Source organism: Vicia villosa, linkage group LG2, assembly GCF_029867415.1.
Source record: "Vicia villosa cultivar HV-30 ecotype Madison, WI linkage group LG2, Vvil1.0, whole genome shotgun sequence".
NCBI lineage: Eukaryota > Viridiplantae > Streptophyta > Magnoliopsida > Fabales > Fabaceae > Vicia > Vicia villosa.
In genome coordinates, this window is record NC_081181.1 from 12,009,423 (window position 1) to 12,080,024 (window position 70,602).

Here is a 70,602-nt window from a genome sequence, read left to right on the forward strand (position 1 = left end):
ATATAAAAAGTTTATAAATATTTTTTTGGTATAAATTTTTTAATATTGAGGGACTGAAACGTTATAATTTACCCCTACGTTAATAAACTGAGTACACTTGATTCAGATTATAACTTTGCGACAAAAATGAAACTATATGCTAATAACAATTTTTAAATAGTGATGAATCATCTAATAAAACAAATACATAAAATAAATTATTATTAAAATTAATAATTTAATTTTTTTAATAAAATAAATAAAAAATAAAATAAATTGAATGATTTAAAATTTTATATAAAATAAAATATAATAGGATAAATAACAAAATTAGAAGATAAAATGAACATAAATAAACATTAAAAAAATTACAAAAATAATGCAATGATTATGATTTGTATTAAATGAAAAATTAAAAAATTTAAATTATTAGTTTTAACAATAACTTATTTTATGTATTTGTTTTGTTAGATGGTTCATCACTATTTAAAAATTATTATTAGCATATAGTTTTATTTGTGTCGGATGTGCACTCAATTTATTAATATTATAGTAAATTATAACATTTTAGTCCCCCAATATTAAAAATTTATTACCAAAAAAATATTTATTATTTTTTCATATTTGAATATTATATCACTTATATAAGATCATAAAAATAAAAATGTAATTTATTAATAAAATCATTCTCCTTCTCTCTTGAACCAAACATGTTTTTAATTAAAACTCCCCTCTTTTAGTCTCCTCTCTTATTTTGAACCAAATACTTATCTCATTAAAAAAAAGATAATGCTAACATGTGCCCTAAAAACATATGTTAAGAAACCTACAAATATAAAATTGTTATCGAAAAAATAAATTAATTAATTAATTCTAAATATTTAATAAAAGTATTGCACAATTTCAAAAAAAAATATTTTTACATTTAGTTCTTAATGTGCCCTTAGAGCACACATTAGATACCCTTAAAAAAAAAAAATCTTACCTCCCTCCCCTCCTCTTCCCTCTTTTAAAATCCCTCAGCTATTTGAACCAAACTAACTGACTCTTACACAAAAGTTTCGTTCCTCCATAGTTTTCATTATTTCATTTTCGTGGAAGCACTGCACAACGTTGTAAGGAATCGAAGAAACTAACGTTGTTGTTGTCGAAATTCTAAGGTTTTCTGTCTCATGGCATTCAAAACCGACAAATTCAAACTCACTCACTATTTCTTCTCCTCCAAACTCCGTTATTCTTCTTCTGCTGCAGAAACTGCAGATTCCATTGTCACCATCTTCACCACCAAAGGACCCTCCGCTCCTGAACTCACCAACTTCTCACCTTCACTAACCCCTCACCTTGTCGAATCCGTCCTCACGCGCCTCCGTAGCTGGCGCGTCGCCCATAACTTCTTCCATTGGGCTTCCAACCAACACCCTTACCACCACACTTCCTTCACCTTCAACGCCATCGCTTCTATCCTCTCCCGCTCCCATCAAACCAAACCTCTCGTCGACCTCGCCAAACACCTCCCAAATTCCTCATGCTCCTTCACTCCCGGTGCTTTCTCTTTCTTCCTTCGCTGCCTCGGTAATCTTCGCTTGGCTCAAGAAGCCCACCACCTGTTTGATGAAATGTCGCTGAAGGGTCTTTGTGTTCCGGATCGTCTTTGCTACAATGCTTTGTTGGAGGTTATTTCGAAAAGTGGGTCGCTTCATTTGATGGAGATGAGGTTGAATGAAATGAAGGGTTTTGGTTGGGAGTTTGATAAGTATACGCTCATGCCTATTCTTGTTACTTATTGTAATGCTGGTAGATTTGATCAGGCTTTGAGTGTTTATAAGGAAATGGAGGAGAAAGGTTGGGTTGATGACCGCGTTTGTTCTATGATGGCGGTGTATTTTTCTAAATTGGGCAAGGTTGATAAGGCTTTTGAGATGGTGGAGAGAATGGGTGAACATGGAATGAAACTCACTGAGAAGACTTTTTGTGCTTTGATTCATGGGTTTGTCAAGGAGTCACGCGTTGATAAGGGACTCCAGATGTTTGATAAAATGCGACGGGAGAATGGTTTCACTCCTGATGTTTCCTTGTACAATGTTCTCATTGGAGGACTCTGCAAGATTAATGACAGTGACGGGGCTTTGAGTTTGCTTTCCGAGATGAAGGAATCTGGGGTGAAGCCGGATATTGGAATCTATACTAAATTGATATCATCTTTTTCGGATGATATAGGTATGCTTTCCAAGCTACTAAAAGAAATTCTGGAAAGGGAGGAAGATGAAAAAACTCTTGTTTTGATTTATAATGCCCTTTTGACTTGCTATGTGAATGATGGGTCGATGGGTGAAGCTTATCGACTTATTCAAATGATGATTCATAGCAAATCTAGTACTGAGGATGATGATGCGTCCCGGATGTATGCTTTCTCCAAAGTCACCGAGAGGTTGGTTTCCCCCAACATCACTTCCTTTAGCATTGTGATTGATGGCTCACTGAAAAATGATCAGCTGGACCTTGCCCTTAGTCTCTTTAATGATATGCGAAAAATTGCAGGTAAACCGACTATTTCTATTTACAACAATCTGATTGATAGTCTCTGCAAATCCAATAGATTGGAGGAGAGCTATGAGCTCTTGAGAGAGATGAGGGAATTAGGGGTTGAACCAACTCATTTCACTTACAACTCCCTTTATGGATGCATGTGTAAAAGAAAGGATGTCTCGGGAGCGTGCGATATGTTGAAGGAGATGGGTGCGCGTGGGCATGGACCATGGATAAAACACACTACCCTTCTTGTGAAAGAGCTATGTAATCACGGGAGGGTGATGGAAGCATGTGAGTTTCTTGATAACATGGTTCAGCAAGGCTTCCTTCCTGATATAGTTTCGTATTCTGCCGCAATTGCTGGCTTGGTCAACATTCAAGAAGTGGATGGTGCAATGAAAATATTCAGGGATTTGTGTTCTCGCGGCCACTGTCCGGATGTGGTTTGTTTTAACGTGTTGATAAGAGGGCTATGCAAAGCCGATAGATTAGCCGAGGCTGGAATTTTGTTCGATGAGCTTGTTGAGAGGGGTCTTTCTCCCTCAGTTGTTACCTACAATATGTTTATTGATTCATGGTGCAAAAACGGTTCTGTTGATAAAGCTATGGCACTTCTATTCAGAATGTGTGAAGAAGATAAGGAGCCTAATGTTATTACATACACAACTTTGGTGGACGGATTATGCAAAGCAGAAAGGCCTGATGATGCTCTCTTGCTCTGGAAGGAGATGGAAAAAAAAGGTTGCCCTCCAAATCGAATCGCTTTCATGGCACTTATTTATGGTCTTTGCAGCTGCTGTAGGCCAACTGAAGCCCTTTGTTATTTGCGCGAGATGGAACAAAAAGAAATGAAACCGGACTCCTTCATTTATATTGCATTGCTAAGTGCGTATTTATCTGATCTGAATTTGACATCTGCGTTTGAGATTTTCAAAGAGATGGTTGATTTAGAACTTTTTCCGAATCCCCTTGATAAAAACTACCCCATTGCAGTAGATGCAATTCAAAAGTTTTGTAAGGATCACAGAACATCCTCAGCCATTCAAGGTCTAATGGAAGAGGGGAAGATTCCTACACACACTGAGCTGTTGGAAGTAAAAGATTGATCAAAGGAAGTCAACCATTTTTTGCTATTGCCAGGTTTGGCACAGAAACATATGTACAGAAAAACGCATCTGTCACGCTCCGCTGATGTTTTGGCTACAAAGAGAATGTGAGCTCTAGAATTAATCTAAGTTTTATGTTGGTTGTCAAGTTGGTGATTAGAAATAGTCAAAGGGGGAATAAGTGCTATGGATTGGCTTCAGCATATTAAAAAGGATCAGAAGTGAAGAGTGTGCTTTTCTTATATTATGGTGCCATTTTTGTTCATGGGATAAAAATAAATACAAATTATAATAGAGATAGAAGAACAATTAAAATAATTGTGACATATTTTCTTAGAAAAATGTATTAGGAAGAAAACAATTTTCGTGTATGCCGTTTTTTTTTTGGGTTACTTATGTATATACTGAAATTGGACTTCCACTCGTTGAGTTCTGTATATGTTGAAATTTGGACGGAGTGGTGTGCCTATTCCCAAGTAATATCATTACTCGCTGCTTGTGATAGCTTTAACTTGTGTTAAACTTAAACCTAATGATAAGTTTTTTTTTTTATTGGTAAAAGAATAAGATAGGGAGTTAGTTAAACTGACACGTGAAATGTTTAACTACAAAGGAAAAACAATCAGAAACAAATTAAGAATCAAATATTATGAAACTAACCCAAAAAAAAAAACTCTTAATGGAACTGCCAAACTATAGAGTTACAGTTCACGAGAATTAGGTTAGACCTTAGACCGCCAATACCATTATCAACAGAACAGAAATCTTGAAATCTTGAAATATAGTCTCAGAAACAAAATCTTGAAACATAGTCTCAGAAACAAAATCTTGAAACATAGTCTCGGAAACAGGTATGAACACTTGAGTCGCCATTGCTTGAGCCACATGATAAGATTCTGAAGTCAGACAGAGAAAGAAGACGAATTCGCCACTGACCTGCCAAGAAACTAGTTAGAAAACTCTTTTTCTCCACCTCTTTCACATTTGTTGAAGAAATAGAGAAACGTTTATTTATGCTATATCTATATAGACTACACTACAACATGTCAAATCTTAGCTAACCCTGCCCTCATCTTAGCCATATTTCCTAAAGAGATAAAATTCAAAAAGAAATTTAGATTTCCTAAGAAGAACCATCTGCCACCTTTAACCACTCAAAAATTCTACACCACACCGAAGAAGCTAAATCACATATAACAAACAGATTAAGAGATTGATTCTAACAAACCTCACATAAAATACAAGAGACACTATCAGGGTCAACAATGACCTTTCGTTGAAATAGATTCTCAAAGGAACATATCTTGCAGAAGCTGACAAGAGAAAACCACTAAATTGAGAGATCATCTTTTCTGTACACAAAAAGAGACACTCCTTTCTATCTAGAGGAAATAAATGTTAAATTCGAAAATCCACCACCAGTCGATGAAAAAGTGATGAGGCCCCATGTCTAACTTTGAAAATTCACACCCAAGACCACATACACCCGAGATCACCCTCCATCTCCACTTGGCCAAAAGAGGTAAATTAACCATCCAAAGGTCTCTAACACCCAAACCCCCATTATTCTTAAGTTTACAAACACCACGCCACATAACCCATTAGATCTTAGAATCTTCCTTCACACCATCCTACAGAAACGTCCTTTGAAACCTAACTAATTTTTCTCATACCTTCACTAGTATTTTAAAAAAAATAGAAAAAAAGAAATAACATTTAGAACATAATTAATTCACACCATCCCATAAAACGTCCTTTGAAACTTAACTAATTTTTCCCATACTTTCACCAGTATTTAAAAAAAAGATAGAAAAAATAGAAATAACATTTAGAACATGATTAAAGAGGATCATTATCTCCTCATGCTAACATATCTATGATTTCAAGAATTGAGCCTCTTCTTCAACATGGTAACAAAGGTTTCCAAGTACCTTCAAACCTAGGGTTGCCTCCCATATGCATCTGAGGTACCTAAACGAGAAGTACCTTCAAACCTATGGTTGGCTCCCATATCTTGACTTTAGATAAGTAAGATCCACATTAATCCCAATCAAACTTCTTTTAGAAAAATTAACCTGGAGGCTTGAAGTAAGTTCGAAACCTCTCAGAATTGCTTTTACAGTCCACAAATTGTCAACTAAAGGATCTTGAATTTCAAAACTCTCAAAAACGCTCTCTTCCGCTTAAAAAAACTGGTCTCTCTCTCTCTTAATCTGATCTGCCCCACCACGCAACGCAGGTTACGCAGCTATCTTGAAAGTCAAGTAAGAATATCTCACTCGGAAAAGCCAACTTAACCAATCTAATCTTCATCACCGCAACACAACACAACACTTTCTCATAAATAAATTAAAATAATTAAAAATTAAAAAGCAAAACCCACTTCAACACGCACTTCAAAAAACCTTCCAATAATCTTCACCCGTTATTATTCATAACAATTCACAATTAAATTCAAAACCCTTAACCTTCACTTCACCACCAACCGCCATGCCACTCCACCACATTCCCTCACCGTTCGGAGATCCGCCGCCGAATCTACCTTCATCGGACCTCCGTGAAACCGCCTACGAGATCCTCTTAGCCGCGTGCCGGAGCTCAGGTCCGAAGCCGTTGACATTCATTTCGCAGTCGGACAAGGGAGTTAGGGATCCGGCTGATCCGGCTCCGGCGCCTTCGCTGCACCGCTCGCGGACTTCGATTGCGGCTAGTAAGGTGAAGAAGGCGTTGGGACTCAAAACGTCGTCGTTGAAGAATAAGCGTCCGGTGACGACTGGGGAAGTTGTGAGACTGCAGATGAGAATCTCTGAACAGAGTGATAGTAGGATTCGAAGAGCGCTTCTCAGAATTGCTGCTGCTCAGGTTTCGATTCTGTTCTTTCCTTTTCTTTTTCGTTTCATTTAGAAGCTTATTCAATTTCTGTTTGAATATCATTAAGTACTACTATAGTAAGTGAAGAATCATAAGTTGATTTTAATTGAAAAGCACTTATAAACCAGAAGCTTTTGCTTTGTTGTGACTTGTGACTTATTTACAAAATTTAAGTAGATAGGAATGTGATTCATACATGAATATTGAATATTGAATACAGTGAGTATTGAATCCAAGTAATCAGAAGTTCTATTGATTTTTGCTTAAGTAACTTCTTGAGGTTTTTCAAATGATATTTTAATTTCACACTATTCTAGAGCTGATATTGGACTTCCACTAGTTGACTTCTGCTTTTTTCTTTGGACTGAAGCTCGTTGACTTCGGTTGACTACTACCGTGATATGTTGAAATTTGGATGGACCTTCTCATTAGTATTCCTACGGTGTGCCTCAGCTCATCGATTACATGTTATTAATGTTTAGAATAGATAGTCTGTATTTCACTTTCTTTTATTGTTTGTTTGTTGATTAGTAAGTTGGATAAATTTCTAACCACTGGAAAAGGTTACACTTCATTCCGTTCCTTTATGATTGGGATTAAAAAAATTGGACCAAAATCTAAAATTTCAACTGGTTCATTTGTCTCCTTACATATGATTAATCACTAATGATAGCTTACTAGGTCTTTGTTCATGAAATTGAAATAGCTTGGAAGACGCATGGAGTTGGTTGTTCTTCCGTTAGAGCTTATACAACTGTTCAAGAATTCAGATTTTCCCAATCAACAAGAGTATGAAGCTTGGTTGAGAAGAAATTTGAAGGTTCTTGAAGCCGGGCTCCTCTTGCATCCTCACCTTCCATTAGATAAGGCAGACACCTCTGCGCAGAAACTCCGGCGCATAATTGGTGGAGCCATTGAGAAACCTATAAATTTTACAAGTAGTGGTGAATCAATGCAAACCCTCCGAAGTGTAGTTATGGTTCTTTCTTGCAGATCATTTGATGGGTCTGTTCCCGAGACATGTCATTGGGCGGACGGGTTTCCAATGAACCTTTGGATCTACCAAACTCTTTTAGAAGCTTGTTTTGATGGTCACATTGAAACCTGTGTGATAGACGAGGTTGATGAGGTCTTAGAGCTCGTTAAGAAGACCTGGCTTATTCTTGGAATCAATGAAACGCTACATAATATTTGTTTCACATGGGTCTTATTTCATAGATACGTCGTCACTCGTGAAGTAGAAAATGATCTGCTTTTTGCATCCTGTAATCTACTGGGGGAAGTTGAGAAAGATACTAAGGCCATGAAAGATCCTTCTTACTCAAAAATTTTGAGCTCCACATTGAATCTGATGTTGGGTTGGGCAGAGAAAAGGCTCATTGCCTACCATGATACTTTCCATAGTGGTAATATTGAATCCATGGAAAGCGTTGTATCTCTTGCTGCACTATCAGCAAAGATACTGGCAGAAGATATCTCTGATGAGTATAATCGGAAGAAGAACCAAGCCGATGTAGCCTGCGCCAGAGTTGAAAATTATATTAGATCATCATTGCGTGCTGTTTTCATTCAGGCAAGTTCTATCACTCAAAGCTTCCTTTCAGATGGCACATACATATGATTATTTATGACATTTGTATACGGTATACTTTTCATACCATTTACCGTAATAGTATAAAGTCGTTGTTTTGCTCTACTATGGTGCTAATTACCTAATTTTGATGCCACTCATATGGCTTAACTCTCTAATCTCTTTTAAGGCAGAAAGTGGAGAAAGTGGACCCCAGAAAGCATCCATCAAGAAAACAAAACAAACCTTTTCCAACTCTTTCTGTCCTCGCACGAGACATTACTGAACTGGCTTTTGAGGAGAAAGACATATTTAGTCCTAAACTAAAGAGGTGGCATCCTCTTGCTGCTGGTGTTGCAGTTGCTACCCTTCATGTGTGTTATGGAAAGGAGTTGAAGAAATATGTTAAAGGTATCACCGAGCTGACACCAGATGCTATAGAAGTGTTGATGGCTGCTGACAAGTTGGAGAAAGAGCTGGTGCAGATAGCAGTGGAAGATTCTGTTGATAGTGAAGATGGTGGGAAATCCATTATAATGGAGATCCAACCTTATGAGGCAGAAGCTATAATTGCTAATCTTGTTAAGTCATGGATAAATATCAGAGTGGATAGACTGGTGGAATTGGTTGACAGAATTATGCATCAAGAGGTATGTCTAATCTTGTTGCTCAAAATCTTATCAAGTTATATATGTTTTTTTAAATTAAACACATCATTTCTCTTTTTTATTTTCTTCCTGTATGATGATTTCAGATATTGTTAGATACTACCATTACTACGTTATTACTGCACAAGAACGTGGTTGTTGGCAAGTTTAAGATTTGAAAATAATTTTTAACTTCATCATCCTTTGCTACAGGCATGGAATCCACAGGAAAATAAAGAAGGCTTTGCTCCTTCTGCAGTTCAAGTTCTACGTTTCATAGATGACACCGTGGAAGCTTTCTTCATGTTGCCCATATCCATGCACGCAGCTTTACTTCCTGAATTGATATCTGGTCTTGACAAATCTATCCAACAATACATTTTGAAAGCAAAATCCGGCTGCGGTAAATATTCCATGCATTAGTTAGCATTTTATTTACCAAATTGAGTTATTCAATCCTTGTATGACTAGGTTTTTCCCTTATGTTCTGCAGGGAACCGTAATACATTCATCCCGACTTTGCCTGATTTGACCAGGTGTTCAACAAAAGGAAAACATCACGGTGTATTCCGTAAAAAAGAAAAGCCACAAATGACTCAGAGGAGGAAAACCCTTGTTAGAACCACGAGTGATGATAACTCTTTCGATGTGCCCCACCTGTACGTTCGCATTAATACTATGCAGCGTATTCGCATGGAATTAGGGGTTCTGGAAAAGAGGATAGTTGCCAATCTTAGCAGCTCTAATTCCACCAACGAGGATGATATAGCAAACAGGGCGAGCTTCAAGCTTTCTGCAGTCGCTGCAGTGGAAGGTATCCGTCAACTCTGCGAGTGTATAGCATACAAAGCTATTTTCCAAAATCTATGTCACGTTCTTTGGGATGGTCTATATGTTGGAGAAGTTTCATCAGCCAGGATTGAGCCTTTTCTTCAAGAGCTTGAGCAATACTTAGAGATCATATCATCAACAGTACATGATAAAGTTAGAACACGAGTAATTATTGAAGTAATGCGGGCTTCTTTCGATGGGTTCCTGTTGGTTTTGTTGGCTGGAGGTTCATCTCGTGCTTTCTCTTTGCAAGATTCTATTGTAATAGAGGAAGATTTCAAGCTTCTGAGTGACTTGTTCTGGTCAAATGGGGATGGCTTACCGGCCGAATTAATCGAAAAACATTCTGCAACCGTTCGAGGTGTACTCCCCTTATTTCACACGGATACACAAAGCATAATTCAGCAATTTATCCAAATTACTAAGGAAATGTATGGCTCTTCGACTAAATCACGACTTCCATTGCCTCCAAAAGCAGATCAATGGAGGCCAAGAGAACCCGACACACTTCTGCGAGTTTTATGTTACAGGAATGATGAAGCAGCAGCCAAGTTCCTTAAGAAGAATTACAACTTGCCTACAAAAGTCTAACAAATTGATAACTAACCCCTTCGATATTTCACACCTTGCCTGCCACCTTATATATATATGGTGCTTTAGGAAATTTCCTTTAGTGAAGCATGAAGCTCTTAATCAGTGCCAGTCGTTTGATTGACTTTAGGAAATATATGGTGCTTTATGTTCAATAATGCTTAACAGTATCTTTGTACAGATATGAGATGATTCTTTGCTTGCTAATTTGTTGGCTTGTTACTGTTTCCAGCTTGTGTCAAAATGCAACGGTGTGATGATTTGGATGCAGAGAACATTATTTTTCTTATTTCCAACTGACTTGTTCAGTTATTTGTAAGGCACTGTAATTTATTTATTTTTCTACGGCGAGTCGAGTTTGGCCATATAAATCTAATTAAATTATTTATTTTGTGCAAGTTATATTTAGACACTATTTCCGTCTCTAATTATAAGATTTTGTTGAAATTTATCACTGTCCTTTATTTATAAGATTTTAAACCTATTCTAAATATATTTAATTTTTTTTCTGTAATCTATAATAAATGTTCTTGTATAAACATTAAGCATCTCTCCCTTTTAGAATAATAAATATATTTTATATTTTATTCAACTTTCTTAATTAGTGTGAGTCTTATATTAAGGGACCATTGACGGCGGCTATTGATCACAAATCACTATTTGTATGTATTTCAAGATGTAAAAAATGTTGGAAGTTTAATATTGTAAGTGTAAAAAAAAAAGTAAAAAAAACCCATTTGTTCTATAACAAAAGGTGCGAGCTTGATAGTTTTCTCCATCAAAAGGTATTAGGCAATTCGGCAAGGTGATCCATTCTCTTCTTATTATTTTCTTTAGGTTAATGCATGTTATTGGAAGTTCTATGTAAGTGGAGAATCCTAGGTGTCTCGTCTCTTTCTTGCATGTTTTTTATTTCAGAGGTCATTATAGAGTTTGTATCAAGCATTGTCTAGATATTTTTTTCAAACCTCGAGGAAAAAGATTAGTGTTAAAAAAACTTGAGTTTATTTATTCGCTAACGCAAATCTCCAACTTCGGATGCAACATATAAGGTTTAGAGATGCGTCCAACTTGAAAAAGTATTTTGGAGCAAACATTACCCATGTTAGAAGCTCTAGAAACTAATTTTAACATATTACTTTCAAAATGGTCAAAATTGATTGAATGGTTGGGAACAAAAATGTTTGAATTAGGTCGGAAGAATTACACTTAATAAATGTGTGTTAAGTTCTATCCCTTATTTTCATTTGGAGTAGTATGCAAAAAATACGGTCTACTAAATAAAATTATTTGAGCAGCAACGGCTTAAATATGGCAGTTAAAAATTGTTGGAAATCAAAGAATGTGGGGATGAAGAGAAAAAGGAACCTTAAGGGCTTTCAAGATTGAATGAGAATCTCAAAACTGACAATGAAAAGAGGTTTTGATGATGACTGCGGATGGAAGGTGGTTCTGGTTTGATGACGCAAGGTGGAAGGTATCACTCTAATACCATGTTGAAAATTAGAAAGATAAGGAGATGAAGGTGAAAAGGAAGCTTGAGAGTTTAATGATTGGGACAAAAATCTCTTAGGGAACAATATGAAAAGATAATGAAAGGTGATACATTTGCTCTATTTAGAGCCTTATTGATCACAAAACAAGTGCAAGAAACTAGTTAATGATCCCTAACAAACTTAACATGCATCAAGATTCATTTATCCATTTCATCGGGAACAATAAATACCGTTAACTAATTCAGGATTTTCTAAATTTCAACCCTAAAAGAGAAATGCCAAGTGTATATCAACGAAATTTGCTCAAAAGCATCTTAATCTTAATCCTAAAAATGAGATTTTCCCAGTTCAGTCCGAAAACATGTAATTCCAAAAATTGTTTATCATTTGATACTCAAGAGATTGTAACTAACAATGCCTGCAAAATCTCTCCATGACCTTTCTATTAGCTGTATACATGTGTACATGAAGTGCATACTAATAAATATGCTTACCAACTAATAAATAAACGGAAAACTAAACTAAAAAGGGTTCCTTTTTAGTCCTTTCCTTTTTGAGACAGTTTTTGGGGTTGATTTCTGCAAAACATAAGACGAGAGAGACCAGTTATGTCTTGCTGAAGTTATTTCCAATTAAATTTTAACAAGGAATCTAAGTCGATGAAAAGAATTATATACTTACAGATTTTGTTTTTTTAATCTTTCCCCGAATCCTGTTCTTTGGAGGTTTCAACTTGTATAACCGCACCATCCAATGGTGGGTTGTGAAAACCTGAATGAATTTAAGTGACTTACATCAGAAAACCAAAACAAGATCTGAAATGAATATTAGAAAGAATGATTGCTGCTATGAATATAACATCAAAATATGCCAGCATAGATAAACACTTGGTAAATTATCAGATATTGTAGAACAGATACCATGATTGGTTCAGTATGTGAATTCATCTTGCCAACACACTAAGTATAAATTAATTTCAGTATCATCATATATTTTACACAGCCAGACAAAATTCATAATAGATTAATTTAATATTACCCTCCCTCCCCAAGTGCACAGAGCAAAATAATAAAAAATAATCTGACCTCTTCAAAATGTGTAAGTTTGAAATGTTTCTTTCCAATCTCTGTCCGCCTCACTCTGTCAAATGCTTTACCGTCTGTCTCCACAAATCTGTAGCAAACCGATGTAGAGGGTGGTTAAGCAGCCTAACAGTTGAAAACAGATCATTTTTCAAAGCCAATTTTACAATGAAACTGACCTGTAATATGAAAGCTTATACATGAGTGAGTTAAGCATTGTTGGTGTGGCCATAGAATCAATTCGATATTGGCCATCCCTCTTTTGAAGAAGTTGAAAACAAAGAAGGGTTAACACTACTAATAAGCTCAGCCATTAATGAAAGCAGCTAGAGTATCGTCTGTTTTACAAAATCATATATTAATGCCCAGATTAAACAGCCAAAATTTCAAGTATGACTTACCAAGTAATCAGGTTCCTTTATGTGAGGGAATACACCCCCTCCAATACGAACCATCCACAGGAACTTATTAATATCATCACTGGGATACCCCACCAATCCTAATAATAAGCACGGAGCAACAAATCAGAAGAGAATGACTTTGATAATCCGAATATGAAAAAAGAAGCTGACCTCCGAAGACAACAAGAACATATTTGACATCCAAAGAGTGGAAAATTTCCCAAGCAGCCTTTTCTGGAGAAGACATTGCAGTACCAACAGTAGCAATATGCGTGTTATTCCAGGTATTATTGTCAACAATAACAGTTCGGTTAGCCATTGCAGTTGTTTGATATCCGTAATCCCACCAAGAAGCCACCTACAAGAAATTTTGAGAAGTAAATTTAACTTTTGTTTTTCTTTTAATTGGAAGTGGGGGAGTAATCTTATGGAGGATAACAATTTAGAAACTTAAGCCATAAACTATCCATTTGACTTGAGTGATCGAATATATCATGGATTCAACATTAAACAATGTTAAATATTATTAAATACTAAAGGGTTGATAAGCCTACCTATGAAGATCTTCCCACGAGTTCATAAATTTTAATTATTCTGATAACTAGAACGCATCAAAGAGTGTAGTACTAGTGATTCAAATATGATTGATAATTTCTACTCAACAACTAGCCACACACAAAAATGAGAAAGGAATCAAAATGTTAGTGGGACCAATTGTTTTTTTACAAGCTAGGGATAATGCCCCAAATTAATACAAAACATCAAGTAAGCCATCTCTAGTCTAATGGCATTTCACAATCCATGATATCAAACTATTGAAAATACAAAATAGTGAAATTTCATCATCTGCAGCCTCAATGGCAACTAGCTCAACCTACAGTGGCATCACCGATCACATCACATCACATTTTGTATATTTGAATGTACGTCGCAAAAAAAAAAGTTAAATTTTAAGACATAAATTTCAAGATTAGAATCAACAAAATCATGCGGTCTTATGCAGATAGAAGATCATTAATCAGTATGTCGAACTTGACAGACAAGAGACACTGATAGTTCATTCCAAAGTGTCCCTCTTTAAAAACAGATTATGAAGTTCTTACAGAAGCAAATTCATATGTTTCAGCAGAAAAATATGGAAATGCCGTGAAACTTACTTTATCATCTACTTCTGTGTTATGACTCAACCAAGCATAAGCCTCTCTAAAATCATCAAAAACATGAAGCCCGTCGTGTGAATGTGATGTTAGGACGATAGAAGGGGCTGAATAAGCTTCTGCTGCTGCCCATACACTGTGAACCTACAGGAGAGATCAAGATAATGAGGTCACTGTATCAAGAAAGATTTTTCTTATTGACATACACTGCAGCATGAGGATGCCTTGTTGACTGTTTTCGGAAAGACAATAACAAAATATCAATAAAGGATGACATTATAGACCTAATTGTGTACTAACCAGCATGGATTTAACAAACAACCAGGAATTTATCTAAAAGTAAAAGTAAATTGTGAAGTAATAATAAAGAAATACATTAAGTTAAATAAAAAGGAATAACTAAATATTAAATTCCTAGTGGGGAACAAAAACATATATTGAAAAGTAAAAGATAATTTGAAAATACTATTTTGGTTCAGAAACCTAGTTAACTTCAAATGAATGATGGGATGATTTGGAAATTACCACATAGAAGGCACCCAGCAATATAAGTAAGACAATAGCAATGATGGATGTTTCCAGAGGTAAAACCGAAAGCCTTTTCTTAATTTGTGACTTGCTAGGAGGCTTTTCCACAGGTTCCTTTTCCTTCCTCTTGCTCTTCTTTGAGGTCCGTTCCTTAGGTGTGTCCTCAGCTTTATCAGTCTTCACAGTATCATCCGGCACAACACTTTCAGAACTGGCACCTCCAGCCTTGATAATCAAAGCACAATTTGAACAAGGATAGCTCATTGAGTGACTAAAAGGAAGCAATGTCAAATCTGATGACAATTAAAGAACAAATGCTTACATCAACATGAGAATCGACTGAGAGACTGGGTAGCTGAAATTTAATTGATCTAGTGAAAACATCAAAAGCTTGAGAAAGAGCAATCCCAGACAAGATGCAAGCCGCTGGAGCAAGCACAAGCATCAGGCGAACCTGATATTTGATGATATTGGGTATTCAATAAAATGAAATAAAAATGTTTTAAGTTGAAATACTGAAGTCCCATTAATCCCATACCATGACACCAGAAAAATACACTGATGTAACAATATAAAGTATCACAAAAGAGCTAGCATCAGATAGAGGCGAAAAGCAAGCCTGCAGCAGTAAGAACCAGCATGACTAAGTTAAGAGCTTCTCAGAATACTATGAGAAAATCAAACAAAAGACTTTTTCAAAAAGAGAACTCACGATAATGCCAGCTGGAACCAGAAACGCCAAGACATTGATGTCCATAAAGTAAGAAGGCCAAGTTGGCGGCTGATGCTCACTAACACTAGCAATGATTGGTATGTACTTGCTTGCATAAGTACTGAAACACGACAAACAAGTATTTAGCATTGGAGGCAACTAATACTGAGAAAATATTTTGCAAAATGACATATATTGACAAATATGAAGACACTTGCTTTAGCTATCTTAGTAATTTTGTAGTTACTATGAAATTGAAAGACCAATAAGCACCTCAAACAAAAAATGGTATGTTAGGTGACAAATGTGACTAATTTACTAGAAAGTGTTTCATTTAAAAGGTTTAATATTAAAAAGGTCAAACACGGTACTGACGGATCTAATAGACTTAAACTTCTTCCACTCCATCCCATTGTTGGGCTTGAAGCTACCATTGCAATAAGTACTGCTACCATTGCAAAACATACTGCCCTGCAACATAAACAAGAAAAGGACAAAAATTAGTTTCACTTCCCATCGGTGGTGTTTTGAATAGTTAATAAGCCAAACAAATGGACACTCACAGGCCACCAGAAACAACTAATGCCACGGCTACTTTGAACATTTTTGGTGACAGTATTCCTTTGATATAGTATACAAGAGCCACCACATGGATGAGAATGAAAACCTGCACAAGAATAATTAAGAAAAAAATTATTGTATACAAAGAGAAGGACAAAACCCAACAAATGAATTGATAAATACTTCGTAATTTAGGTCACACGTATAATAATTAGATAATTAGCTTTAAAAACTTGCATGAGATGTGTATAAGTTATGAACAACAAAGTTAACAAATGGATGTAATTTAAGAAACAATCGAGCCTTTTTCCACTAGGCAAAATAAGCTATTTTACAGTTTTTTTGCACAGAAAATAATATCAGCTTAATTTGATCAAAATATATTGTATCCATTCACCACTACTAAAAAAAAAACTCCATCTCTCTTGCTTCACAAATTCACTTTGAAAGTTCAACTTCCATCCTTCTGTAGTATCTAGTATCTACAACCAGTTTAAGTTTTCACCCACCAAGTATGGATTCTTCAATTAGTCAAAAACAAATACTTTTTAATTAGTGCAAGATCATCTGGAGTCTGTCAAATTAAGACTTACGAATATTGTTCAAATATGATAGGTTTTATATCCCCAAAAAAGTAAGTACTTAAAGGAAATGTAAAGCATAGTATTTTGGTAAGTTGACAGAATGGTGCTTTTAAAGCTCAAAACAAAGCTTTACAAACACCCCAAAACCAACAATTTCGCACCAACAAGAGCGCAGATTTAAGTCTTTAAGTGCGATGAAAAAATTAAGGGGGTACGTAGTACAATAAAAGATATGAGCCCAAAATTGTTTGGAGTAGATCATTCATCATATGGAGGACTTCCAGATCAACAAAAGTAGAGAAGAAGGGAAAGGAAAATTCTAAAAGAGGTTATTAAGTGTTGGAATTTCCATCTTAATTGCGGTCCGCCCCTAGTCTCTCTTTAATTGTGGCACTTTGGCTTGCCTTCATTGCAGCCCCTAAAACCTTCATTGTGTTGGGTTTGAAGGGGTGAATTTAGTCCCTCATTACTTAGTGATATGTCTTGTGTTGTGTTTATGAGTAGGGGCAATCCTCACCCTACAAGCCGATTTTGTAGGGATGAGTCAAGTCCAATCCAAATTTTGAGATAAGTAGGGGCAATCCTCACTCTACAAGCCGGTTTTTTAGGGATGAGTTAAGCTCAAGCAAAATTTTGAGATGGTATCAGAGCCTATCCTAGACCCATTGTTGGATTTCCCGCATCGTCCATGCTTCGGGCTCATTGAGGCCCAAGCGTGCGGGGGCGTGTTGGAATTTCCGCTTTAATTGCGGTCCTCCCCAAGTCGCCATAATTGTGGCACTTTGGCTTGCCTTCATTGCAGCCCCCAACATCTTCATTATGTTGGGTTTGAAAGGGTGAATTTAGGCTCACATTGCTTAGAGATATGGTATGCGTTGTATTTATAAGTGGGGGCAATCCTCACCCTACAAGCCGGTTTTGTAGGAATGAATTAGGCCCACCCAAATTCTGAGATTAAGAAATCACACGAATTGGGTAATTAAAACAGAATGATATCATTTGATCAATGTGACCATCTCAACACTGCGGAAAAAACATTGGTTGTTGTAAAAGAAATTTTAACAGTTAACTGTGTCAGAAAAGTGATTTTATCACTATCTCGACAAAGCTATCAGCTCTTTCAAGGTTATAGCTGATTTTAGGAATTTGGACTCACACCACGATTGCTTAAACTCTTAAGTATGCCAGATTAGCATAACACTTTCTCCCGCTAGAAGCAAAAGAAAATTAAGAATATTCATGTAATTAAGCATTCACAAAATAGGTAGTTGTTAATAATGTTAGAATAAAACTCTTTCATGGTTCAGATGGATGACCAAAAGAGTCACTTTTCTATGAGCCTAGCCAAGTTCAACTTCATCCAAAGACTAAAGAAAACTCACCAGAAATGATGCAAAGTGCTCGGATGTCATTACAGCATTAAATCCCACAACAGGTACCAGTGAGGCCAACAGTGTGCCCAATATAACCTGAGTTAGTAAAATCATAATGTGAGCCAAAAACAAGATAAGATGAACCAGAGATAGTTTTAAACTATAAAATCCATATCCAGTCAAAGAACAACTCTGGGTCGTAATTGTATATAAAAAAGCAATAAAGTCTCGCATCAAATGAGATATGGCGTGAACATGTTTATATCTGGGAACAATCTTCACCTTACAGACCAATTTTATAAGGTTGAGTTAAGTTCAACCACATTTCTATGATGGTATCTATCCAACATTTATTGGGCCACCTAGATTTCCACTATAGGGCAACCCACCATTTATATCCACACACTAATAAGCCCAATAGTGTTGAGTTGAAACTTGAATGACGGGGTGCGTTAAGAGTCTCATATCAAATGAGATATGGTGTGAACATATGTTTATAAATGGGAGCAATCTTCACCTTACAAGTCGATATTGTAAGGTTGAGTTAGGTCCAACCACATATCTATGAAGTAGTCAATATTTAACCCAAAATGAATGACTTGTTCTCTAATTTAGTAATTTAGTAAAACAGAGATCACACTAAATTCTGCATCAGCCAATTAGTTAAACCTCACTCTGGAACAATTTACTAACTTGTTAGACATTACCAAAAACTCCCTCAATTCAATTACAATTTACTAACCTGTTAGACATTACCAAAACTCCCTCAATTTAATTACAATTTACTGTATCAAGCACAAGTAAAAGCATCATATAGTTCTACTCTGCACTTGAATAAGGGAAAATGTCTAAAACCTTGTTACAGAAACAAAATACTTACAAAAGGTGCATATGCAATATAAAGTCGAGAAGAATAGCGGCCAGTTACAATGCACAATAGTGCATGCATTGGAATAAGGTTAATGATAAAAGTGTATCCTCCCCATGAGCAAACCTGCGTGACAAGAAACAGATAACATAAATAAAAAAGGCAAAGTCAACATAACAAGATAGAAATGTCATAAAACCTTACCATGTAGAAGTATGCTATTGAGTTCAAAGTGGCATAAAAGAGTGACCCTGTGTTCAGCGTCTACATGACATGTAAATATGAAGTCAGAAACTTAATGGAGAGAGAATATTGAAAAGCTCAAGTGATTTCTATCCACAACAACATACATAACAAGCAGTTAATACAGAATATTCAAACCAAACTATTGGACAAATGTAATAACCCATTACCCATTGCCTGTACTAAGGAAAATGTTGTCCGAAAAACTATATCATAAAAGTTGCAACAATGAATATGATCAGTTGATGAATGTATGTGGTATGTGCAATGTGCAGTTATTTTCAAAACTATTTTCTTTGTTCCACCCATTTATTACTAAGCATTCTGTTTTTCATGCTCAACTTCAAAATACTTTTTCTGTTCTACAGTCTACATAAAATTGTTGTTCTGTTAATTCTATGGAGATTTGCAAGAAACCAATGTCGTTATGTAATGGCATTCATTAGGAAGTAAAGGTGTTAGCTTTCACCTTAATATAGAGATAGAAAGTGAAGATCAAGGCAAATATAGCAACAGCTTCATTATCATAGCTTCCTGCCACAGATCGAGATATATATGATGGGACCTGCATAAGATTTAGAATCAATTACAAGTGAGGGGAGTAAGGAGTCAGCGACCAAAACATTACAGAAGAGAGTAACAACTGCCAACTGTCATAATAGATTAAAAAATTCAGCATACATAGTTGTTTATAATCAGACTTCATTACAACCATCAATGAAATGTTTATAATCAGTGGGAAAATAGAACAAATAAGTCACATTTTTTAGAAATTCACCATAGCCAAAAAAAGTGCTGCTGTCAAGCCAGCTCCGGAACCCTTAACCTCCTACAAAAAGGAATCGGCTGCATCAAATTACAAAACACACAAAATAGCAAAACTATATACTATACGTGATTTTAGCATCGACAAACCTTTGTTAATAGATAAGTTGCCCACGAGGCAAAGGCTGAGAATATAGGTGCAGTAAATACACAAACAGTTTCAACCGAGAGAGGTATGTTCAAGGAATTCAATACCCTGACACCAAGAGGAAATGGTCCAAAAATATAAATTATCATAAGTAAACTTCAACAGAATTGCTTGAATGAACATTAAATATCAGTATTTAGACGATAGAAAATCACAGCATACGAAGGCCAACGACTCCTCCCGTGATTTTCAAATACTTACCACCACAAAGTGCCTGCTGTCAAGGTCAAACCAGGATAGACAGTCCCACCAATGACACGGCCAAGGGGATACCTTGAAACAGAAAGATAACATAAAGATTAGCTCCAGAAACATTTTATCAGCATCCTGATTCAGTAAACTCATAGAATATATAGAAGAATATATCTTTCAATCCCAACGCTGGTTACTTACCAAGTTCGGTCATCAAACCAGTTCCAGAAATCATATATCCCATTCTTTGACAAAAACTGAACAAAACAAATATGTATGTATCTTTAGTGACTCTTTATTGGATTGAGAAAAACAAAGTACAGTTGAACAAATATTGCATAGAATGATGAAAATTTCCAGCTGTCATGAGAACCTTAGTCTTTAAAAAAATGCAATAACAGGTGCAGAATAGTTTCATTCCAAATAATGCTCACCTGAGTGACTCTGTAGTTGAAATAAGGATCAAATTCATGAATAACGCTCTCGTACTTTATAACCTGTATACAACACAACGCATAAAAAATGATGGACTGAGAGAATAACTCAGCAACAAGTAGATATAAATAAACTACTACTATGACCGAGAAATTAGAAAAAGAACAATATGATTTCAAAATATTATTAAGATACACATGATTTCAAAACAAACCGAACGACATTTTGAATTAGATTATAGTCAATTCTCATAAATGCCTAAAGTATATCACCACTTTTACATAATAACAAAGTGACATAGATGCAATCATGATGGACTAGAACGGAGCGGAGTGGAGTGGAACATGATGGAATGGAGTGGAGCGGAGCGGAATGGTATTTAGTTTCATTCCATTGTTTGTATATATTTTATAATTTGACGGAGCGGAATAGAATATTTTAGTTCATTCCATTGCATACACCCCAAATTGGGTGGAATGAAAATTGAAGGATATGATGGAATAGGATGGAATGGATTCCATCATATTCCATTCCACTCCATCCATTATTTATAAATCCAAACAATGGAATCTGATTAAATACCACTCCACTCCATTTCATTCCATCACATTCCATCAATCCAAACATACCCCTAATTATAATAGAATTAACCAGAATTTTTTTTTTTAAATAGACATATTCCTATTCCAATATAATAGAGTTTACACAGAAATTCTATTTCTATTTCAAGTGCATGTAAATTTGAAATGATATCACATATCATGAAATTCATCTCATCATACTTTACATTTCTTTATTTCAGTCTAAACATCACTTACACACTACTAGAGTCAACATTTTCAAATCACATCTTATAGAGAAAAAAATATATAAACAGTTATGGCAATGATAATGAGATTCTACTGTCGTTTTGCAAAATTACAAAAAATAACTATCAACTGTGAGTTGTTCACTGATATGTAAACGACGAAACGTTTCAATTGATCCGTTATCCGTGGAGTTGAATTGAGAAGCAGAAAATCGCAATGGAAACAAGGTGTAGGTAACCAGATCTGGAAAGTATACGAAACGGAGAAATGCTTACGGAGAATAAACGGATCGAGAAGGCGAGAACACCGATCAGGATCAGGATGAAGAAGACGAGAACGTTACCGAAGGCGTGGCGGAGCGAGGATTGAGCATCGGTGGCCGCCATTGACGGCCAATTGAGCTCGGAAGAGAGATAGAGAGAGAGTGAGTCTGTTTCTGAGATTGACTGGGGTTTATGATAGAGAAGTCGTTGTGGATGGAGAAACAGAGTGGGTTGTATCAGATTGCGAATGGAAAAAATTGCAACAGTAGTGAGAGAAAGACGATAATGGGTCTGTGTTATGTGGTTGATGACTAAAATGTCCTTTCTATTTCTTACGTGGCAAAACTATTTTGCATTTTTTGTTAATATTGATGTAGTCAAATTATGTGATTGGCTGTGGAGTGTGTGTAACTCTCTTCTTTAGTCTCGGACAAGGTTATTTTCTAATTTTTCTTGGTGCAATATAAACTATAAAGGATTTCTCAGTTATATTGTCGTGCAAAATTATGTATTTCCGATGTTAATAACAACTGCAGTAGGAGGGGGGAAATTTTAGTAGAAACCAAAGAAGAAGAAAAACTACAGATAGTTTCATATATATATATATATATATATATATATATATATATATATATATATATATAGTTATGCAATTTTTATTCTTGAGAATTATATATAGTAGACCATTTACAATGGGGTGTTGAAAAAATTATTTAATAGTTGAATGTCTACAATGGTTTGTTGAATGAGGTGTTTAATGTGATGTGGATTAATTGGTGTTGAAAAGATTCAACATGTTGAATGAGAAAAAAGTGGGGCCACATGCAACACTTTACACAATTTTATTGGTTGTTGTGATTATTTAGATTTTATTTTCTTTTAATCATTTAAAATTAATTATTTCATAGTAAATAAATTTTTTATTTATTTTTATTTTTATCAAAATTCATTATTTTTTTTCCTCTATAAATAGAGACTTGGTTCATTTGATTTGGACTCATAAAAAAAATTCACTTTTTTCTCTCAATTTTTTTTCTATTTAGCCTTAAAAAAATTATTGTTTGTAGCTCTAAACATCCTTGTAGTGAAATGGATCCCAACAATAACCCTTTTAACACCCTGAGGCAAGTGAGTCTAGTACACCGGAGTCATTCTCGACCGAGGTGCTACCTGCATTTGCGAATCACGTGCGTGCTAGATCTGTGATGCGTGATTCAAATGTACATCACGAATTGCAAGCAGATCTAGTCAAACACATATGGGAAAAATTCGGAATATTTCATAATTAAATAAATTGTTTGTGAGCCGAGACTATTGTACTAATTAAATTATGTGTGTTTCTTTTTTAGTGTGTTGTGTGTTTAGTGTATTTATTGCATTTTTAAGTTTTTTTATAATTTTATTTTTTTTAAAAATAACTATTTTTACATCTCTTATTTATTACTTGCAAGAAAAAAAATTAAGAATAGAAAATTAGAAAAAATAAATAAATTATTAAATTTAAAAAAAAGTTTAAATATTAATTATTTTAATTTAATTTTAATTGATAATAGATATTAATATATAATCATAAAAACAAAACTTTAAAAGAAAATAAGAATATGATGTGGGGTAGGGTGTTGAATTTTATTAAACAAAACCATTGTAGTGAAAAAAAATTGAATAGGTGTTGAATTATTAGGTGGAAGAGAGAGAAGATGATGTGGAAGATAAAAAGTGAAAAAGTAGGGTGTTGAATAATGTAACCATTGTACATAGTCGTAGAAATTATGTATTTTTATTCTTGAGAATTATTTTTGAATATATAGTTATGTCATTCAAAAAAATTTGTTCTAACTCAGCTACTGATTATGATTATTATAAATTCTAAAAAATACAATCAGTTAGACTAAGTTAATTTTTTTTTTTTAAAAATAGTGAAATTATTAATAAACCAATGCAATTTTTGATCATTAATTAGGACATGTTTGTTTCAGCTTTAAATTTTTTTTTGTATTTATAAAAATTATTTTATAAATAAAAGTTTTTAGAATTAGTAAAAAAAAATTCTAAATTTGTTTCTTGTAAAATAAAATTTTAATTTTGATATTCTATAACATAAAAATATATTACTGAATATCAAAACATATTTTTATGAACAGTTATTTGAAATAACTTATTTTTTAAAACTTTAATATCTAAAAAAAATTCAATAAAATGATGAAATAGGTAAAACAATGTCTTAAGAATAACTATTTAAACTGGATTTTTATGGGAAAATACCATTTTTCGTCCTTTAACTTTGCCTCGGGGTCCATTATGGTCTATTAATTTTTAAAAAAACCATTTTAATCCTTTAACTATGCAAACTGGACCACATTAGTCCTTTCCGTCCATTCTGTTAGTCAAAGTCATTTTATAACACCATGTGGCACTGACATGGAATTCCATGTGGCTTAACGACGGAAAAATCTCTCACTTAAGTATTTTCTGGATTTTGACTTATGATCTTCATCTTCTTTCCCAATTTCGCCAAATCCAAATCAGATCAAACCCTAATCTGGGGCCTGGAAATCAGCGAAAGAAAATAAACATGTAACCCAATATCAGAATCAAATAATTGCAAAGCCCAAATACAGATTTCAGAAAACCCAGTCGCAGAACACAAAACCGAAACCCTAAAGTTTCATCATCATCTTCCTCATCTACACAAACTTTCCAGAAACAATAAAAAGAAAGAAAAAGAACACGGTTCATGTTCAGTAAACCATATACAACACAAACACAATAAAAACCCAAAATCACCATCATTTTCCTTCATAAAAACCCTTCAGAAACCATTTTGTGAGAGGAAGAGAGATTAAAGAAAGAACTATATAAATCGGAAGGGTCTCACTCGTTTTTGTATATTCTGAATCGCAACAGTAGCATCATCATCAGCTCAAATCGGTTCAACGATCCACAACAGCAATAATATCGTTCATCACCACCATCAAGAACGTTCAACACTCGTTTTTGTAGATTTGATATTGTGGGTTTGAAGAATATAATGGATTGTTGTATGAGTTAATATGCCATATTGTGGTTGCAGTAAAACATGTTCCCCTTTTAATTGTTGCTTATTCACGCTTATTTTGGCCAAAATTTAGATTTTAGGATTCGAAGTTATTAAATTGATTTATGAGTTTAGTTTGATTTTTAATGATTTTGAGATGGAATATAGGTTGAGGGCATGATTTTGAAGCTTTTTAATGTTGAGAAGTTGTTAAAATATGGACTTGAGTTAAAACTCTTAAGGCTCATCCATGGAGGTTGTGAGAAAATTTTCAAAACCCATTATAGATGATTTGAGTCAGTACCCTCACGAATGGGTGCTGTCATATGAATGGGTATTGTTCAAATTTGTTGTTTTTTAATAAAAAAAAATACCCATAAGCATCAACACTTAACTTTAAAAATTATGGGAATGAAAAGAAAAGGAGTTAGGTGGAGATAATGGTTTTTCTGGAAAGATAAAAGGATTGAATATTTGGAGAAGAACAATTCTTCTAATACTGTTTTAATTTATATTTTTAATTTGATTTGGTAATGAATTTTGAAGGAGATGAAGAATATATTAACATCAAAAAATTCTCATTTAGTGTCTGATTTTTTGTCACTATATTGGTCACAAAAATTGAATCTTATATGTCACATGCCACATCGGCAAAAGTTAACGCCGTTATTGACATTTGGACGGAAAGGACATATGTGCTCCGTTTTTAACACTTAAGGGATTGATTTGAACTTTTAAAAAATTAAGGGACTATAATGGACCTCGAGGCAAAGTTAAGAGACGAAAAAGGTAATTTTCCCAATTTTTATTTAAAGTTTTTATGAAAAATTTATTTGCAAATTTTTTAAACAATGGAATTCTATAAAAACAATTTTTTGAAAATAAAAAAAAAAATTGAAACTAAAAAGCTCTTAATAAGCAAGTTTATATGCATGCAATCTAGCCATTGACCATTATTTGTATCAAAAAATGGCAAAAGAGACACTAATAAGCAATGTGAGCCTCTTAACGTTCCTTTCAATTACTAAGTCTGTGTTGGTTACACGTTAGAAAGCACCAAAATCAATTATGGTCCCTTAAAAGCAATTCCAGCATGTTTGGCTTTCTGAAACTTCCTGCCGCAAACGTACATTTCCTTGCCGTGTAGAACTGGTGAACTAACATGACATACATGGGTAAAAGAAATATTACAAGGGAATCCCACTCGTTGTTATGAGATGTTTAGAATGAAAAAACATATTTTTCATAAACTTTGCAATAAATTAGTTGATCATGTTTTAAAGCATGCTAATCACATAGGAGTTGAGGAGATGGTTGCAATGTTCTTAGTTGTAGTTGGACACGGGGTGGGTAATAGAATGATTCAAGAAAGATTTCAACACTCGAGAGAAATTGTAAATAGACATTTTCATGAAGTTTTATTTGTTTGCTTGAGTTTGTCCATGGAATATATTAAACCTCAAGATCCTTTGTTCCATGATAATCATTCAAAAATTAGAAATGATAAACGATATTGGCCATTTTTTAAAAATATCATAGGAGCAATTGATGGTACACACATTCCATGTGTGGTTAGTGTCTGTGATCAAATTAAATCCATTAGAAGAAAAGGATATCCTACACAAAATGTAATGGTCGTATGCGATTGAAACATGTGAGATATTGGATCGAACTCTAGTATGGTCGAAAGGTAGCTTTTTGGTTCGACAGTTCGATAGAGTTAAGCATGAAGTCGAAGGTTGTTCACATGCTGGTGTCGAAGTGTGCATGTTGTAGTCGAAGATGGGTCTAGCATGCAGATGTCGAAGATGCTAAGGTTGTTAGCATGTTAAATTAGGTTTTGGTGTTTAAACCTTAATTTGTTAAGTTAGCTTGTGTATTAAGTTGGCTTGTGTAATGGACCTTGCTAAAAAAGCCCATTAGTTAGTATGTTAGGTTTTATTATAAATAGCATATCAGTCTCTCATCATTACTAAGTTGCAAATCCTAATTTAGGGTGAGAGATGTTATTTGTTATTCTTGTAAACTTGTAATCTTGTTTTAAGAGAAAGTAAAAGAATAATAGTTATAACCAATTCTTGTGTTCTTGTTCTTCTTATCTTCCCTAATTCCTATTATATTTTGTTCTTGACATCGTTTTTCACAACAGAATATTTTGTGTTTTACTTTTATATTAGCTGGATGGGAAGGTAAGCTCTCACAAATGCTAATCTTAATTTTCCACATCCTCCTCCACCTCCAGGTTTGAATATTATTCTTTACAACTTATTAATATTACTTATCATGATTTATAGTTTTATTTTTTATCAGGTATGTATTATTTGGTGGATGTAAGTTATCCAACACCAATGGAATATCTTGATCCATATAGATGTGAAGGTTATCATCTTCCTGATTTTAGACGGTCTCACGGGTTTGATAATCACAATGAGATATTCAATTATTATCATTCAAGTTAAAGGTGCACAACAGAAAGAACTTTTGGCGTATGGAAGAATAGGTTTGCAATTTTACGCCGCATGCCTAAATTCTCAATCAAGACAAGTTGAAATAGTTGTTGCTACAATGGCTATACACAACTTTATCTGAAGGAATGTCAAAATGGATTTTGATTCCCATCGTTATGAAGATGAAGATATAGGCTTTGATCACGACGATTATCGTAGACCGATTCACTTAGATTCATCTTAAAATTTAAATATAGCTTCTTCATAAAAAATGAATCATGTTAGTGATTCGATTTGTGGTCAAATTATAGAATTATAATTAAAATCGTATTATGTTTCAAATTTATATTGCACTTTATATTATATTTTCTACTAGTTTGATTTAAGTACTTCATATTTAACAAGGAATTGTATTTGAACTTTTATTTGAATGATTTATTTTTAAAACCCTTTTTAGTCATTTGCACACCCAAAAGCAATTTTAATAAAAATATCCAAACATTTTTTATATAAATCACTTTAGTTGTGAATATACCAAAACATAAACCACTTTATATTAAACTTAATTTTAATTAAAATCAGTTATGTATAATCAATTCTCTCAAAATTAATTTTTTTGGCCATAGAACCGAACACACGCAAATTAGCATTAAACTTCAAAATAAGGTTGTCCTTTCTTAGTAGTACGATAATGCTTCATGTAACCATTTATGATGAGTGTCAAATACTTTCTACCACTTTTAAAAAGCCACATTAGCGTAGATTATTTTACATGGAAGTTTTCATAGGTTGACATGACATTTATTTATGTTTAGTTCATTTTTGTACACAACAAATTTGTAGATAATCAAGAATGTTAAGATCTAACCAAGGATGACTACAAATGGAAATGATCACATACACCATTTTATGTTTCTGAGACTTGATTTTAAAATTTGTGCCCTCGTCACATTCCCAAAAATAAAGGGTTCTTTAAAAGAAAAAAGAGATGATAAATCTGAATTTTGAACAACCAAACGTAGTTCTGATTCCTGCTGTCATCATACCTGACCACTAATAATGCCAGTCATTCCATTAAAGTAAGAAAATCTAGACAACTGATTCCCAAAGTTACATGTTGAAATCAAAACCAAGGAGCTGGATATACATGATGGCAATGCTTTTATAATTTGGGATAATAGCTCTCAACTTGCACGAATTTTCTTCAATTTGAAACAAATAACCGTCGTTCTCCCTACAAGTTGCTTCCCGAAGCAGATACCTCTGTACTGCAAACAGGGCAAACCTGCAAACAAAGAACAAATTGATATATAACAACTTCTCCGGTGCAAATAGCTCTTAAAACAACCTATTCAGGAAGGGATTAATAAATGTTGACGGGCGTTGCTGTTAGATTTTGTAAATGAGACAATCTAAACAGGTGGAGAACCAGATATCTATATCAGAAAAAAGAGACATTCATGCGTCAAGAACTATGGCAGAGTAAAAAAGCATGTCGTAAAAAATATGGTACAATACAATCATCCGTGCTTCAATTCCTTCACCAACTAGAATCTGAGTTGTTTTTTCTGTTGGTTGAGATTTGTAACCTGGGCCTTCAAATTTTTTTTTCATATTTAAAACCAAAAGAAAGTTTGCTAGAGTAGGCAGCTAAGTGATAAAAAAACTAACAAAGTTGAGCTGATTCAGTAGCTGGTTTCTTGACAGCCAAGAATCCTACATTTTTTATAACTGGCCTCCTTTAATTCTGTCATTGTTCTATTGCTCTAATGCCCCATTTGGACTAGAGATCGTTCAAGATCTTTTACTTGTAAGCTTTTTCATTCGATTTCTTTCTTATTTCATATCCTTCTTAAAATTCAAATTTTGACTAATTAAGGCTAAAGCTCCCTTTAAAGTTAAGCTATTCTGCCGTTGATAAATTAATTGTTTTAGTGTAATGTGCAGCACTATCTAGCCCTTAATTGCTCAGTGTATAAATAATAAATAATGGGTGAAATTAATATTTACCAACCGGTGAAATGTTTTAAACTCCATGCCAACTTCTTAAATATCTTAGAATATCAAATGCGCAGTTTTAAAGTTTAGGAAATAATGAGATTTGAAACATAGCAATAGAATCTGAGAGGACTGCTAGTGGAGGTTAAAAAAGTTGTAAAATAAATCATGAATAGAAAAATCAAGACAGCAAATAATGAAGATATTTGACAATAGATTTAAAGAAGCTATATCATAGTATGCAAATTAACGAATAGCAAGATGATATTGTTTAGACAGAAAGGGTCTACAAAACAGACTAAATCAGAAGTATTAGGATCCGAGGCGTGATAAGGAGTTCATGGGTTCAACTCCCCACTCTAACAACTGGTAACACTTTCCATTTAAAAAAACAAAGGTGTTAGGAACTGGAAATGATACTTGGTGTTATATAAACTATAGCCTTAAGGAGCTTCAGATTGATACTTTGATAAGTTTCAAATCATATCTATGTATTGTAAATTTAGGTTGCGAGTGAAAGATATAAAGCAAGACAGAAAATGATATATAGTGCAATCCAAGTTCTACTCAAGCTATTTTAAGGACTTCGCTAGCAGAACAATGCTAACAGCACAAAATAACACTTATGCACCATTTATTCCATTTGTCTTGGATTAAATGCCACTTTCGTGTTGTGCGCAGATTTTAAGGAAATGATTAGTTGATTTCAATAGTAAAATTAGTATCATTTGCTAAAACACTCTATTAATGGTAGTTAGTGGAGTGAAATTCAATAAATAAGAGTATATTAGTGGAGAAAAAAATAATAAATATTCCATTGGTGTTCTAAAGTAACAGTTGTTTAGAGACAGAGAAAAAGTGCAAATGTGACACTTTTTATGAGACAGGGTTGAACCGGTTAGGCATAGAAGCATTATTCAACCAGATGCATATAACTGTTTAAGAGGGGCCTAATGGACCCATTCAAACTTACACTAGGAACTTGAACTAAGACCTCGTGTATGGGGAGATAATCGTAAATGATTGGGAGGGGAGGAGAAGCTTGTCATGTATGAACATACCTTGTTTATTTTCAACCAATTGTTAATGCACTCAGGATGGTACAGATGTTTGCAGGAAAGAAGTGTCAAGGACTCATCATCCTCATAGTCCACCCGGCAAATGACACACCTAAAAGGGATACAAAAATCAGGCAATAATGTATATATTATCATGATCATAGACAGTTAACGATAGAAAGAGCAGTATTTTGACATACGAATCATTGCTCCCGTGTTGATCACTCCCCGTCTTATAGTTGACTGAAGGCAAACCGGCAATAGTATCAGTCGAAAGACCTCTGCTCTCAGTTCCTACTACCTCACCTAATGCCAGGAGCTCCTAAAATAATTGAAGCATATTTTTAAAACATGAGAGAGAAACCAACAGAGAGTAGGAAGTGCAATATAAACTTTGATATTGATCAAATTTACCTCATATGAGAGTTCATCTGGATCGACATCCTCCCAAGCATCCTGCAGAATTAGAGGGTAACAATAAGTACTCATAGAATTGAGTTGAGTTAACATTAGTAACTGAGGTGCATAATTCAATTCTATTATGCCAAAATAAAGTATATCACTCCAGCTTGATGATTATGTCATTACAATAACACAATACCTTTAACATTAAGAAGATATCTGCAAGAGAAGTTTTTTACTAGCAATGGAAGAAATTAAATTCAGATACTTTGTTGATCCAGAGATATTATCAATACGGCCTCAAACTTCACGTTATTATATTTTCTAATAACCTATTTTCAAACACCAAAATGAAGTGATAGTAGTATTTTATCTTCAGTTTTTGACCCATGTCGGTAGGGAACCAGAGTTATAAATAGCATGCATTATTAGTGCTGCTGTTGAAGCATGGGTGGCACCCACAATGAGAAACAATTATTTACAGTCTCACACAACTTCATCCATAATCTTCTACATGTTCATTGCTTGCTGTCTACTCTGTTATATGACCAAAATACTCTATAATGTGCACACAATCCTCGCCACTTGAGCTAGCTTTTGGAGTAGTATTAGGCCAAAATTCTAATATAGAACTAGAGTGAATCGTATACCTGCTATTGGGCTACCCACACATGTCTGTTACTAGAGCATATCTTACATGTAACATCTGCTATAGGATCGGAAACACTGCTCAAAGTTTTATTCACACAACACCACTACTCTGGCATGTTGATTGTTCATGTGTCCCTACCCCTTTTCCAGTTTTCATGTGAATCGTCTTAGTGGCAAAACAGACTGTCTGGCTCTCTATCTCTTTCTTGTAAAACACCCTTCCAATTTCTTCTAATTTTTTCGGATCTCTGCCCTCATTTTTCAACCTGGCATCCCTCTATTCTCTCTTGGTATTTTGTTTGGACTGTTTATTTTTTATATCATTTTCAGCCACCCTTCACATCCTCTGCAGGCTGCAGCTAGGACATCATCCACTCAGAGGCCTAAACATAATTGATTCTTAGACTGTTGTTACAGAGTTATTGGTATTTTGTTCGGACTGTTTTTCTTTTTTACTTCATTTTCAGCCGCCCTTCACACCCTCTGCAGGCTGCAGCTAGGACATCATCCACTTAGAGGCTTAAACATAATTGATTCTTAGACTGTTGTTGTTACAGAGTTATTGATGTTTGCGTTCAGCTTAGGACTATGTTTCTTACAATTAATAATGAACAACCTCAAACACAGCACAACAACCATTAAAAAAAAATCTTACATGAATTTCATCTTATATGTATCAAGTGCAATAGATATAACTGAAATAAGCTAAGGGATAGTAACGAAGTTTCAAAGGAAAAGAATGTTAGTATTACAACAATTTTTTAATAGGACCACATTATGTTCACAACAAAATAAAATATCTAGTTACACTTGCATGTATTATTTTCTTAATAACCATGAAATATTCCCCTAATAATATGGTAGAGATTTCACGCCTATAAAATGTTCGTTTTCCAAAGTGCACAGGAGTGTAAATATACAGAATCTACAGATGATAGTCCACGAGTGTGCGTGAAAACGATAAACATAAAATAGAAACATTTACCTGAGAATTAGCACCATGTTCCTCCATGTCCTCAGCGTCCTCTGCAATTGAAAACGAAACTAGAGATTCTAACTGGATAGTTTGAAAACAAAAGACATAATTTCACCAAACTTACACTCATAGCAAAGAAAGAAAACTTACGATCATGTATCCCAGCGAGTGCCAACAGTCTAGCTGCCATCTCCCTCTCTTCAGCCTCCTGTAATGCTCTTGCATAGGCTTCATCACTTGAAAACATCTCCGGGTCAAATTCAATAGTGGCATTATCATGCTCTCCAGCACTAGCATGAGCATGAACATCAAATACATCTTCATCTTCATATTCCTCATTATCGTCATCCTGGTCATCCTCATCCTCCTCGTCTACATCAGTTCCATCGTGCAGATCATCAAAATCATCTCCATCGTCATGCAAATAACTCCCACCCTCCCAACTTCCGTAGTCACTTCCATCATTATTCATTCTCAGCATCATGTATGCCCTTTCCTATTCAATCATAAAATTAAAAGAAAAATAGCTTATGATATTTTTCATATATTTTTTTGAACTTATTTTTCATAATTTAATTAAAGCAATATTAGGTTACAGAAAATGATTATGAAATAATAATCTAAGGTTAGTTAATGAATCCTAAAAAGTTATAATTCACTTCACTATCAAAATTAATTAAGGAATAAACAAAAACAAAAGAAGTGATAATAGAAATGAGAAGAAGAGAGAAACCTAACCTGCTCTTGAAGAGTTCTGGCGAGGGCGAGGTCAGCATCGACTTGGCTGAGATTACTGAAAGGGGTTCTGGAAGGTTGTTGAGCGGCGGTTTCAGATCCAGTAGGTTGTTGTGGTTGTTGTTCCTCTTTGTCTTCATCTTCTTCTTCTTTCTCTTCCATTTTCTCTGGTATGTTTTCCTCGCCGTTCAAATTGGAATGTTCTTCTTCACGGATTTGATTGTTGGATTTGACTCCTACTCCTCCGCCGCCGCCGCTCGAAACTACTTTGGCCGTATTTCCGGTGCCGTTGACGGTGGCGGTGGTGGTGGCGGTGTCGTTCTCCATTGGAATTAGGAAGAAGAAGAAAAAGAGTGAATAGAAAACGAAGAATGATCGAATCGAAGAATCAATCTTACGGAATATTATATAATATAATATATAATAATTGTTTTTTTTGTTTAAAATAAAAGAATAAAAAAGAGAAAACGGCAACGAAATCAAAATTGAAATGAAAGAAAAAAAGTTCTGCGAAAAAAGGTCTGGGAGTGGGGTCCAGTAGAATAGACGCTCCGATTCGGAGCACCGGTTCATTGCGGTGGGTCCCACAAATGATCAACGGTCGGCATTTGCGGATTTCTGTAAGTTTGTTTTGTTTGTTTTTTATTGTTGTTGCAATTTTTTGTTTTGTTTGTTTAATTATGTGTCATGGAGTCATGTTAGCGATATGTATTAAATCTTGAAATAATCTTATTTCAAGATTATTTGAAAAAAAAATCTTATTTGAATTTTTCGTAAAAAAAATGGATTTAATGGATCATATCAATGTAAATTTACACATCACAACCATTCACATATATTATTTTATAAATAATTAAAATAAAAGTTAAAATTCAATAAATATTTAACGGCTACGATTTGTTGAATGTGTAATTATTTCATTAAAAAAAACTTTAACAAAATTTATTAAATTTTGAATTATATAATATTTTCAAACGAAATTATCAACTATTTATTTTCTTCTTCATAGAAAAGTGGTATTTTGCAGACAACAAACTTTCATTTCATGTGCATTTTTGGTTCAACTGAAATAAAATTATATAATTGTATTGAAGCTTTTAAAATTTTTTAAAATTTTGAGTTTTTGTATTCAAGTATGTTTGAAAATTTATAATAATTTTTTTAAAAAATTTGAAATTTTTAAACATGGAATGAATTAAATATAGATTTATTTAATTTTGAGCATGTTAAATATTTTTTTTATAAAACTCTAAACATGTGTTTAAACAAAATATTCTCAAATATATGTTGTTGGTCACTCTTGAATCCTTCTCAAAAATATTGAAATATTCATGTGATATGGATTTATAAATTAATTTTTTTTAATAATAGCATGTTGATATCTTTTTTTAAGTTTATACAAAGTTCATTGAAACAAACATCAAATCAAACTTAACGATGTTGATGTCAGGTGAAGTTGGTGTCTTGTTGCGATTTTTTTAAAAATAATTAAGTATTTCAAAAAATTACTTAAATGGTCTTTTTTTTCAATAATTTTTCACATTGTCGCCGTCTAGGGTGGCGACCACACTCAAATAATGACCAAGTCGCCACTTGCATCGGCGAGTATATTAATATTTAGGGGCTTGGTTAGAGGGGAAGTACAAATTTGGCGAAGTCATCAGAAGAATTCAGAGGCTTAGAACAAATACCTCACTTGAGACCGGATAAATAGAATATTTATGGGATGAAGTGGAAAACAACATTGATGCCATTCAAATGATGCATGGATCCGATGAAATTTTTTGACTGTTGTAATTTCTTAGATTTTAATGGTTGTTCGTGTTGTTGTTTTAGTCTTCGTGTTGTTATTTTAATCGCTGTTATTATATTTTAGTCTTGTTCTTATTGTTGTTTAAGTCTTATAGACGTCTCCATGTTGGAACTCATCTGACTTTTGAATAAAAACTATGTTGTGGAATTAGATCCACGATTGAGACACTTATTTTTATTATGTCCGACCTGGCGACATATACTACACTTTCTTTGCATTTTATCAGCGACGCCCATTTCGGTTCTAATACCCTTGTTGTTTGGTCGACCATTTTTATTTCTCCGCATTGAACCGTTATGCCAAACAACTTCCTCGTCATACACTAGCCAATATGCCTCCATTGCTACCACTGGAAAGTAATTGTTGTATACACTGAGCAACATTGCAACCTTGTAAATTGGAGATACAAGTGATAATGCATCAAAGTGAGTATGTGAACAAGCTGCAGTAACATGAGAGCAAGGCATACGATAGGCTTGAAATTGGGCGCAGTCGCTACAACGATCTAGTATTAGAACCTGATACTCTTGTCTTGGCAGCCCCTGGTTGTGGTCAATTGTTTCTTTGACACTAAAAGTGTGGCCATGGCGTTCGAATTCTGTAACTCAATGGGTGTTGGCTTTGTCTGATTCTTGTTGCACAAATTTCATGCAGATATCGTTGTACACCTGTTGTGTCTATAACACTGCATTCCACTGCTTACCTCTTGTCGCGAATAATGTTGCCATCCGAAAATAGGTTGCACTCACCAAAGCGGTTACAAGTAGGTTTCGTATGCCCTTGAAGACGTCGTTCATCGATTCCACAAGATTTGTTGTCATGTGTGTAACACTCTATTTTTATTAGATTTTATTTAATTAGGATTATTTGATAATTGGTATTGTTTATGTGTTTATTTAATTATTGTTTAAGTAATAATTATTTGATTTTGTGGTAATATGTTATTTAGCTAATTAATAAATGGTAGAATTTTATTAGAATTAGCTATTGGGCTTAATGGGAACTAGAAATGAGAATAGTGGATGGGTTAAGCCCAATGAGATCATGAGAGTTAGAAGAGAATTTTATGAGTTAACCTAAATTAGATAGAAAGATAGAAAGAAAAGTAGAGAAGAGAAAAGAGGCAAAAGAGTAGAAGAGATAAGAGAAGAGGATTGTAGATTTCTTGAAGTTAGAAGGAGAAATTCAAGAGGTAAGGGTTTGAATACAAGTTCTTGTAGAATCTATGATTGGGTAATGTATGTGTTGTGTGAATCTCTTCGTTCTTTGCTATTTCATGAGAAATGTATGAACCCTAATTTCTATGCTATTTCTATGGATTTACATGATTTAACATGATTTTAATGATATATGTTGTTCAATGATGATTAATACTGGTTGTATTTGATGTTTATTGATGTTTGGAAGTGATTTGGAGTGGTAGGATGTGATTTTCGCAGTTCTGAGTATTGTTGAATTTTTCAGAAAATCGCAGGCCCCGCTGAGCGGAGCTGTGAAAGTTAAAAATCTCTGCCTGGTCTCGCTAGCACTCCGCTAAGCGGAACTTGTTTGGAGTTCGCTTCTGGACCCCTTCGCTGAGCGGACCCTGTTTTACAAAACATTTTCCAAACTTTGAAATGTCATAACTTTTGATCTGTAGCTCCGTTTTATGTGCCGTTCGAAGCGTTAGAAAGCTATCGTGATATTCTATATGATAGTATAGGATTTAAATGCACTTGATTGATTAATTGTGATGTTATTATATGGAATGACATGTAATTGTCTTATGTGCGTTATGTTAGTATGAGATGTATAGCAATTGTTGGAACACTTTGTGTAGATGTAATCATGATGTATGCGATTGGATATATGATGGTTGTTATGCCTTGTTGCAATTGTTAATTGTGTTGTGAATTTTGTGTATAATTGGCGGATAATTCATAGAGTTGGATTATGGTGATATGCGGTAAGTTAAGACTGATGAGATAATCTTAATTGCATAAATTGTTGGTATTTGTACATACATTCATAGCATGGTCAGCTCTATGGTGGAAGCGGTGAAACTTGGGTTCACATGGTAAGATACGTTGATCCTTGAATGGAAATAGGCGTAGAAGACGTGATCCTTAATTGGAGATAGGCGTATTGGCTTTGATCTTGTCCGGATCGGGAGCGTGGCTTGGATTCTAAACATTGAATCGAAAAGCAGTGAAACATTGGATTCACATTGGGTACCACATGCATTAAGTCAAATTTGTTGCATTTCGAGTCACATTGTGTGTTATGTGATTGCCTTGTATGTGATTTGTTTTGGAGTGATGATTGGTATATGATATGTGAATTGCTTAATTGAGAAGTGTGATGAATAGTAAAATGTACGCTTGTTTATGTTTGCATTTTCCATTATTATGTTTTCTATAAGAAGTTGAATTCTCACCCTTCTGTTTGAATGTTATCCTTTGTTGATAACGTGCAGGTTCCGACGAGTAGTAGCTTGTCCGAGGATTTAGCCGAGGAGCTCCTGAGTTTGTTATTGGATTAGGTAGCGAGTCATATGCTCTGATCATGTAACACTTGGGGGGATTTTCTTTATACTTATGCTTATGTTTGGATATTGTTATTTCATATGTTTTGTTGGATATTCGAATGTATTTGTTTGAGATCTCGGATATGTTGTTTTAAGGCTATGTGGCCAAGATTGTGGATTTCAAATTAGTATGTGGATTTTAATGTTAATTTGGATTTGGTAGATGAATATAGTATGGGATATATTCTTTGAATCTTTTAATAGCAATTCAATTGTTTTTCCGCAAGCGTTTATGCATAATGTATGAAAGCATGAGATATACATTTGTGTTACAAATATGATCTCTACATATTAAGAATATTGGATGTTTTATTTTAGGTTTTCATTGTGATGAAAATAACATGTGACGCCCTTTTTCCTTTATGCATGCTTACTCTATTTGATTGTATGATATATTTGGGGTTAGAAAGGGGGTGTTATAATGTGGCCCCACCTCCCCCCATTATCGTACGACCTAGTCCACTTCTCTCTGTCAAGATAATCAATCCACCTCCCCGCATTGGTATTTGACAATGTTATTTCGCGGAGGTAGTATTAGAATCCTGGTTGTTTAAGGCATACCCCACATTCACCAAATTGTTCTTCAAAAATTTATCTTTGATCTCCCGCATAAAATTTTATGCAATATGCCTAATGCAGTAGACATGCGTAGATGGGGGGTCGTGCCAACCATTTTTCGGATTGTTGTATGCACTGTCAATAGAAGCGTGCCTGTCAGAAATAAAACAAAAACAGGTTGTGGAGCAACTTTAGCTCGGGGATTCTTGAGAAAGTAACTCCAAGCAGCAATTGTTTCTCCTTCTACTAGAGAAAATGCCATGGGGAAAATATTATTGTTTCCATCTTGTGCGACTAACATTAGTAATGTTCCTTTGTATTTCCCGTACAACCAAGTTCCATCAATTTGAATAATCAGTTTGCAAAAAGCAAATTCGATGATGCAGGGTCGAAACGCCCAGAAAAGTCTATGGAATATTTCATTACCTTCGAGATGAGTTCCGTATGGGGATTGTGCAGGCAAGGTCTCCATTATAGAAACCGTCCAAGATGAATATAATTGAAGTGCAGCCAAGTAGCGTGGAAGTTGTTTGTAGGATTCTTCTCATATAGCGTAAACCATTTCAATTGCCTTGGTTTTCGCTAACCAAGCCTTTTTGTACGACAATCTATATTTGATCACATAAACGCAATGGGAGATAATCGTCTTGACCTTCAGTGACAGGTCAGCATCTACGAGAGGTAATATGGTATGGCATATCATATCATGGCTTAGTTTTCGATGATTTTGCACCATATTGGTGTTAACGCAAGTGTGGGCTTGAGAAATCGAACCTATCACCCAAGCATTAAATTTCTTTTTAAATGATGCCATCAGTCTATACCCACACTGGATTTTTTCACAAAATGACATATCTATCTGGATTCGATAGATCAACATTGTATTCAACACAGTTTGCTAAGTGTCAATTTTTGATTGCTAGCATATAATCTTCATTTGTATGAAATTTGTCACCCTTTTTTAACTCCTCGTCAAACCTCATATACGGGTTGTAGAACATATCGACCGATGGCTCATCCTCGCCAAAGTTCAGGGTTGTGAAGTGCGCTGGCGGTGAGTACGCATGCGAATGAGGTATTAGAACTTGTTCTTCATCTTCGGAATCACGATTCACCAAGTCATCAACCACATATTCTACGTCGGTTTATTTTTCAACGAGATGTTTGGCATCTTGTTCATCGCCAACAACGAGATTAATAACTTGAGACTGAATAGTCTTAGACGGTTCAATTTGTTTCAGCATAATGTACAACTCTATATTCACGTAACCAGAATACTCATTGTTACGAAACATGTTTTGAACCTCTATGTCATTTTAAATCCCTGATCGATAAAACTTGACTGAGTTGTTATCAGAAAAAAATGGATATTGGTAGATAATTTGGGAGACTGTTTATTTAAGTTTGGACTCTAATTTCTTTTTCAGATACGAGAAAACAACTCTTATATTTAGACAAAAATGTGTAGAATCAGTGTTTCTAAATAGAAAGCCGGTTGTATCACATTCGTAGGTCTCACCATTTACGTGAGCTTTGATTTTGTATTATGGTACGAATTCCATATTTTGAGTGATTTTGTGAATGTTTTAGATGTGAATAAATGTTTGTGAATATTTGTGTATGAATGATATGAATAAATAGGAACACAAGTTATACATGCATGCAACATATTCAATACGTGAAAGACACAAAGTGGACAAGACAAGACATGCAAGATTCCCATCTAGCCACAAGCCTAGCGCACTAGCCCCATGCATGCATGCATGCAGTATGTGTCACGCATTTTCCCCATGCAGGATTTCCATGCCTATGCAAGCCGCCAATGTGAGTGGCGACAACTCCTAAAATAAAAAATATCCAATGCCAAATTCATCATTGAAACAAAATACCCCACATGGATGGCCAACGTATTTATGGTACGAAAGGCCGATAATATATGGCGCGTGTGTGTAGACTTCACAGATCTGAGCATCGCCTATCCCTAGAATCTATACCACTACCAAACATCTATAGTCTCATTGACTTATCGTCAGTCTACCACACGTTAAGTTTCATGGACGCCTACTCGGGATACAATCAAATATGGATAGATCCCTAAATACGTCCAAAATAGCTTTCATGTCAAACCACGACAACTACTACTACAATGTTATGCCCTTCGGCCTCAAGAACCCTGGCGCCACATACCAGTGACTCATGGATGTTGTATTCTCCCATCAGATAGGAAGGAACCTGGAGGCATACGTGTTACCTTGTAATTTTTGACACATGTATATGACAAGGCACAAGGTCTAATCTCTTGCAAGCAGATGTATGAATGTTGTTTTTTTTTTGGTTGAAGGAGTCTTAGTCGACCTGAAAGTTTGTTGCGTTTATTTCGGGTCGTCGAAATACAATGCCCATGGATCTCAGCCGAATCTTTCCTATTGGAGAGTCGAAGTCATAATGTTCTAAGGACTTAGAATTTTTTTAGTTATCTTGCTTCATTGAAGCGTAGTCGAGATAGATTTAAGTGAATTAAGACAAACGGGTTTTCAAAGACACGAGGAAGCTTGTGGGACAAAATTTTGCATGAATCAGGAAACGTGGCAGATTTTGCTTAGTCGGCCGTTATAGACGATTATTTAGGATCTCTATATAAGTAGCTTTTGTTTCCAGTTGTAGGGGTCCACATTTGTTATATTTCTTAAGAAACTCAAAATACCCGCGTCAAAGAGAGAAAAGAGTATCATTTGAAAAATGTATGTAAGCATGACATATTACAAATTTCAAACAACTCTATTTTTAATGCAGATTTAAAGATTTTTCTTTATTAATTCCTTTGTCAACATTTTACCCTTTTTCAATTTATACTTTCTAGTCAATTTCTTAGTTTTAGCCTTAAAACTTAAGTTTCAACAAGCATTTTTCAATTAAACTAAGCATCTACATCACTATAAATAAACATAAAATTGATAAGACTTTGGCATTATGTCCTAGGATTCTCTACTTGATCCTGCAAGTAATCTTTAATAAAGAGACTATAGATTGTTTACCAAAATTCAGGGTAAACAATGGGTCAATGATATGATTTTTAAAACTGGGGAAAAGTGTAGTCATGCCGACGATCTAAAAGACATCGTGCAATTCGTAAAGAGGTATGATGTGCACCCAAACCCCGCAAAGCATCGCCGATCATCAACAGGGTCTCTCACCTCACGTGAGTTGGTCCCTCAAACTACCTTAAAATACCACCATACAATACTTCTCGCTGCCGTGAGCAAGCCTTCACCATCAAAACGTGATATACACATATTAAGGCCTCTGAATCTCCCCGCCTTTGCAGGGACAGCATGCACATATGTACTCTTCAACCAGTACAAATTGTGTTTGGTACAATTTAAGTTGAATATGAACAAATTATTATCATTGTCGTTATCAATTACAAAAATTTTAATAAATTTTTATGTATTAATATAACTAAATTATTGATATTTATAAATTAGTAATATATATTAAAATAACTACTAATATTTGTTATTAAACATAAAATTAAATTCTTATATTTTATTAATATTATTGGACTAAAGTAATATGTATTTAAGATTTTTTTTAAAAGAAGTTTTAATTTGGATGATAACACTTGTGTCAATTACTATAATTTTATAAGAGAAAAAAAGAAGTGTAAAATATTTTTCATATGACAAATGAGAGAAGTGTATTCTATTAAAATTTTGATATGACACAGTAAATTTAAAAATATTAATCGGTTGTATTTGTAATATTGTTTTAATTTAATCGATATGAACCTTTAAACTCATTTTATAACTACAATTAACTTATACAATTAGTTTTTCTTGACATGATTTGAACTTAGAAGAATAAATAGCAACGAGCTGACTCCATCCAGTTTTAATTAATCTAAACATTAAAATATATATACCTCTGAATACCATCATATTTCATGAATTCATACAAAACCTCAAAGTTTATGAATTAATGATATTGATATTACTACTCTACATGAAACCAGTATTGTGTAGGTATTTTGTTTTATAATTTGAGTTTTAGGCTTCATTTACTTTTGTTATTTTTCAGCCCTTTTCTATCACTTATTGTTTCATTGTTGTTATCTTTTAGAAAATTTTGGTATCAAAGATTGGACTTCTGCCTGCAAGTTGTTTGATGAAATGCCTGAAAGAAATTGATAGCACTTGAATGAATTCAGATGCATTTCTATAGTAAAACAAATGGATTCATAATAAGCTTATTTTCTGCTCACTTTTTTCATATGTAGTTTATATTACAAGTTGAAATTTGATATAATCCATCAGTTTAGTTTTAAGGGTTTCAATTGAGGGATGTTGTTTTTCTTTAATTTGAAAATGAAGCATATTACATGTTTGATTAAATGTCTTTAGAGTGAATTCATTCTCATAATCCGTGTGTCATACTAGGCTGTTTGATTTAAGCTAATTTCTTTACGGTGTTTTAATTGATTCTGGTTTTGCTATTTGACATTCTGTTTATGTTGCTTTCGTCAGGTGTTCGCTCATGATACATACACTAAAAGTGTTTGACTTGGTGGTGTGACAAGATAAATGCTTGGTGGATCACTGTCTTGTAAAACTGCAGATATAAATGGAACTCTGCTCAACCTTCTTGGTAATTGCAAATCAATGCTTGAGCTGAAGAAGCTTCATGCTATTGGGATCTCTTTTGGTTTATCTCATGAAGACTCGTTTATGTACAAAATCCTTTCATTTTCTGCTCTGTCCAATTCAGGCGACATTGATTATTCCTACAGGGTTTTCTCCCAGCTTTCCAGTCCAACAATTTTTAGCTGGAATACAATCATAAGAGGCTATTCAAATAGCAAAAATCCAATTCATTCCCTATTTATTTATCTAAAGATGCTGCGACATGGGGTTGCACCAGACTACTTAACATACCCATTTCTCGTGAAGGCCTCAGCACGCCTTTCAAAACAGGAAAGTGGTGTATCTGTGCATGCCCAAATTATAAAAACTGGGCACGAGTCTGATAGATTTATCCAAAATTCTTTGATTCACATGTATGCTTCTTGCGGGAATATTATGTGGGCTCATAAAGTATTTGATAGTATGCAAGGAAAAAATTTGGTTTCATGGAATTCCATGTTAGATGGTTATGCCAAGTGTGGAGAAATGGCTTCGGCTCAGAAAGTTTTTGAGTCAATGCAGGAGAGGGATGTTCGGTCATGGAGCTCTTTGGTTGATGGTTATGTGAAGGCTGGAGAGTACAGGGAAGCTATGGCCATCTTTGAAAAGATGCGGGCTGTTGGTCCCAAAGCCAATGAAGTGACTATGGTGAGTGTCTTGTCTGCTTGTGCACATCTTGGCGCTCTAGAAAAAGGGCGAATGATGCACAAGTATATTGTTGACAATTGTTTACCAATGACAATGGTCTTGCAAACTTCTCTTGTGGACATGTATGCTAAATGTGGGGCAATAGAGGAGGCTTTGTTTGTATTTCGGGGCGTCTCAAAGAGTCAAACTGACGTGTTCATTTGGAATGCAATGATTGGAGGTCTTGCCACACATGGGTTAGTGGAAGAATCTCTTAAATTGTTTAAGGAAATGCAAATGTTCGGCATCCGATCCGATGAGATCACATACCTCTGCTTGTTGGCTGCCTGTGCCCATGGAGGACAAGTTAAAGAAGCATGGTACTTCTTTGAGAGCCTTGTTAAATGTGGCATGACACCTACAAGTGAGCACTATGCTTGCATGGTAGACGTGCTGGCGCGTGCAGGTCAATTAACCACTGCATACCAATTTATTTGTCAAATGCCCATAGAACCATCAGCTTCCATGTTAGGTGCTCTTTTTAGTGGGTGTATTAACCATAGAAATTTAGATCTTGCAGAAACAGTTGGCAGGAAGCTTATTGATCTAGATCCAAACAATGATGGAAGATATATTGGCTTGTCAAATGTATATGCAGTTGTCAAACGTTGGGATGATGCAAAGAGCATGAGAGAAGCCATGGAAAGAAGAGGAGTGAAAAAATCACCTGGGTTTAGTTTTGTTGAAATATCTGGGATCCTTCATAGATTTATTGCCCACGATAAAACACACCCTGATTCAGATGAAACTTATTCTATGCTACATTTTGTTGTCTGTCAAATGAAACATGGTTGCCGCCAGCACAATCAGGAGGAGAATTTGTTGAATGATACATCAATAGAAGATGATTTGATTCTCTTTTGAGTAGATTGCGTTAAAGTTTGTAGCAGTTAACATTTGTTGTGGAAGAGTTATTGCACAAGACCTACATGTCGGTTACAGGCGTAAGGAATGTAACTACCATTTCACATTGTGAAAACAAGTTTGTGCACTCTAACAAGTAATAACTAGATAAAAGCCTCGAAAAACCTGATGGTTCTGGAATTGTTGGCAGTTTGTTGACCATGTTGTTTACTACATATGTTTGTGGACACAGTTTAAATACGTAAATAAATATCAAATCAATAGTCTTATTTATATTTATGATTTGAGTCAATAATTTCTATCTGTAAGATTTGAAATTAAGAATTTACATCAAAGGAAATTAAATTAGCCTCTTTCCTACTCCAAACTGAGGGGCATCAATTAAAATAGTGGTTCTGATTATTTCAAATGTGGTAGAAAATATCTTAGTTGAAACTAGTAGGCATCCATTGATTCGACCCCTGACCTTTCATACCAGAAAACTTAAGGACTTAAATCTGCGCCCTTGTTGGTGCAAAATTGTTGGTTTTAGGGTGTTTGTAAAGGTTTGTTTTGAGCTTTAGAAGCACCACTCTGTCAACTTGCCAAAATACTATGCTTTACATCTCCTTTAAGTACTTTTTTTTTTGGGGATATAAAACCTATCAAATTTGAACAATATTCATAAGTCTTAATTTGACAGACTCCAGATGATCTTGCACTAATTAAAAAGTATTTGTTTTTGACTATTTGAAGAATCCATACTAGGTAGGTGAAATCTTAAACTGGTTGCAGATACTAGATACTACAGAAGGATGGAAGTTGAACTTTCACAGTGAATTTGCGAAGCAAGAGAGATGGAGTTTTTTTTAATTGTGGTGAATGGATACAATATATTTTGATCAAATTAAGCTGATATCATTTTCTGTGCAAAAAAGTTGTAAAGTAGCTTACTCCACCTAGTGGAAAAAGGCTCTATTGTTTCTTACATTACATCCTTTGTTAACTCTGTTGTTAATTACTCATACACATGCAATCTCTTAAAGCTAATTATCTAATTATTATGTGTGTGACCTAAATTATGAAGTATTTATCAATTCATTTGTTGGGTTTCAGTATTTATGCAAGCAAGTACATACTAATCATTGCTAGTGTTAGTGAGCATCAGCCGCCAACTTGGCCTTCTTACTTTATGGACATCAATGTCTTGGCGTTTCTGGTTCCAGCTGGCATTATCGTGAGTTCTCTTGCTGAAAAGGTCTTTTGTTTGATTTTCTCATAGTATTCTGAGAAGCTCTTAATTTAGTCATGTTGGTTCTTACTGTTGCAGGCTTGCTTTTCGCCTGTATCTGATGCTAGCTCTTTTGTGATACATTATATTGTTACATCGGTGTATTTTTCTGGTGTCATGGTATGGAACTATTGGGACTGCAGTATTTCAACTTATAGCATTTTTTATTTCATTTTATTGACTACCCAATATCATCAAATATCAGGTTCGCCTGATGCTTGTGCTTGCTCCAGCGGCTTGCATCTTGTCTGGAATTGCTCTTTCTCAAGCTTTTGATGTTTTCACTAGATCAATTAAATTTCAGCTACCCAGTCTCTCAGTTGATTCTCATATTGATGTAAGCATTTGTTCTTTAATTGTCATCAGATTTGACATTGCTTCCTTTTAGTCACTCAATGAGTTATCCTTGTTCAAATTGTGCTTTTGATTATCAAGGCTGGAGGTGCCAGTTCTGAAAGTGTTGTGCCAGATGATACTGTGAAGACTGATAAAACTGAGGACACACCTAAGGAACGGACCTCAAAAAAGAGCAAGAGGAAGGAAAAGGAACCTGTGGAAAAGCCTCCTAGCAAGTCACAAATTAAGAAAAGGCTTTCGGTTTTACCTCTGGAAACATCCATTATTGCTATTGTCTTACTTATATTGTTGGGTGCCTTCTATGTGGTAATTTCCAAATCATCCCGTCATTCATTTGAAGTTAACTAGGTTTCTGAACCATAATAATATTTTCAAATTATCTTTTACTTTTCAATATATGTTTTTGTTCCCCACTAGGAATTTAATATTAGTTATTCCTTTTTATTTAACTTAATGTATTTCTTTATTATTACTTCACAATTTACTTTTATTTTTAGATAAATTCCTGGTTGTTTGTTAAATCGGTGCTGGTTTGTACACAATTAGGTCTATAATGTCATCTTTTATTGATATTTTGTTATTGTCTTTCTGAAAACAGTCAACAAGGCATCCTCATGGTGCAGTGTATGTCAATAAAAAAATCTTTCTTGATGTTTACAGTGACCTTATTATCTTGATCTCTCCTGTAGGTTCACAGTGTATGGGCAGCAGCAGAAGCTTATTCAGCCCCTTCTATCGTCCTAACATCACATTCACACGACGGGCTTCATGTTTTTGATGATTTTAGAGAGGCTTATGCTTGGTTGAGTCATAACACAGAAGTAGATGATAAAGTAAGTTTCACGGCATTTCCATATTTTTCTGCTGAAACATATGAATTTGCTTCTGTAAGAACTTTATAATCTGTTGTAACACTTTGGTATGTACTGTTTTTAAAGAGGGACACTTTGGAATGAACTATCAGTGTCTCTTGTCTGTCAAGTTCGACATACTGATTAATGATCTTCTATCTGCATAAGACTGCATGATTTTGTTGATTCTAATCTTGAAATAGATGTCTTAAAATTTAACATTTTTTTTGCAACGTACATTCAAATATACAAAATGTGATGTGATCGGTGATGCCACTGTAGGTTGAGCAAGTTGCCATTGAGGCTGCAGATGATGAAATTTCACTATTTTGTATTTTCTATAGTTTGATATTATGGATTGTGAAATGCCATTAGACTAGAGATGGCTTACTTGATGTTTTGTATTAATTTGGGGCATTATCCCTAGCTTGTAAAAAAACAATTGGTCCCACTAACATTTTGATTCCTTTCTCATTTTTGTGTGTGGCTAGTTGTTGAGTAGAAATTATCAATCATTATATTTGAATCACTAGTACTACACTCTTTGACGCGTTCTAGTTATCAGAATATTAAAATTTATGAACTTGTGGGAAGATCTTCATAGGTAGGCTTATCAACCCTTTAGTATTTAATAATATTTAACATTGTTTAATGTTGAATCCATGATATATTCGATCACTCAAGTCAAATGGATAGTTTATGGCTTAAGTTTCTAAATTGTTATCCTCCATAAGATTACTCCCCCACTTCCAATTAAAAGAAAATCAAAAGTTAAATTTACTTCTCAAAATTTCTTGTAGGTGGCTTCTTGGTGGGATTACGGATATCAAACAACTGCAATGGCTAACCGAACTGTTATCGTTGACAATAATACCTGGAATAACACGCATATTGCTACTGTTGGTACTGCAATGTCTTCTCCAGAAAAGGCTGCTTGGGAAATTTTCCACTCTTTGGATGTCAAATATGTTCTTGTTGTCTTTGGAGGTCAGCTGCTTTTTTCATATTCGGATTATCAAAGTCATTCTCTTCTGATTTGTTGCTCCGTGCTTATTATTAGGATTGGTGGGGTATCCCAGTGATGATATTATTAAGTTCCTGTGGATGGTTCGTATTGGAGGGGGTGTATTCCCTCACATAAAGGAACCTGATTACTTGGTAAGTCATACTTGAAATTTTGGCTGTTTAATCTGGGCATCGATATATGATTTTCTAAAACAGACGATACTCTAGCTGCTTTCATTAATTGCTCAGCTTATTAGTAGTGTTAACCCTTCTTTGTTTTCAACTTCTTCAAAAGAGGGATGGCCAATATCGAATTGATTCTATGGCCACACCAACAATGCTTAACTCCCTCATGTATAAGCTTTCATATTACAGGTCAGTTTCATTGTAAAATTGGCTTTAAAAAATTATCTGTTTTCAACTGTTAGGCTGCTTAACTACCCTCTACATTGGTTTGCTACAGATTTGTGGAGACAGACGGTAAAGCATTTGACAGAGTGAGGCGGACAGAGATTGGAAAGAAACATTTCAAACTTACGCATTTTGAAGAGGTCAGATTATTTTTTATTAGTCTGCTCTGTGCACTTAGGGAGGGAGGGTAATATGAAATTAATCTATTATGAGTTTTGTCTGGCTGTCTAAAATATATGATGATACTGAAATTAATTTATACTTAGTGTGTGGCAAGATGAATTCACATACTGAACCGATCATGGTATCTGTTCTACAATATCTGATAATTTACCAAGTGTTTATCTATGCTGGCATATTTTGTTGTTATATTCATCACAGCAATCATTCTTTCTAATATTCTTTTCAGTGCTTGTTTTGGTTTTCTGATGTAAGTCACTTAAATGCATTCAGGTGTTCACAACCCACCATTGGATGGTGCGGTTATACAAGTTGAAACCTCCAAAGAACAGGATTCGGGGAAAGATTAAAAAAACAAAATCTGTAAGAATATAATTCTTTTCATCTACTTAGATTCCTTGTTAATATTTGATTGGAAATAACTTCAGCTAGACATAACTGGTCTCTCGTCTTATGTTTTGCAGAAATCAACCCCAAAAACTGTCTCAAAAAGGAAAGGACTAAAAAGGAACCCTTTTTAGTTTAGTTTTCAGTTTATTTATTAGTTGGTAAGCATATTTATTAGTATGCACTTCATGTACACATGTATACAGCTAATAGAAAGGTCATGGAGAGATTTTGCAGGCATTGTTAGTTACAATCTCTTGAGTATCAAATGATAAACAATTTTTGGAATTACATCTTTTTGGACTGAACTGGGAAGATCTCATTTTTAGGATTAAGATGCTTTTGAGCAAATTTCGTTGATATAAATATTCTTGGCATTTCTCTTTTAGGGTTGAAATCTAGAAAATCCTGAATTAGTTAACGGTATTTATTGTTCCCGATGAAATGGATAAATGAATCTCGATGCATGTTAAGTTTGTTAGAGATCATTAACTAGTTTCTTGCACTTGGTTTGTCATCAATAAGGCTCTAAATAGAGCAAATGTATCACCTTTCATTATCTTTTCATATTGTTCCCCAAGAGATTTTTGTCTCAATCATTAAACTCTCAAGCTTCCTTTTCACCTTCTTCTCCTTATCCTTCTAATTTTCAACATGGTATTAGAGTGATACTTTCCACCTTGCATCATCAAACCAGAACCACCTTCCATCCGCAGTCTTCTGCAAAACCTCTTTTCATTGTCAGTTTTGAGATTCTCATTCAATCTTGAAAGCCCTTAAGGTTTCTTTTTCTCTTCATCCCCACATTCTTTGATTTCCAACAATTTTTCACTGCCATATTCAAGCTGTTGCTGCTCAAATAATTTTATTTAGCAGACCATATTTTTTGCATACTACTACAAATGAAAATAAGGGATAGAACTTAACACACATTTATTAGGTATTTAATATTTAGTTATTCCTTTTTATTTAACTTAATGTATTTCTTTATTATTACTTCACAATTTACTTTTACTTTTAGATAAATTCCTGGTTGTTTGTTAAATCGGTGCTGGTTAGTACACAATTAGGTCTAAAATGTCATCTTTTATTGATATTTTGTTATTGTCTTTCTGAAAACAGTCAACAAGGCATCCTCATGCTGCAGTGTATGTCAATAAAAAAATCTTTCTTAATGTTTACAGTGACCTCATTATCTTGATCTCTTCTGTAGGTTCACAGTGTATGGGCAGCAGCAGAAGCTTATTCAGCCCCTTCTATCGTCCTAACATCACATTCACACGACGGGCTTCATGTTTTTGATGATTTTAGAGAGGCTTATGCTTGGTTGAGTCATAACACAGAAGTAGATGATAAAGTAAGTTTCACGGCATTTCCATATTTTTCTGCTGAAACATATGAATTTGCTTCTGTAAGAACTTTATAATCTGTGTTGTAACACTTTGGTATGAGCTGTTTTTTAAAGAGGGACACTTTGGAATGAACTATCAGTGTCTCTTGTCTGTCAAGTTCGACATACTGATTAATGATTTTCTATCTGCATAAGACCGCATGATTTTGTTGATTTCAATCTTGAAATTTATGTCTTAAAATTTAACATTTTTTTTGCAACGTACATTCAAATATACAAAATGTGATGTGATGTGATCGGGGATGCCACTGTAGGTTGAGCTAGTTGCCATTGAGGCTGCAGATGATGAAATTTCACTATTTTGTATTTTCAATAGTTTGATATCATGGATTGTGAAATGCCATTAAGACTAGAGATGGCTTACTTGATGTTTTGTATTAATTTGGGGCATTATCCCTAGCTTGTAAAAAAACAATTGGTCCCACTAACATTTTGATTCCTTTCTCATTTTTGTGTGTGGCTAGTTGACGAGTAGAAATTATCAATCATTATATTTGAATCACTAGTACTACACACTTTGATGCTTTCTAGTTATCAGAATAGTAAAATTTATGACCTCGTGGGAAGATCTTCATAGGTAGGCTTATCAACCCTTTCATATTTAGTAATATTTAACATTGTTTAATGTTGAATCCATGATATATTCGATCACTCAAGTCAAATGGATAGTTTATGGCCTAAGTTTCTAAATTGTTATCCTCAATAAGATTAATCCCCCCATTTCCAATTAAAAGAAAACAAAAGTTAAATTTTACTACTCAAAATTTCTTGTAGGTGGCTTCTTGGTGGGATTACGGATATTAAACAACTGCAATGGCTAACCGAATTGTTATTGTTGACAATAATACCTGGAATAACACGCATATTGCTACTGTTGGTACTGCAATGTCTTCTCCAGAAAAGACTGCTTGGGAAATTTTCCACTCTTTGGATGTCAAATATGTTCTTGTTGTCTTTGGAGGTCAGCTTCTTTTTTCATATTGATTTGACCCCTGACCTTTCATACAAGAAAACTCAAAAAGGTATTGCTAGGAGAATTAACTATGACTAGCAAATATTATTAGGTGCCTATATATCCTTGCATCACAAATCTGATGTTGATGTCTTTAGTTCTGTTGGAGATGCCTGTGTGAATTGATAGAATCTACATACGGTATTGATTGTAGCAAATTTAAAATAAAATCATGCTAGTATTGAAGAGGGCTGTCCATTATGCTTTTGAAATGAAAATATTCAAAATACCTTATACGGTTATACCATTCCACATGCTTTTGTGAAACAACTTTTGTACATCAGCTTTTTTTTTGTAGAAATATAAAAATTAAACCAAGAGTTTACACTCATGTTGCAGAGTATAGTACATCAATTGTTCATTCATGTTGTGATTGGTGGAATTATCGTTGACATTCTACATCTTGATTTTCTTGTGTATCCTTCATGACACATTGCTCTTCCTCAATACTTTTTCCCCATAAAAGAATATACATGCCAAAAATAACCAAGGCAGATCCTGCAATACTGCTTATAGCAGTTAGGGATACATTAGGTGCAATGAAAGAAAGAAAAGGTGAAATCATAGAAGAGTGAAAAAAGAAATCAACCTTCCCAAGTATATTTCCTCCTTTAGTATTGAGAAATCGAGAACAGCTACGAATATTTGTAAAAGAGGGGTAAATGCTGCAGTAAAAACTGGACCCCTTTGTTTGACACACCATGACATTGCGACATAGCACAACCCCGATCCCACCAATCCCTAAGATCACATAAATATTTTGAGTTCTAAGATTTCTATATTTAGTCATGAACTTCACAATTAGTTTTGAAAAGGATTTGAATTTGCTACAATCAATAATTCACGCTGTCAGCACATGGGTGGCAGTTCAATCAAGATCAGACGATGCCGAAAGAAAATAATTGATTTTTTTGCTTGAAATCTGACTATCCAATCTTGATCCAACGACCACGTTGTCCTGGCTGCGTGAAATCGTGAGATTTTTTACTGCACCCAAATCCTTTTGAAAACCTTGTACATGATGTGTGTATTTCATTTCATCGCAAAGAGCATACTTACAGAATATATTATACACACTATTTCTAGCTTTCCTTTGAGGATCCATGAGCCATTCTTTCCCTTGATGACCAAAGTTAATATTGTTGATTGAATAGTAGCAAAAAGTGACAAAATAGCAGTGCTAGAGTATTGATATGGATACTTTTTGCTAATCTTTGCTTGTAGAACAAACCATGAAGACCACAAAATGCAACCTGCAGTCAGAAGTATTGATCCTACAATCCATTTCTCTAACTTTGCAGCTGGTGGCCCATTTGTATCTCTATGTGCTATGTGTTGAGATTGTGGGTTGTTTAAGGGAATTCCTTTATAAAGGGCTAACACCAAAACTCCACCAATACACACAATTGCTCCCAAGGTTTTGGCTTTGCCACTCTTGATTTTCAAGTTCACCTTCTCTATCCTAGAAAATTTTCAAACCAAAAGGTAATTAATTAAAAACTTATTATAGTTATATTAATACCGCAATCAAGTAATTAGTAATTACGTCTTTTTGTTTAACTTACCCAAATGGAAGTGACATGATGAATGTAAATACAGGTACCATGTTGAGGAATGCACATGAGACTGTAGCAGATGTATACCCAAGTCCAAGAAGAAACAGGTATTGGGGAAGTGTTACTCTGAAAGGCATTCATAGAATGTTATTTATTTGATAACTATAGTATTAGCACAGAACTATAAGCGTGTTCTTCCGTCCCGATAATTCATACCCGACAAGAGCAGATAGAAAAAGGAGACATATTATGCGAGCCTCCAGTTTGTGTTTCCTGTAAAAAAAAATTTGAAAACTGCTTCAATATATAGGCCCAAACAAGTTATAAATAAGTTGTACCAACCAAACACCAAAAGACGAATACCCTTCATAGAACCATGCAATAGGTGTCATGAAGACGAATGAAATTGCTTGTCGATATGTTACAATTGACATGTAGTCCATTCCTTCATTGAGAACCATTTTGAGAAGTAAATTGACAAAAGCAAGAGCTAAGTTAACTATAATCAAGGTAGTAACTGGCTTGCACAATACATGGCATTGCATCTTGAAAATCCCCTCTTTCAAATTCGTAGTTTGTTGTTAGTTTTGGAAGGAATGGTTTGATGCAAGTTGTTTTCTTCAATATATAGAGGAGTTATTAACCTCATAGAACCAACATGATTAACATTCCTTCGTCGCATCAACACTTTTTAGAGATTCTACTTGGTGACTCTTTTAGCCATATTTTTCTCATTCCCTTACTACTATTCCCTTGCTCGAGTTAAGCTTACTGAAGTAAAGCAGTGCTAATAAAACCACGTTTTATATACATTATAAATATATACCTTTCTCAATTGATATCAGAATAACTATATTCTTTTATGAATGAATATAATCCAAAGTAATGAAAGGATGTTATGTTACTGTTCTTAGAACCATTAGCTTCTTATTCTTTTGACGAAATTTCCAAGTGGTTGTGACTTGTATGCATCATTAGAAATTAGAAAGTAGAAAGTAGAGACACATATGACATTCTTGTTTCCAACTCCTTTAGGTTACTGTTTCCATGCTTTAATTGGAACCTAGTTTTATATTACTTGTAAGAACAAAATGTCAAATCATGGCAGAAGATAGAAGGTAGCAGAAAGTTGAAAGGTTCTCTTTGAATGGAATGCAAATTATTGGCATGGAAAATATGGTTAAATGTATTTAGTTTCATCACATAAGATATGTAAATATATAAGCAAGAGTAGTTTCTCCTTGATACTTTGGGTATATGATTTCTGCACTTTTTTCACATGGAATGAAAAGCAGTGAATATGCACATTTGCTCCTTAAATTGTATTTAGATTTTCAACATAGTCAGTCTCTAAGTTTTGCAAATTCAAAATTTATTAGCCCCTATTAAGGGTGGAGTTACATTTGGGACAAGGGGTGATCATGTTACCCCAAACACCCCAAATTTTTTATTTTATGAAGTAGGTAAAATATTTTCCAATAATTAGTTTTGTATAAATATTTTTTGTTGTAAATTTTGTATGAATATTAAGCCACTAAGACTTCAAAGTCGAGGGTTCGACTCCTATCACTACCATTTTTTGTTTTGTTTAGTGTTATTTAAAACAAATTTGAGATTAGACATGACAACAAAACTCGTATTCGTGGATATTTGTCTAAATTTGTCTTTTGTGTATGACGATGAAAATTCTTTTTGATTGAGTTCAAATTTAAGTTTGTGTTTTTACTATTTTAAAAGATAGTATCCATCCCAAAATTTGACGTGGTTGATAATTTTTAGAAATATTTTTTATGATTTAGAATATTAATTGTTTAATTAATACATTAATATTTTAGTTTGTATTTTATTATTTGAGATATATGTGAATAATTTTAGGATTATTTTAATTTATTATTTTTAATGTATGTTAATGTTTGTTAAAGTTAGTTACTAATTATAGATTTGATAAAATTGACTGTTTCATTTTTAAAAAAATTACTATGATGTGGGAATACTCAAATTCATTTGGGACAAATATTTATTGCAATCTCGGTACGATCTAGTCGTTGTACATCTGATAACGCTGCGATTTGTGTTGATTAAGATGAAGCCTTATAAAAGCAAGGATGTTTTCACTTGTTTCACTTATGTTCATCCACTTTGTTTTCACTCTTTAACACATGTTTTCCATTTTTTTCACATTTTTCATCTCCATCTTAATTTTTTCCTTATCATACCTATATGGCTCCCAAAAAGTCAAGATGCCTTCGCAAGTGGCTAAACACCTCAACCATACTAATTGTTGCCCTTCGTGATGTTCTTAATCCCCAAATTGGAGAGAGATGGCATGTCGTTTAAACATTCAAGTTCAATAGCGAATGCAAGTTCGAGACAAGAGATTTGAGGGAATAATAATAATATCTAGAATCTTCGATTTGTTATACAAAAGGAAATGAGTCAAGCTCAACATTTTAGTGGAAGAGTCAAATTAATCCACTGCCTTGGATTTTTTTTTTTGCAAACGCTCATGACCATTTAAAATTGAAAATTGAAAACTATTTATATGAAAACAATGTTTATATATATATATATATATATATATATATATATATATATATATATATATATATATATATATATATATATATATATATATATATATATATATATATATATATATATATATAATCGTACCTGATCAGATGGATCGTCAAGGCCTGCACGAAACTGGATCTTTGAGAAGTGGAGGGGGGTGTACCTTCAAGTTACTCCGATGCTAAAGTAAGAAGATGAGCAATTAGAGTGCAAGTACGAGCTAAAGGTTAGAAGAGAATGAATACCTGACCCTCTAGTGAAAGAGGGTATTTATAGCCCCTAGTGCTGGGCCATGATCTCGCTACTAGGCTGGATTCCCAGGCCTAATTAGGAGATTGCCAGATTTCCTAGGCGGAAATATTGAAGATGCGTGAGTGCTCTCCGTCCTGGTCAACCACTCTGAAGTTCAAGGGAGACGCGATATTTTAGGGACTACGTGGATTCTGTGTTATACGGGGGGTTGAATGTGAAGGAACCCTACGAGGAGAAGGGTCCTCGGAGGAGCAGGTGCTCGCGGGGAGCACGCTTGACATGCTTGGGTCTAGGTGAGGAGGTAGGTCCTCGTCATGCAGGGTGCTCGCAGGGAGCACTCATGCCGGACACCAGATAGCTTGCTCCAGTGCCGTCGGGTCCTCGAGGAGACGAGCACTGTTTGCCCTTTATGGGTTCAGAGATGCTTTGGACCTCTAAGGTTAAGTGGGCCGAAAATAGATTGAGCCGAATCTTGGCCCAGTCCAGAATAATATATATATATATATATATATATATATATATATATATATATATATATATATATATTATTTAACATAAAACTATACCATTAAATAGTTAATATAAATAATTATTTTGAATGAGAAAATATACCTAATTATTTTAATAATAGTGAATAATAAAGAGTTAATAAGAACACTATTTTAATAATAATGAGTATATATATTTTGTTTTGGACTATCCCAATTATTTCAATTGGTTCAATCCACTCCTTGACTCAATACGCATTGGTCCAACACACTGTCCACAAGCAAAAACACATCCCTTTCTGCTGAGCACGACTGGTGATCAACCGAGCACGCGGAGATCCCGTCCTCGGCAACGACTAGTTCCCCCGAGCACGACCAATCGGAACCCAGTCTAATAGTCTCCTATATTCTGGGCCGCAAATAGCGCCCAAGCCCACGAAAATGGGGATCCAATCGAAAGAGACCATTATAAATAGCTCTCTACCTCTAGAGAGCAAGGTAACTCATTTCTCTCACCCAAAATCTAATACTTTATGTTGTACCTCTTCGTTCCTTCAACCCTTTTTTCTCTCAACTATCACTGAAGATCAAGCCTACCGTTGCTGACCACCTGTTCAACAGGAAAGAACATATTTCATATAAATATACATTTTTAATAGAATATAAGTAATTGTTTGTTTGATAATAGTGAGTAAGAAAGAGTTATTAGGAGTTAATAAATTTTTATTATTCGGAAATAATTATTATTAATAAAAATATTTTAAATTATAACTACCGAAATATTTTAAAAATATGCAAAAAATATTACTAGTTAGATGAATGAGAAAAAATGAAATGCACCTGATAGACATGCATCAAAATAAATCTCATTTTTAATTTTAAAAAAGTGAAATTATATGACAAATTAAAATATTTTAATTGGTTGTATGTGTAAAACTGTGCACTATCTTTAAATCTAATTGAATTATAAAAGAAAAATTAAGTTGATTTTATTTCATTTCCTTTATTTTATTTCAATTTGGAGTTAATAATTCCTTTATTATCAACTTTTTGAAAAATTTATAAAAAAAATATGAACTAATCTAAATTAATTTTACATTCTTAATCAATGAGTAATGACAATCACAAACACGTAATTCGTATCCGTTATGTAAAACTGAAAATTTTAAATTATTTATATGAAAATAATATATTTTTATTTGATGCCGGTCATTAAAAACTAATTCATTCCGTTGAAAATTCTCATTATTTCTAATTTCTATTTTGAACATTTTGAAGAATTTTCACCAGATTGGGTTTTAATTGAGTTCTTCTTTCGCATTTAACCTAGCCAAGCCGCCACCACTGTAATTCAACCACGCGCCGCTTATTCATCCGTCACCTTCCTCCTCCTTCCGCCGTGACTCTTCAGGTTTCTCTCTCCACATTTCCTTTCAATTTTTTTTACTATAGCCGCCCCAAATCTCCACGACGGCAGCCACTCACGCCGTTTCGTTATCGTTAAACGAATCTGAGGCAGCCGCGACAGTGATGTGCTGTCGCCGGAACCGGCCGCTCTCCTCCACACAGCCACAATCACGCCACTATTTACCGCAATTAACTACCTAGGGTTTAGGATTATTCATTCCAATCACAGTTTTCTAATATTCCAGAAATTCGATAGTTTATAATATCTTTCTTCATTTCTTGCATTATATCTGATTCTATCCGATTCTGTTACGCGGAAACTATATTCTGATTTCAACTTTGATTACATTGCAAAACAGATATGGTTATTCCACCTCCGGTAAGGCCTCCAAGGATTATAAATTTCCTCAAACCCTATGTTTTGAAGATGCATTTCACAAACAAGTACGTCACTGCTCAAGTCATCCACACTCCGACTGCTACCGTAGCTTCTTCCGCAAGCTCGCAGGAGAAAGCCTTAAGATCGACGTTGGAAACTACTCGCGATGTTGCTGCCGCTGCGAAGATCGGGAAGCTACTTGCAGAGCGGCTTTCGCTTAAGGACATTCCTGCTGTTGCTGTTCACTTCAAGAGAGAACAGCGGTATCACGGAAAGGTAAAGGCTGTTATTGATTCTCTAAGGGAGGCTGGTGTTAAGCTGCTTTGAGTTGTGGTTTTTATGTGTTTTGTTTGTTGTATATGGAAGAGATCGTCTTTGTTGAATGTTGTCTTTGCGAATGAAGAGTATGAAGAATGATATGTTTTGTATTGTTTTGGTAGAAAATAAGATCACTGATGCTAAACCCGAGCTCCTCGTGTTTCTTTTTAACAATGTTATATAAGATGACTGTTGTTTTGATCTAATGGTGTTTATCTTCTTCATCAAGCCCTAGGGTTAGGTTTATGGCAATCTTCGGAGCGGTTGATTGAGTTAATTCGTAGTTGATTTATGTCATAGAGATTCAACCAAGTTTTACATTGGTTGTTGACTGTATAACACACCCCTATCATTTTATCCGGATTTGGGATTAGCTATGCATAGCAAAGCTAACATAGGCTGAATTTAGTTTGTCTACTATCTAGTGAATGATGTTGTGGTAGTTTTATGTATGAAGTTAAACAATTCTTGTTAGAGAATCTCTTTTTTCAACTAGTAATCAAGTTTCTTTTATCATAGCCTATCCTGCACCGGGGAGATTGTTACTGTAATGGAATGGCATTATATCAGTAGAGCATCACTTGTTAATTTGGTTACTAGAAATACACTACTAGTTTGTTGTGCTAATATGCTGCCTTGCTGGGGGAAGGTGTTCAGTCCCTGTTTTCTTTTCTCAAATGGAAGTAAGGATTTTAATTTGTGTCAATTTATTGTTGCTTGTTCTTGAATATAACTTGGGTATAGGAGTTAAGTATGGGGATTGAAGGGGAAAAGGAGGATTTGTTGAGTATGGGAATTGAGAAAATTGATTTTGATTTTGGGGACATCACGGATGAAATGAAAATCAGGTCTATGGATGAAAATGATTTTGGTTTTTAAAAATCAGCATATTTTGAGGAAAAATATTCACCAGCCATAGATTACATAAGTCAATAAAAGAGTCTTTGGTTCCGCGGTGAAGAAAACTGATTTTGAATAATTTGATTTTATAAATTTGATTCAGATTAAAAGTAAAACTGATTTTGAGTAATTTGATTTTATAAATTTGATTCAGATTAAAAGTAAATTGAACAGTAAATTTTTATGTAAGAATAATGTTTAAATTCAAAAATTATAAATTATAATTTCAAATAGAATTAATTTTAAAAGGATCAACAATTCTATTGGACATTCATCAAACATGTTAAAAACTTTAAATCAAACATATCATAAATTGAGAGGTAAATTAAATTTACGTCGGTTGTTAACTTAATTGATGAATGTCTTGTCTTTGTAAATTCATTTCAGGATAATGTAGTTCACTTATAAGACAATGAAAAAATGGCACACTAAACATGTGGAGTAAAAGGGAAGAATAGACTCTATTCAATAGAAATTCAAATGCAATGAAGAGAGGAAGGGAAGAAAGGGAATAGTGTAATGGCGAATTTTTGAATAAATTTAAAGACATTTTTTAGATAAACTTGGGTATAACAACAAATGTTATGGAATATGTTAATGAATAAATATTGTTGGTAAAACATAACCAAATAAGTTTTTTTTTAGAGCTTAATGATATTTATAATATTTTAAAAATAGGTAATGTATTCTTTTTTAACACCAAAAACTTTAAAAGTTCGTGTTCTTTTTAAAAACTAAAAAAAGAAAATTATACTAAAATGTGGGATTGTTAAAACCGGCTATTAATCAAAATTAGATCTAAGGGTTTGAAAATATTTGATAAGAGAGGGAAAAGATATTTGTGTTATGAATCATCCAAGAGAGAAAGGCCTAGAAGTTTAAGGGAAGAAGTATGATTTTTAAGGGCTTTAAATGTGCACAATATTTAATGTGCACAATATATCAAAAGAGGTGACTACAATCATAAAATCACACAATCTTTGATTCAGACATTGATATTGCATATAGTCACAATCTTCTTGAATAGCTCAAAGAATGATAGGTGTAACACTAAACCTTCGATGGACAATATATAATCTACATTATTGAACTTGATTTGGTAAGCTTGTCATTAATAGTGGTAGACAACCACTTTTATAAGTAACAAAGCTTAGATGGATGATAAAAGTTAACTTCATAGAATAGTTCTTGCTTCAATTGTTTTCAAGTTGGATTTACTTTGTTGTCAATACAACAAAAGGGTTGAAGGCATTTTAATTATAAACTCTCATAATCAAGTTTAATTGAGAGTGGATGTGAAAAGGGGAAAAATATTATAAAGATTTATGCAATCACTGTGAGAGAATTGATAATGTAAAATTGATTATGGCTAAAAATGAGTTGAAAGTAAAGTGATTTACGTTTGAATAAATTACTGTTAAAGTAAATTAAACAATAAACTTTAATATAAAGATTACGTTTAATCTTAAAAGTTAAAAATCATAATTTCAAATAAAAATCACATTTAAACATCAAATTATGGTCCATGAAACTTCTAGTAGCATACAAAATGTATGTTATTAGATTTTTTCTTTACCCACCTCTCTATGAGGGTCACCCCAGCGAAAAACCCATTTTACCCCACTTCGGAAATGCATTTCCGAAATATTTTTTTTCAAAATTTTTTCAGACTTCGGAAGTGCATTTCCGAAAAAATCCCAAAAATTGGGATTTTGACTAATTCGGAGATGCATCTCCGAAACAACAAAAAAAAAACTTAAAAAATCTCAAAAATTAATTTTAGGATATTAATTAATTCACATATCATAAATTTGATATAATTTATGATTAATGAATAATAATAATAATTATATATTTTGATATAATTTATGAGTTATGAATAATAGTTATTATATATTTCTATCCTGATTCATATTTTAAAATTTAAAATAATTTTAATTAAAAAAATTAAAATAATTTCACTTACAAAATAAGTTATAATTTTTTATTTATATATTTATAATAATTGTTATATATTTATAAAAAAATTGAAAAAAATGAGTGTTTTAATTTATATATTTATATAATAATTATAATAATTATTTTATATTTATTAAATTTATTATATATTATATATTATATATTTATATATTTATATAATAATTATATATTTATATATTTATATAATAATTATAAAAATTAAAAAAATGAGTGTTTTAATTTATAATAATTATTATATACCTATATATTTATATATTTATATAATAATATTATATATTTATATATTATATATTTATATATTTCACTTACAAAATTAATAATTATGATTATATATTTATATGTTTCTATTCTGATTCATAATTAAAAATGAGTTATAATTTTTTATTTAGTTTAAAAAATTTTAAAAAAGATTTTATTTTAATTTTATTTAATGAATAAATTTTATACTTAATTTTATATAATTCAAAATTTACTTATGAAATTAAGATGTTTTTGATTTATATAAGTTAGTAAAATAATTTTTAAGTTTAAAATTATTTAGGAAATTTTGATTCAACTTAATTTTATTGATTTACCTTTCATTTTATTGATTCACTTTCATTTTATACCTATTAATTGTATTGATTCACCTTGATTTTATTTTTTTAATAATTATTGAATTATTTCGGAAGTGTATATCCGAAACATTCCAAGACCAATTTGGTCTTGGAATATTTCGGATATTAATCTCCGAAAACACCTCCTTCTCTTAAAAAGGGGTGTTTTCGAAAATACATCTCCGATAACTCAAAAAATGGGGTGTTTTCGGAAATGCATCTCCGAAAACACCTTTTTTTCGTGTTTTCGGAAGTGCATTTCCGAAAACACTTTTTTTTCAATAAAAGTACGTTTTCGGAAATGCATTTCCGAAATAAGGGGTATTTTGGGAAATTCGCCAGAGGTGGATAAGAAGGTTAGGAGGTGGGTAAAGAAATTTTCTGTTATTATTAGGCTCACGTTTCATCAATAATTTTATACAATTAAGGAATTCATTTTTTTTTAAATTATAACTAAAAAATCAAAATTAGACTTGTGAAATACATTGTATGGTTTTCATATAAATATCCAGAAAATTTCTTTGGCCACCTCCCTATGGGGGTCACCCCCAGCGAAAATACCAAAATACCCCTGCTTTGGAAGTTCATTTCCGAAAGCGTTTTTTTTTGAAAAAATTGACTTATTTCGGAAGTTCATTTCCGAAAACAATATTTCGGAAGTGAACTTCCGAAATACTGCGATTTCTGCAGATTTATCAAAACACTCCCCCTCCCCCAATCATTTACCCTAAATCAAAAACAAAAAGTGGCAAAGGCGAAAATTTGTGCAAACAGAATTCCAAAGCTGCATCAAGGCTCCAATCACACTGCTAAACAACATTCAAAAGCCCTCAATCCTAACACTTTGTAAGTTTTGAAATTTTTAGATCTATAATTGAAATGCATGTTATTTAGGGTTTTAATTGCATAAATGATATATGGTTAGGTTGTTAGTAGTATTTAGGTTGTTTAGAAGCATTTTGATTTGGTTTGAAGTTTGGTTTAGGGGTCTGCCATGGAAGTTGCAGAAATACACATCGCAGGGGTGTTTCGGAAGTTCATTCCGAAAACACCTCCCTCCCAGTTTTCGGAAATGAACTTCCGAATTGTATCAGAAGTTCAAATTTTTTTGTTTTTTATTTTGTCTCGCATATTAATCGATTTCAACTGTTTACAGGAACATGTCAGACAACCAACAAGCACGCAGGACTGCGTCTTCTAAAGAGGGCGCTAAGGGAAGAAAGGGTTCTTCAAAGAAGGAGGTGAAAGAGGTGAAGGAGGTGAAGGAGGTGAAGGAGAAGAAGAAGCTTTTGACTGGTTCTGCTTCTCGTCCCCTGGGAGTCCATGGCTCGGACGCGCAGGCTCAGCCTTCAGGCGTGATCAACGCTGATGGTTCTGATACTGAGTGGGATGAAGATTGGTATAATTATCTTCATTCGGAGGAGTTCGCTCGTCGAGATGAATAACGTGTTTTTATTTTGTTTGATGTGTATTTTGTAACGCTCGTCGGGCAGAATAACATATTTTTGTTTTGTTTGACGTGTTTTGTTTTGTTTTGTTCGGATTTCGGATTGTATCGCACAGTGTTTTTGTATTGGATTTATCATGTTAATAAAAATACGTACTACTGTAAGTAACAAATGACGGAGGAGGTGTAACCGGGGTCGGAACATATGACGGAGGAGGTGGATGTTCGGAGGAGAAGAACCGGAGGTACGTCCACCGCGAGACAAAGGAGCCAATCATTGTAAGCTATAGTTTATCATTATCATCTGGGGACGTCATTTCTAAAAAATCAAGATTAAAAATAATAAGATTTTTTTCCCAATTTTTTGTAATGACGTCCCCTGATGATAATGATAAATTATAGTTTACAATGATTGGCTCCTTTGTCTCGCGGTGGACGTACCTCCGGTTCTTCTTCCTCCGAACATCCACCTCCTCCGTCATATGTTCCGGCCCCGGTTACACCTCCTCCGTCATTTGTTACTTACAGTAGTATACCTTTTGAAATTTGGAAGCCTTTTTTTCTCCCCACCACTCTCTCATCCCCACCTACCCGTGTTCAACAATATGTAACTTTAATTTTATGTAATATTATCGTTGTAATATTCACCCGATTAAATAAAGCGAATTGTTGTTGTTTTTCATTTTATTCTGTCCAGACATATTCTCGGAGGTTCATTTCCGAATTCTCCAAGGGGGGTGCGTTCGGAAATGAACTTCCGAAACACCACATTTTCTGAAAATGTAACTTTATTTCGGAGATGCATCTCAGAAATCAATATTTTATATTAAAAAACACACGTTTTCGGAGATACATTTCCGAAAACACCTTTTTTAAGAAAATAAGTACAGTTTCGGAAATGAACTTCCGAAACAAGGAGTATTGTGATAAATTCACCAGGGGTTGGCAAGAAGGTTAGGAGGTGGGTGAAGAAAAATTCAAAATCCATCAATCTCAACACTTTGAAAGATCATATATCTTTACCCAATATCCATTCTTTGATCTATGCATATTAACTTTCGACCGGCTCCTTGGATGTGCACATTCTTAAATGATGTTATATTTTCCATATAGCAATTGTATCTTTATGAGTAGAACCCTCTACTCCAGATACTCCATCATTAAACTTATGCAATGTACAACAAAAAGTGCTCAATAATTAATTTCTCATTGTCATCAATATTTTTCCATTTGTATTGTAACTTAGTGTGCGGTCAATGACAACTTGCGGAAAGCATCAATTTACTACAAAAAGAACATACCCATGAGACTATTTTAAAAAAAAAGAAAAAAAAGATAAGATAGTCTTCCTCATTCAATTGGTTTACCCATTTGTCATTAACATCCAAATTATCTTCTTCCAAATAGCCACATGTTCCTCCAAACTTTGTGGAAATTCACATTTTTTAATCAAATACTTGACTATAATATCATGATAAAATAGTGACTTATATCCTATGCCACAAGTATTAATTAGTTCATAGATCTTTTTAAAGTTGAATCATTTCACACATAAAAAGAAATAGTATTGTTGTAAAAATAAATATGGCAACGTTTAGGTATGCATCCTCCTTAATACCTTTCTTGTTAATGTTATTTAAAGTTGTGTAAGAAACTACTCTATTCTTGAAAAATTCGGAAGCAAATTTAACTTTTAGACTTTTCTTCTCCTCATCAACAAAATAAGCATTGTCTGCGTTATCTTCTACAATTATTTTCTTCACTAGTTTGTTTATATCGTATCTCTTAGACAATGTCTAACATCTTCTTCTTAACTTTATGAGAGACAAATCAATTTATACAAACTCAATTTTTTTATTCAAATTCTTAAATATAAGATAGTCATGTGTATCCCAAGTCAAAAGCCCCCATATGTTTATATATATTTTTTGAATTTAAATCTTTTCACACGTTAAAAGGAAATGAGATTAATGTAAAATGAAATGTGACAACATGCAAATGTGCATCCTCCTTAATAATCTTCTTGAAAATGTTATTTTTAGTTGTCTAAGAGACTATTCTATTTTTGAAAACGTTGGAAGCAAGTTCAATTTCTACTCTTCTCTCCTCCTCGTCAATAAAATCAACATTGTGTTCAACACCTCCATATAAGAACCTCTATCACTTAAGAAAAAGAGAAGTGAAAATGAGAATGGAAGGATATGTGTGTTGTAAATCACTCAAGAGAAAAAGACATGGAGGTTTAAGGGGAGTAATAGGTTTTTAAGGGTTTTAATTATGGGAAAGTATTTTAAAACAATATGATCACAAACCTATTTTGAAAATCTATTCCCACCGGGGTTGTATAAAATAAATTTGAGACCTGATTTCACAATTAAGTGATGGTTGGTTGATGTTGAGCAATCAAAATTAAGTATTTTTTTTATCGTATCCACAAGGATTGGTGCGATATAAATGTCGTTTAATAGTTACTATGATATTAAGTGGAACTTTGCGAGATGTTTGATGGTTTAAAGCTACAAAATGTAAATCCATAAATGATAGATAAAGTTTCAGAGATATGAGAGTTTTCCAGGATTTGATTTCATCTACCGATAGACTACGTAATTTTCCAGTCAATTATACACAATCTAAACATTCATTAATATCATCAATATCATCACGTATCTACCTTATGTCTAAACTTTTGATGAGGTTTCTAACTTATTGTTTAATTGACGATATCTCAGCCTATTAAACAATACCAAAGCATTAAGAATCGATACTTACGCTGAATGTTAAACCTAAATCTATGTCTAGAATTTAGAATCTAACAGATGATTATCTTTGAAATTCTGGTGCAGCAGTCCCAGATGTCCTATAGGATGTCGAGACATCCGGTCTATCATGAAGTACACAGGCAAGATATAAACAATTTCATGCGATACTGAAAGGTAAAGAACACAAGTGATTGTTAACCCAGTTCGGAGCAACTCTCCTACTCTGGGGGCATACCAAGCCAGGAATGAAGTTCACTATTAGAAGTATCAACTTGAAGCTAAACAACCTCTGGTTTACAACTTCTCACTTAATCACTACTCAATGCAATACTTCTACCTAAGACTCACTTAGGTATGAGGTCCTCCTCAAATCCCTCCAATCACAAACAGTGATACTATGCAGTATCAAACAATCGTAGAAGACTCACTTCCATGATAATACCTAGCAAAGACTCTTGACTAAGAACAATAACTTGGAGTTGCTTCATAGCTTCCTCCAAGAACAATACACCTATTGCCTACAGGCTTCAAGGTGGACACTACTTCTCTTGCTTCACAGCTTTGAGAAGGACATGGTGATCTTCCCACAACCCGGGAGATTCACCTTGACTAACTCTAGACTTCTACATCTTGAGCCGTACCAAACTAGGTTACAAATCCTTATTTTTATATCCTATTCCCAACTGGATTTGGGCTTCTAATCCTAACAGATTTAACTTATCCACTTTAGTTCAGGCCTTATATGATTGCATCATATCTCTGAATATATCTATGATTGTTAAATCATAAAAGATTTAACTTATCCACTTCAGTTCAGGCACGATGTCGTATGATGTTATATAAGACATCTCATACGACATGTCATTCTAGATGTTGAGACACCTCAACACAACATGTCTTAACATGAGATAGGACTTCTTGCTCTACTTGTTCCTGACAACAAGTTAATTCAGCCTATCTACTAAACGTGCTTTATTTGTTTTATTGAAATTAATGCCAATCCTAAAACTAGAGAACTTACAATCTTAGATCGAGATTCAAACCGTATTTCTTAATATCAATACAAATCTTTAAAGTTAAACAGTAAAACAGAGATAACATCGGTATTAAGGCATTAATAGACTGTATATAACATCATGATCAATAAAAACATACATAATGTTACGGTGAACTGCATCCAATCCCAACAAGAAAGGAGTTTAGCCACTCATGGTAACTTGATACAAATGAGAAGAAAATAAATGAATGAGCATAAATGTTGATTTCCGATTATTGATGTGAATCCCAAATCCTAAAATAGTATCCCTTTTGTAAAATTCTAAAATTAAAGGGAGTTTGGCATGTTTCTCTATCTCCAAAATAGTATCCCTTTTGTAAAATTCTAAAATTAAAAGTTATTTGTACAAATCTGATAAAGTAGACCGCGCTTAGCCCCAAATTTGGCGCTGAGAGAAGCTACAAACAAAAAACTTAAACTACCATAAATGGGGCTTAGCGGATATTTTTTAGTTGATTGCGGATGTCCCTGCTTTTTGTGCTATGATTGTACTCAACATGAAACTCAACAAACATACTTTGTTCCAAAATTGCATGGTTAAGCCATTTCTTTGTCATTTGATTACCAAACCTCTTCTTATATATGTATACATACCTACAAAATTACAAATGATTAATCTACATAATACAAAACTGTAAAGATAATATATACATAAAATTTGAGGTTTAGACTTGTGAAACTAATGAATCAAGTTAATATTTGCCATTATTTATGACAAATAATCAATATATTTTTGGCCCTTATCAACTCTCTCCAACTTAGAACTTTATTTCAACATTTGATTCTTATAAACATACTTCACCAATCTACATTCTCAAGCTTCTGAAGATTAGTAGATAAGATCAAAGATTTTACGTGAGACAAAACAATACATGGTACAAATCAAATATTTCTTCCACTACACATGTTTTATGGCGCATGGATTGTATTAGTGTACGATGTTGTCTACCACTCTCAGCTGACCATTATGAAGAAAACAACTAAGAAATTGTGAAATTCCATCTTCACCCTTCAACATATCTTTTGATGCTTATATATTGAAGACTTGGAAGATTGCGGTGGGGAAAAAACGAACTACTGAATAAAATTTTGAATACGCTAAAAATTTGTTCATTTTTAAAGCTTTAAAAAGCAAGAAATTTTGTTCATTAACTTGCTCAAACAATATTGTGTTATCTTTGTATTTCATTTGTGTAATTTGCTTTCAAGAAGCGTCTTGTAAACACACACCCTTTGTATTTCAACTTGTAAGTTAATTATATATGTTCCTTGAGAGACTATGGTATAGTTAGAAATTCTCAAGAAGACATTGACGGGTAGTATTTGTGGTTAGTAATCAGTTAGATTATAGTAGATTAAGTCCTTGTTGATAAGACAAAATCACCTTAGCCGGTGGACTGGAGTAGATTCGTTAACAGTGAACCAGAATAAAAATATCTTGTTCTTTATTTTTATCCTTTGCTCCTCTTTATTTGTCTTGGTTAATAAAAAAATTTAAATCTTGAACCCTAATTCAAACACCATTTTCTTGTGTTTCCCTTTACCTTCACTAAACACAAAACTCATGTCAAAAACTCCAAGATAACACATTCTCAATTACGAATCACACCTAACACACATCTTCATCAATGGATAAAGAGCAAAAATGAGGGACTTTACTCACAACCAACAATATTGCTAACATCGTGATTAGCTTATGCACTCATCCAAAAAAATCTAATTGAAAGCATAAAAGCACAAATCACAAAGGATTTTCAAGGGTGATAATGTGGTTTGGTTAATAAAGAAGGGTAATAACTAAAGGTAATTGACACAAAGTTTCCAAAATCTAGGAGAACATTCATTTCTCAAATTCTTTACCATTCACAACTTCATTTACCACTTTTCTCTTTGCTCAATTGTTACACCTTTGTTTCACATTGTTTGGCACAAAACATTTGCCAATGTTTCTTTCATTTTTTCATATATATTTTTTTCTTTCTTTTTGTTTTTCTTTTTCACATTTTTATTTATTTTTCAACTTCTTAGCAACCCACATTTTTCTGCCTAACTTGAATACAATCATCATTGTAATATGAATTCTCCTTTACTTTGAAAGGCAAGGGACAAAATCCCAACCACAAATGATGGTTGATTGTTAAAGTGTTCCATGAAAAAATTCAGAATCCGATAAAAAATCAATGATGAACTAATTATTTATGTGCGAATTTCAAAACCAATATGGATCCTGAAACTAAGGCTCAAATGGATTAAAAAATTCTCGCTCATTCACAAGGTAAGTCACTTTTGGTCAAGTGGTTGTTTTAAAAAAATATCTTGATCATTTTTATGCTTTCATATCATTCAACATAATTTCAAGATTAACCATAAGTTAATCCAATTAAAACAAAATATTATTGATCTCATGTGCATATAGTAAACAATAGAAAGTTTCCTCATATTTATATTTTGATCTAAAGTGATTCAATCATGAACATTTAGTGCAAAAGAATGAATGACATGACGTTTGTACAAAATACAAGTTTCATATTCATGGTATGTTCTAGAAAGAAATAAACATATACCTTGACATTGTACTATCTTTTCAAGCTTTTACCATTATCACAACATTTGCATGTTGATACACTCATACTTGAAATAATCACTCAATGCTTTTTTCAAGTCATTTAAAGACAAACTTTTAGAACAAACTTCAAATTAAATTAAACAACTTAAAAATAAACTAAACTACTAAAATATAAACAACTTCAAAATAAACTAAACTACTAAAATATCTATATGAAACAATTTAAACAAAATTCAACTAAATTAGCGAAAACCACCACAACGATGGGGAAAATGGGTTTGAGTGAAAGTTAATAAGTGGGCTGAATAAAATAAATTTTTGTTGGTATAGCAGGGTGTGCTTACCACCAACAGGTCTGTCCAAAATTTTCAAAATGTCAATTTTTCTCATGCTTTCCATCCACTTTCACTCTTTAATGCCTAGGCTACTAAATGCAAAGTTATTAAATACTTAAAAATTTGGGTTGCTTTCTAGCAAGTGCTTGTTTAACGTTGTTAGCTCAACGATTTTTCCAAGTGGACGCTCCCTCTTGCTGCTTCTTTTGCTTGGTTAGTTGTTTGCGCTTCCTGGTTTTTCTGTTGTTCCTTAAGGCAGTTCTTTTGATCTCTAGTTCAAAGTGCAATTTTTCTGCCAGTATTTTACGTCGCCTAAATAGAAATCACAAATCTACCAAGCACGATTTTGCAGCATGATGGCTAGAAGTATATATACAATATTAACAAATGCATAAGCTTAATATGATAAAAAAAACTATTTCTATGCTTTAATATTTAAACATCAGTCTTCGGCAACGACGTCGTTTTGGTGTTGAGCAATCAAAAGGAAGTATTTATTTTATTGTATCCACATGGACTGGTGCGATATCAAGGTCATTCAATAGTTAGTATGGTTTTAAGCATAAGTTTGTAAGATGTTTGATGGTTTAATGTTATAAAATGTAAATCGATAAATGATAGATTAAGTTTCAGAGATATGAGAGCTTGCCATAATTAGATTTCATCCACCGATATACCATGTAATTTACCAATCAGTTATACACAATCTAAGCACTCATGAATATCATCATGTACCGCTCACAAATAGAGTTTGTGTCTAAACCTTTGATTAGATTTTCACCTTATTGTTTAATTGAAGATCTCTCAGCCTATTAAACAATACAACAACATTAAG

The 70,602-nt window shown here is 33.8% G+C and overlaps 8 protein-coding genes across 13 annotated transcripts; 5 read left to right on the plus strand and 3 right to left on the minus strand.

The window, feature by feature from the left end:
- Positions 1-1,011: 1,011 nt before the first annotated feature.
- On the plus strand, positions 1,012-4,223 carry LOC131649180 (putative pentatricopeptide repeat-containing protein At5g08310, mitochondrial). Its single transcript, XM_058918932.1, has one exon. It carries the CDS (start codon positions 1,152-1,154, stop codon positions 3,612-3,614), a length of 2,463 nt encoding a protein of 820 aa, XP_058774915.1. The 5' UTR covers positions 1,012-1,151; the 3' UTR covers positions 3,615-4,223.
- Positions 4,224-5,749: 1,526 nt separating this feature from the next.
- On the plus strand, positions 5,750-10,512 carry LOC131649182 (protein unc-13 homolog). The gene is made up of 5 exons (XM_058918934.1): positions 5,750-6,476; positions 7,192-8,062; positions 8,254-8,705; positions 8,916-9,105; positions 9,196-10,512. Exons 1-5 carry the CDS (start codon positions 6,105-6,107, stop codon positions 10,122-10,124), a joined length of 2,814 nt encoding a protein of 937 aa, XP_058774917.1. The 5' UTR covers positions 5,750-6,104; the 3' UTR covers positions 10,125-10,512.
- Positions 10,513-11,984: 1,472 nt separating this feature from the next.
- LOC131649181 (dolichyl-diphosphooligosaccharide--protein glycosyltransferase subunit STT3A) lies at positions 11,985-22,055 on the minus strand. The gene is made up of 23 exons (XM_058918933.1): positions 21,814-22,055; positions 20,729-20,791; positions 20,496-20,551; positions 20,304-20,375; positions 20,045-20,150; positions 19,908-19,958; positions 19,599-19,694; positions 19,091-19,150; positions 18,899-19,012; positions 18,028-18,114; positions 16,064-16,167; positions 15,876-15,971; positions 15,501-15,621; positions 15,327-15,407; positions 15,111-15,242; positions 14,786-15,013; positions 14,261-14,404; positions 13,275-13,461; positions 13,104-13,201; positions 12,882-12,961; positions 12,706-12,793; positions 12,302-12,391; positions 11,985-12,198 (listed from the first exon to the last, which is right to left on the minus strand). The coding sequence occupies exons 1-23, from the start codon at positions 21,922-21,924 to the stop codon at positions 12,142-12,144; spliced, it is 2,322 nt and encodes a 773-aa protein (XP_058774916.1). The 5' UTR covers positions 21,925-22,055; the 3' UTR covers positions 11,985-12,141.
- A 6,083-nt stretch (positions 22,056-28,138) lies between these two features.
- Positions 28,139-33,496, minus strand: LOC131649183 (E3 ubiquitin ligase BIG BROTHER-related-like). Of its 3 annotated transcripts, none has more exons than XM_058918935.1 (7): positions 33,106-33,496; positions 32,518-32,863; positions 32,377-32,444; positions 30,753-30,794; positions 30,539-30,660; positions 30,342-30,450; positions 28,139-28,567 (listed from the first exon to the last, which is right to left on the minus strand). In XM_058918935.1, the coding sequence occupies exons 1-7, from the start codon at positions 33,427-33,429 to the stop codon at positions 28,517-28,519; spliced, it is 1,062 nt and encodes a 353-aa protein (XP_058774918.1). In that variant the 5' UTR covers positions 33,430-33,496; the 3' UTR covers positions 28,139-28,516. The 3 variants fall into 3 exon arrangements, with proteins under 3 accessions (XP_058774918.1, XP_058774920.1, XP_058774919.1); XM_058918937.1 differs by having other exon boundaries at positions 32,377-32,417; positions 33,106-33,494; XM_058918936.1 differs by having other exon boundaries at positions 32,377-32,435; positions 33,106-33,494.
- An 8,370-nt stretch (positions 33,497-41,866) lies between these two features.
- LOC131649184 (pentatricopeptide repeat-containing protein At5g08305-like) lies at positions 41,867-44,544 on the plus strand. Of its 4 annotated transcripts, XM_058918941.1 has the most exons (3): positions 41,867-42,061; positions 42,563-43,811; positions 43,926-44,544. In XM_058918941.1, the coding sequence occupies exons 2-3, from the start codon at positions 42,620-42,622 to the stop codon at positions 44,267-44,269; spliced, it is 1,536 nt and encodes a 511-aa protein (XP_058774924.1). In that variant the 5' UTR covers positions 41,867-42,061; positions 42,563-42,619; the 3' UTR covers positions 44,270-44,544. The 4 variants fall into 4 exon arrangements, with proteins under 4 accessions (XP_058774924.1, XP_058774921.1, XP_058774922.1 ...); XM_058918938.1 differs by having other exon boundaries at positions 41,868-42,061; positions 42,563-44,544; XM_058918939.1 differs by having other exon boundaries at positions 41,868-42,057; positions 42,563-44,544.
- A 149-nt stretch (positions 44,545-44,693) lies between these two features.
- Positions 44,694-51,102, plus strand: LOC131649185 (dolichyl-diphosphooligosaccharide--protein glycosyltransferase subunit STT3A-like). Its single transcript, XM_058918942.1, has 13 exons — positions 44,694-45,485; positions 45,579-45,659; positions 45,745-45,876; positions 45,975-46,202; positions 46,586-46,729; positions 47,548-47,734; positions 47,808-47,905; positions 48,048-48,127; positions 48,216-48,303; positions 48,617-48,706; positions 48,808-48,891; positions 49,944-50,087; positions 50,916-51,102. The coding sequence occupies exons 1-11, from the start codon at positions 45,330-45,332 to the stop codon at positions 48,862-48,864; spliced, it is 1,341 nt and encodes a 446-aa protein (XP_058774925.1). The 5' UTR covers positions 44,694-45,329; the 3' UTR covers positions 48,865-48,891; positions 49,944-50,087; positions 50,916-51,102.
- Positions 51,103-51,535: 433 nt separating this feature from the next.
- LOC131649186 (WAT1-related protein At3g30340-like) lies at positions 51,536-52,846 on the minus strand. Its single transcript, XM_058918943.1, has 4 exons — positions 52,719-52,846; positions 52,213-52,615; positions 51,743-51,894; positions 51,536-51,659 (listed from the first exon to the last, which is right to left on the minus strand). The coding sequence occupies exons 1-4, from the start codon at positions 52,844-52,846 to the stop codon at positions 51,536-51,538; spliced, it is 807 nt and encodes a 268-aa protein (XP_058774926.1).
- A 4,414-nt stretch (positions 52,847-57,260) lies between these two features.
- LOC131645886 (uncharacterized) lies at positions 57,261-58,333 on the plus strand. Its single transcript, XM_058916084.1, has 2 exons — positions 57,261-57,434; positions 57,790-58,333. Exon 2 carries the CDS (start codon positions 57,792-57,794, stop codon positions 58,134-58,136), a length of 345 nt encoding a protein of 114 aa, XP_058772067.1. The 5' UTR covers positions 57,261-57,434; positions 57,790-57,791; the 3' UTR covers positions 58,137-58,333.
- The last annotated feature ends 12,269 nt before the right edge of the window (positions 58,334-70,602 follow it).

What these genes read in the sequence shown, in the direction of transcription:
- LOC131649185 (XM_058918942.1), top strand. Translation starts at nt 45,330, where the DNA reads ATGAAGTATTTATCAATTCATTTGTTGGGTTTCAGTATTTATGCAAGC. An exon ending in TAAAGGAACCTGATTACTTG is followed by an intron (nt 47,906 to 48,047) that starts GTAAGTCATACT and finishes CTTCTTCAAAAG; the next exon opens with AGGGATGGCCAATATCGAAT. An exon ending in AACTTACGCATTTTGAAGAG is followed by an intron (nt 48,304 to 48,616) that starts GTCAGATTATTT and finishes AAATGCATTCAG; the next exon opens with GTGTTCACAACCCACCATTG.
- LOC131645886 (XM_058916084.1), top strand. Translation starts at nt 57,792, where the DNA reads ATGGTTATTCCACCTCCGGTAAGGCCTCCAAGGATTATAAATTTCCTC.
- LOC131649186 (XM_058918943.1), bottom strand. Translation starts at nt 52,846, where the DNA reads ATGCCTTTCAGAGTAACACTTCCCCAATACCTGTTTCTTCTTGGACTT. An exon ending in ATCATGTCACTTCCATTTGG is followed by an intron (nt 52,616 to 52,718) that starts GTAAGTTAAACA and finishes AAAATTTTCTAG; the next exon opens with GATAGAGAAGGTGAACTTGA. An exon ending in GAGGAAATATACTTGGGAAG is followed by an intron (nt 51,660 to 51,742) that starts GTTGATTTCTTT and finishes TGCTATAAGCAG; the next exon opens with TATTGCAGGATCTGCCTTGG.
- LOC131649183 (XM_058918935.1), bottom strand. Translation starts at nt 33,429, where the DNA reads ATGGAGAACGACACCGCCACCACCACCGCCACCGTCAACGGCACCGGA. An exon ending in ACTCGCTGGGATACATGATC is followed by an intron (nt 32,445 to 32,517) that starts GTAAGTTTTCTT and finishes CTATCCAGTTAG; the next exon opens with AATCTCTAGTTTCGTTTTCA. An exon ending in AACATGGTGCTAATTCTCAG is followed by an intron (nt 30,795 to 32,376) that starts GTAAATGTTTCT and finishes CTAATTCTGCAG; the next exon opens with GATGCTTGGGAGGATGTCGA.
- LOC131649184 (XM_058918938.1), top strand. Translation starts at nt 42,620, where the DNA reads ATGCTTGGTGGATCACTGTCTTGTAAAACTGCAGATATAAATGGAACT.
- LOC131649182 (XM_058918934.1), top strand. Translation starts at nt 6,105, where the DNA reads ATGCCACTCCACCACATTCCCTCACCGTTCGGAGATCCGCCGCCGAAT. An exon ending in TGCTGTTTTCATTCAGGCAA is followed by an intron (nt 8,063 to 8,253) that starts GTTCTATCACTC and finishes TAAGGCAGAAAG; the next exon opens with TGGAGAAAGTGGACCCCAGA. An exon ending in ACAGAATTATGCATCAAGAG is followed by an intron (nt 8,706 to 8,915) that starts GTATGTCTAATC and finishes CCTTTGCTACAG; the next exon opens with GCATGGAATCCACAGGAAAA.
- LOC131649180 (XM_058918932.1), top strand. Translation starts at nt 1,152, where the DNA reads ATGGCATTCAAAACCGACAAATTCAAACTCACTCACTATTTCTTCTCC.
- LOC131649181 (XM_058918933.1), bottom strand. Translation starts at nt 21,924, where the DNA reads ATGGCGGCCACCGATGCTCAATCCTCGCTCCGCCACGCCTTCGGTAAC. An exon ending in CAATAGCATACTTCTACATG is followed by an intron (nt 19,013 to 19,090) that starts GTAAGGTTTTAT and finishes CTTGTCACGCAG; the next exon opens with GTTTGCTCATGGGGAGGATA. An exon ending in CAGTCGATTCTCATGTTGAT is followed by an intron (nt 15,014 to 15,110) that starts GTAAGCATTTGT and finishes TTGATTATCAAG; the next exon opens with GCTGGAGGTGCCAGTTCTGA.